This window comes from Canis lupus, chromosome 19 (genome assembly GCF_048164855.1).
Source record: "Canis lupus baileyi chromosome 19, mCanLup2.hap1, whole genome shotgun sequence".
NCBI classification, from domain to species: domain Eukaryota; kingdom Metazoa; phylum Chordata; class Mammalia; order Carnivora; family Canidae; genus Canis; species Canis lupus.
In genome coordinates, this window is record NC_132856.1 from 3,254,848 (window position 1) to 3,307,812 (window position 52,965).

The following is a 52,965-nucleotide window of genomic DNA, read 5'->3' on the forward strand; positions in this document are numbered from 1 at the left end:
TCATGATTTCTACAGAAGAAATGAAAGTCCAAACTTCTCATCATGATGTTTAAGATCTTTTACTGTCAGGTCCTCACCTACTTTTGTAGGACCCGTGATGTCCATTGACTCAGCCTATGGAGGTAGCTTAAACTGACTACAGGCTAAATAAAATGATATCGTTCTGTTAATTAAATAAGATGATCTTTACCTAAAGTTTCTAATATGGTACTGCTTTTTATTATGTTCTTAGGACTAGTCACTTTCTCCTTGTGTTTCACTTCCTCATTTATAATGTAAGGGCTTACTACTTTGTACAGATTAACCAAGAATTCATTAAGATATTTAGTTCATAAGTCAACTATCTTTCTAACTTTGTCTCCTGCCCCATGCTAATCATGAAAGTCATTATATTCCTAAATATGAAATGCCATGTATTACCATACTATGCTACATTTTGCTCATGTTCTTTCTTTTGCCTGGGACCCATCTCCACCCTAACTCCTATTTCTCCTATGTATTTAGTCCTGGAGGAGTCCTCTGGGATCATCTACAATACCTAGTGATATACCCTGGATAGAGGGGTGAGAATATATTTTGAAAAAGCAAGTTCAATATAATAATTTATCTTAAAGCAATGTTTTCTGAATATACTACGTATAAAGTAAAACACGGAATTATTGCTGTTGCAGATGTTTACATTTCAGCAATTTCAAGAGGGTCTGAGCTTTTCTCTGTTCCTTAAAGGGGCTGAGCTCCACTCTCACTCAGGAATTACCAATGCACTTTTCTCTCCCTGGAAGAGTCTCTTCCTAAGCCAGCTTCCTACGGGATACCCATTTATCCATTCAGGTGCCAGCTTAAATGTTTCTGCAGGAAGGTACATGTAAAAAAGTTTCCCTTCTATACTCTGTCATATTTCCTTATACCTCTTAACAGACTTTACAACGGTTTGACCATGCAGTCACATGGCTGTCGTGTTGGTGTCTTCTCAGCTAGACGAAGCTCTGAGGATAGGAGTTGTACTGTTCCGTTCACCCCCATGGTGCCTGGCACAGGAAGGACCTTTCGTTGCCAAAGGGGATCAAACACTTAACAAAAGTCAACGAACACTGCTCTATGATCATGGAAATGCCATGTGACACGGATGAGGCAAGGGAGGTGCAAAGGAGAGCTTGCCCAGGTCCCGTGCCCTTGAGAAGCCTTTCATGATCCCGGAGTCCCCGTTCAGCCTCTTGACGTAGGGTTAGGGACAGTCTTCGCGTCAACGGCATCGGGGCCAGTCCTGTCCGCTCTGATCGGTGTCATTCCATGCAAGCGGACACCTGCTGCCCTATGGGCGCGCAGGAAATGTTTCCGGTGCAGGGGACGAGCAGGCGGCGCGGGTGTGCCCTCCGCCGTCGCCGCACATCGGGCAGGTGGCCGCGGCTCCCGAAGGCGCGAGGAGGGCGCGAGGAGGGCGCGAGGAGGGCGCGAGGAGGGCGCGAGGAGGGCGCGAGGAAGGCGCGAGGAAGGCGCGAGGAAGGCGCGAGGCTGCGGCCTCCAGGCGCTGGCGGCGGCGGCTCCGCCCCTCTAGGCCTCCGCGGCGCTGATTGGCCGGCCGGGCGCCGGGGGCGGGGTGGAGGGGCGGCCGCCCGCGCGCCCGCCTCGTCTCCGCGGGGGCGCGCCCGCGGCACGCGGCCGGGCGGGGCCGGGGGGTGAGTGACGGCCGCGCGGGCCAATGGGGCGGGCGCGCGCCGCCGCCGCCGCCCGCGCGGCCCCTGACGCCGGCCGAGGCGCCGCGCCGCTGCGGCTGCGGGCGGCGACGGCTGCACCATGGGCCGGTTGCTGCGGGCCGCCGGGCTGCCGCCGCCGCTGCTGCCGCTGCTGCTGCTGGCCGGGGGTGAGTGCGCGCCGCGCGGGCGGGCGGGCGGGCGGGCGTGCGGGCGGCGGCGGGCCCGGGGCAGGCGGGGGCGGGGGCGGGGGCGGCGGCGGCGGCGGTGCTGGACAGCTCCCGGGCCGCCAACAAAGGGGCCGGCGCGCGGGGCGCGGGCGGGGGCGCGGGGCGCGGTGGGCTGCTGCCCGGGGGTCCGCGGCGCCGCGCTCCCAGGGCGGGGGCGGGGGCCGGGGCCGGGGCCGGGGCCGGGGGCGGGGGCCGGGGGCCGGCGCGGGGCCCGCGGGGCCGCACACACACGTACGCACGCAGGGGAGTGTGGCGGCGGGCGCGCCTGCACCGCTCCCGGGCGCCGTCTCCAGGGGCCTCCGGGGAGGGCGGACCGCGCCGCCCGCTCCGCCACAGCCGCACCGGGGTGGGGCCGCCGCCCAGGTCTCCGGGGCCCCCGCGGCGAGGGCGGGCGTCCTGCGGCTCCGCGGGGGCAAGCGCCGGGGAGCCGCACTCGCCACCGCCGCGGCTGCGACAATGAGGGGCGTGTGTGCGCGCCCGAGCTGCCGCCGGACAGGAGCGGGGGTGTGGCATGGGAGTGCGGTCTGCGCTGTGCCGGCAACTTTACTAGGAGGTGTGACGGCGCCGGGTGTCTGCTGTGGCAGTGACGGTGCCGGATGGCTCCTGCGCAGCTGCCACGCACGGATGGGTGTGAGGACACCCGGAGACGTGCACAAGGGCAGGCGTGCCGAAGGCAGGCTGGGTGTGAGCGGCAGGTGTGCAACGCTGTGTCAGTGACAGAGGCGCGGGACCCAGGTGTGTGCATGGCGGGGGAGCGTGAGGCATGTGACCGCCTGAGACAGCCACCAGCAGCGAGTCGGGGTGGGGAGAAGCGCTGTGCGGAGGGTGGGTCAGATAAGGTCATGACCGAACAGCCTCGGGCCGGCACAGTGGAGGGGGCAGTCCCCAGGAGTGCCGTATGGGGGTGACAGCCGGTTGGTGTTGGTGGGCAGACACGCTGGGATGAGAGTGTGTGCGTGGTCACTTACCAGGTCGCCCTGAGTGACTCCGCTTCTGATGGACACACAGGAGATCACGTCGGTGCGCGCGTATGTGGGAGTGGACCAGGGACCCTGGCTACTTAGTCACTTCCGTGCAGTGAACCCACAAAGACGCAGGCACATGTGTGCATCCGTGTGAGTGAAGGAGAGACCTGTGAAGGTCTCTGCGTGAGGGGGGAGAGCAGTTTTTCCTCGGTGGTGGCAACGAGATGGGCCATTGCTGTGGGCCCGTAGTGACGGAATCCTAGGGAAAATGTCTGGGAGGGGAAGAGGCCCTTGCTCCTGAGGTGCCCCGGGAAGGGTCAGCTCCGCGAGGGTACTTTTTCTCCATCATCAGTCCAGGGAGGGGTAAGGACCTAAGTGCTGTGCACAGAAATGTGTCCATTGGTGTTTGTCTCAGGCACGCACACACACCTATGTCTATGTTTGCATACCTTAAATCCTCTCTGGAAGAGGTGAGAGTCAACAAATAAATTAAATATTGATTAGTCTGCTATTTATTTGTGCAACAGCCACACCAGAACTGGCAAGAAAAGTGTGTCAGGACCCATGCCCAGCTGTGGCTAGCCACGGATGACTGTCGGCAGCTTTACGCCTTCTGTGCTCCCTCCCACCTCCTCCCTCTTGTACACACTTCATGGTGTGCGTTATCACCTCCCCCTTGGCGACTTGTCTGTGTCCAGCAGTATGTCTCTTTCCTATACGCCTTTCTGTAGAAACCCTTCAAGAACCCCATTGGCATTGCTTCGCAGACACAGCAGACATGCACTCATGAGTGTGTGTGTATGTGTGTGTGTGTGTGTGTGGGGTAGGATGATCGTGCTAGACAATTTCTGTTGTAGCTGACACTTAAGGGTGTGGGGGCTGTGTGGCAGATGCTGCTGGGCAGCTCCCGTATTGGTGTCTGGCAAGGGCTTAGGGAGATCTGTACTTCAGAGCTGCTGATGAGGGGAAGGGTGGGGGTGTAACTGATGGTGGAATCAGAAAAGGATGTTTGGATCAGGAGCAGATTGCAGGGGAGATAAAACATGCAGAGGATTACTAAGGCCTTGTTTTTTGTTTTGTTTTGTTTTTTCACCCCCTAAGATATAAGCCTACTTCCCTTGCCTCTTTTTCTGATTTTAGGTCAGATTTTCAATTCTTTGAGACTGGTCCCCGAATCCTTTTCATGTGCCTTCTTTCTCTCTCCCTTTCCCTGTTGGGAGTGACAAAGTATCAGAAAATTATAAGTGCTAGAGAAAAATAAAAGAATATCGGGGAGCCTGGGTGACGCCCAGTCGGTTAAGCTTCCACCTCTTGGTTTCAGCTCAGGTTGTGATTCTGGGTAATGAGATCGAGCCCCACATCGGGCTCCGTGCTCAGCATGGAGTCTGCTTGAGATTCTCCCTTTCCTGCTGCCCCCAGATTCCTGCCCCTTGTGTGCATGCACGCTCTCTGTCTTTTTTTTTTTTAATTTTTTTTAAATTTTTATTTATTTATGATAGTCAGAGAGAGAGAGGCAGAGACATAGGCAGAGGGAGAGGGAGAGGGAGAAGCAGGCTCCATGCACCGGGAGCCCAACATGGGACTCGATCCCGGGTCTCCAGGATCGGGCCCTGGGCCAAAGGCAGGCGCCAGACCACTGCGCCACCCAGCTCTCTGTCTTAAAAAAAAATCTTTAGGCAGCCCCGCTGGCTCAGCGGTTTAGCGCCACCTTCAGCCCAGGGCGTGATCCTGGAGACCCGGGATCAAGTCCCACGTCAGGCTCCCTACATGGAGCCTGCTTCTCCCTCTGCCTGTGCCTGTGCCTCTCTCTCTCTCTCTCTCTCTAATAAAATAAAATCTTTAAAAAGAAAAAAGAAAATCAGTCACAAAGAATGTAATTCTGAAATTTTAAATCAGATGGAGTCTCAATTAAGGCAGATTAATTATCAAGTGCAAAAGCAATTAGACACAGAATGCTTAGGGCTCAGCTACTATTTTGGTGGGCAAGTTTGAAAATAAGCAACCTCTTGCAATTACCTAAATAATTACCCATTGCCAAGACTTTTGAAAATATCAAGGTCTATATAAAGAAAAAATAATCATCACAGGGAAAAAGAACTTCAAGAAAATGGAACTATTTACTGGAGAAGGAATGAAAATCCTGATTCCTTTTTTCACACAAGCTTTTCGGCAGGATTATCACAATCTCTGTTCATTCCTTTTGGACTGTTGGGAAAGGAAGAGGTGGGGAGGGGGTGGAAGGAGACTGTAGCTTCTGTCTGACAGGCAGAGGAGAGAGGTTCAGAGAATAGAGGAACTCACCTTATCATGGAAGTGGTAGGAAGGAGTCCTGGCTAATTGAACAAACCACAGTCCTCTGCACAGAAAGCTTCACGACTAAACAGTATTTGACTTCCAGAGGTGGGAAATGAACAGGATTGCTGGTCAGACTTTCCTTGAGAGGGGCCGATGCAGTATTCTCAGGGTCCAAGCTGCTGTGGAGAGCTGGCCCATGGCCTAGAAGGGAGTGATTTCGCTCCCCCCATGTCCCAGTTCAGCTCTGAGAGAGGCAACTCTCAGGTTTTGAAGAGGCAATGCAAGTTGGAGCCTCCTGAGACTAAAATCCCAAGAATTTCTAAAGTAAACCAGTTTGCACCTTTCTAAAGACGCTGACATAATGTCCTCCCCAACATACCTGCTGGAGACTGGTGTATGTAAATAAAGATTTTCACCCAGTGGCCCTTTCAAAGATTGGCTTCTCAGGTGCCGTGGAGATCTGTAAAATTTTTATTTAATTATTACAAACATTTCTCATCAGTTGGCTTTTTTTCTTCGTGGACTGCATGAGTTTTTTTTCAGGTAAGTTGATTGCATTTGGCTCCCCCAATCTTGGGGGTACCACTCTACAAAACAGGGCTGTTATATCCAGGGGTATCATATATAAAACTTAGACTACACCTGTCCAAACAATGGTCGTTTTTGAGGGGAGAAATCTACCCACTAATTACAGGGCTTCTGTTCACTAGCTATTTGACCTTACCGTCCCGAACCCTCTCTTATTTCACCTGCAGGAAAGAAGAGGGTTATTTATTCATTTATTCAAACACCTACTGAGTTCCTGTCATATTTCAGAGACTGTTGAGGCACTGGACTGACCAGGTTGACTCAGACACGGGACACGGTGAGAGGGAAGGAGACTGTAAGATGGCCTGTTACAGTTTGAAAGAAAAGTGTGGTAATTTGTTTGGGAGGCTGTAGCACTGGGAGTGGTGCCTGGCCGAGACTAGGAGTGGCTGGGTAGTGCTTCTCAGAGGTAGAGGTTGGGAGCAGGAGCAGGAGCTGTGCAGATGGGCACAGGTGGCCCTAGGCATTACCTCTTTCTGGTTAAAGGCTTTTTTTTTTTTTTTTTTTTTGAAGATTTTTTTATTTATTTATGACAGACAGAGAGAGAGGGGCAGAGACAGAGGCAGAGGGAGAAGCAGGCTCCATGCAGGGAGCCTGACATGGGACTCGATCCCAGGTCTCCAGGATCACACCCTGGGCTGAAGGCAGCGCTAAACCTCTGAGCCACTGGGGCTGCCCTGGTTAAAGGCTTTTTGAGGCTTGGGTACCGTCCTGTGTTTTCACCCATCAGTTCTGCTTTTGTTTGTTTGTTTGTTTGTTTTAAATTTTATTTATTTATGATAGGCACACAGTGAGAGAGAGAGACAGAGACACAGGCAGAAGGAGAGGCAGGCTCCATGTACCGGGAGCCCGATGTGGGACTTGATCCCGGGTCTCCAGGATCACGCCCTGGGCCAAAGGCAGGTGCTAAACCGCTGCGCCACCCAGGGATCCCTGTTTGTTTGTTTTTTGAAGTCACATAAAATAACTCTGGTCTTTGTTACTCACAGTGACCTTTTATCTTAATATATTTGAGGATACCATTCTTTTATCCTGGCCAAGAACTTTCCAGTTCTCTGTTCTTTTTGTCGGGTAATAATACTTACATGTATGAAATACAGTCTGCTCATTGTAGCACTGTTCTCATGGAGCTTACCTCATTTGAGGCTCCTGTCTCCCTGAATGCTGTGGAATTTTTGCTTTACAGATGAGGAAACCAGGGCCCCTGGTGGAAAAGTAGCTTACCCAGAGTGGCTCACCTAGGGAAGCCAGAACACAAACCTGCTTCCCTGGCCCAGGCTCTCTCTACGAGGACATCCTTCCATGTTGACTTCAAGGCCTGTTTATCCTCTTCTACACACCTTTTAACTTGTTAGGCCCCTTCACTCGGAAGGCTTTCCTTACAATTACGTGTTATATTCATGGATCTGTGTTGTCCAACCATGCATAGCATACGCTGTCTCCACTGCACCCTGGGTACCAGGCTTAGGGCTTACTGCTACTTCAGAAGGTGGTTATGAAGATTCAGATTCAGACAACACTTGCAAAGCATTTAGCACACAGCACCAGTAGTGTTACCTCTCATTTTTTATTATAAACATCACGAAAAATTTCCATGAACTATTCAGGCCAGGGCATGGTGCATGACAGGGGCAGTGCAGGACATAACTCTTTACTGCATCATTGAACTTTAGTCTTGGAAAAGAAAAATTTAGAGGTCATTTCAACCACCTTCCTTATTTTTTTGATGAGAAGATAGACACAGAGATTTTAAGTGACTTTCCAGAAGACATATATAGCAAGTTAGTAATATCTGTGTGATTAAACTAATAATTAAGTTGTGAAACTGGCAAATAGGGCTGTCTTCCTATTCTTAGTGAATGGGATTGAGAGAAGGGGGGAAAATATTCCCTTTAATTTATTGGGTTTTGTTCATTTGTTATATAAATTAGGAAAGAGGGATCCATGATTCTAAATAAATATGTTCTAACCAATGTTGGATGAGCCTGACCTGCAGTCTCACATAGTCTTTAAAGACTATTCAGGAGATCATATTGCTGAAATACAAATCACATTCTTAATGCAGATCTGGAAGATGTTCGGCTTAGGGCAGAAGCCTGGGGAACAGTGTGTACACAAGGTCCTTCAAAGCAGGGGCTTGGTCTTCACTGCATTTGTGCCCTGTGCACTCAGTACAGTTGTAGCAAAGATGGGTGCTGATAGCCGTTTCTAAATAAAAAGATGCCTAGTGGGTGCTGAGTCAGATGAACCTCACTCTCTCCTGCCTGCCTCCCTTGGTCTCCCCTTTGACCCTGCTGCAGGGAGGGCTAAACAGTTTGGCCTTTGTGGAGTGAGAACAGCGTCTCAGAATCTCCTGGCAGCCACTGGATGTCAGGACTGTTCCCCCTCTACCCCTACCCTGCCAAGTCTCCACTGGTACCTCTGGGATCTTTGCTCTTGGGGTCATGTCTTAACCTTGTGCCAGTCTAGCCTTTTCCAGCCTCTCCTAACCATCTGGCTTTCGTGTCTGTACAGGATCATTCCTGGGCACATGGGCAGCTGGATCTGATGAGCCTGGCCCAGAGGGCCTCACCTCCACCTCCTTGCTGGACCTCCTGCCACCCACAGGCCTGGAACCGCTGGACTCAGAGGAACCCAGTGAGGCCATGGGACTGGGAGCTGGCCTGGGAGCCCCTGGCTCAGGTTTTCCCAGTGAAGAGAGCGAAGAGTCCCGCATTCTGCAACCACCACAGTATTTCTGGGAAGAGGAGGAGGAGCTGAATGACTCCAGTCTGGACCTGGGACCCACTGCAGGTAGTTGTTCTACATAAGAGTATGTGCTCATTGCAGCTGGGAGTGAGGCCATGTAGGCAGAATGCCAGAGGACCATTTCCTTACTCAAATCACATCTCTTGTCTCTCCCCACCAGCTTTAACCATGCTGCTTCCCGCTTGTGCACCAGAGCTGAATGTAGGACCCTGAATGTCTTACTTGTCCAGGAGGCTCTTTTCTCTTTAACATTCGCTGCTATTTAGGGAGCCTATGTTCTGTGGTCATATAACTCCATATAATGAGAGAGCCTGGGAGTGAAACATTCTTCCAGCGTAAGCTGCAAAAACTACTGCTCATAGGGGTTAAAAGCATGCCTCAGTTCATACACCTGCTTATATGCTCAGCCATGATCCACGCCGAAGCTTCCCAGGGTCTGGGGTTGTTTGTTTTTCCTGCTATGCTATATCTTCTCTGTTGAAGGTTCCTGGTTCCCGTGCCCCTGCTGAGGTCTCTCTGACCCCCAATCAAGGCACTGCTCTTCTCTGGGTCATGTCCCAGGGTTGGTTTCTGGGTTTACAAAGCATCACTGATAGACCTGTGGGGGCCACAGTGAGCCTGAGACCTGAATAGGACCAAACCAGAATGTGTGCAGTTACGGGCTGGATGCAGATGTGGCACAGGACATTGGCCATGCTCTGGCTTCAGCAGCTATGCATGTGCCCAGTTATAAACGTTAGACTGCCACTTTATGAATGTGCTAGCCCATGCACAGGGCAGCAGAGTGTTATAGAATGTAGTTCTAATTTTTCCTCTTAGGGTGTATTATTTTTATAATTAGAGAACATAAATCCAAAATAAATATTACATGGAAGTTGTGGAAAATATGAAAAATGCAAAGAAGGAAAATTCACCCATAATCTCACAACTAAGAGAAACTATTAATAGTTTGGGATACATCCTTATAGTCGCTTTTATATATTTATTTATTTATTTATTTATTTATTTATTTTAAAGATTTTATTTATTTATTCATGAGAGACACAGAGAGGGAGAGAGGCAGAGACACAGGCAGAGGGAGAAGCAGACTCCATGCAGGGAGCCTGATGTGGGACATGATCCCGGGACTCCGGGATCACTCCCTGGGCCAAAGGCAGACACTCAACTGCTGAGCGACCCAGGCTGCCCTTGTTTCCAGTTTTAATGCTGCTAAAACTAATTATTATCTATTTTTGCACTTCTCTGATTTTTTCCCTGTGATAAATTTCTAGAATAAAATTGCTAGGTGTAAAGATGTATCAGTCGGCATCCTACCCGGAGAAAGAGGACACGGCTGAACTAAGATAAGCCAGGCAAGTTTATTTATAGAATAAGGAACTTACAAAGGTATAGGTAGGGGGTAGGCCAACCAGAGAGGAATCCAGGGCCTGTGGCAGCAGAGCACTCAATGCTCCTACACCCAAAGGGTCAGAGGGGAGGGGTGGATGAAAGGAACTAGGAGGGACAGAGAATGGTGGAGAGCAAGTGGTTCTGACAAGGGCAGTGATCCAGCAGGGGAGAAACCAGGGGAGGAAATACCTGACCCTTTCTCCTCCCATCTTCTGCCAGGGTCCCTGCATTCTCTCTTTCCCTGCCTCTGTTGAGTCTGGTCAGGAAGCAGCGACATGACCTGTTGCTGCAACTCTTGGAGTCCATCCCCCAGGGCACAGAAAGGGGTAGGGAAAGGTAGAAAAGGGATCTGGAGGGGTTGGAGCATGTCTGGTGCAAAGAATGAGAATCTTCCCACAGGCTTTTGTTAAATATTTCCAGATCAGCCTCCAGAAAGCTCTTTGTGGTTTGCATACCCACCAGAGGTGGAATGAATGCCACTTTTTTGGATCCTTCCCACCAGCATTTTGTCATTTAGAAATCTTAGTCAACTTGATAAGCAAATTATTATTATTATTTTTTAAAGATTTTATTTATTTATTCATAGACACAGAGAGGCAGAGACACAGACAGGGAGAAGCAGGCTCCTTGCAGGGAGCCCGATGTGGGACTCGATCCCGGATCTCCAGGATCACACCCCAGGCTGCAGGCTGCGCCAAACCGCTATGCCACCAGGGCTGCCCTGATAAGCAAATTATAGTGGCCTTTGATTGCTAGTGAACATTAACGTGTGTGTGTGTGTGTGTGTGTGTGTGTGTGTGTGTATTTTCTGACCATTTATAGTCCTTTCCAATTTGAGGCATAGTATAATGAAGAACAGACTTTGGAGTCAGGCCGATTCCAAAGTTTTAGCACTAACACTTAACATCTATGTGATTTTTGGCAAGGAGCAACCTTTGCCTCGGTTTTCCCGAAGTAGTATCTTAGGATTTTGCAGTTAAATGCAGTAATTCATTTAATGCACTCAGCACAGCACTTGGTACACTGTAAGTGTTCTGTATTACCTGTTACTGCTTTTGCATGTTTTTCTGTTGAGGCTTTTATTTTTTCTTACCATATAAAAAAGATACTAACCTTTTCTCTGATGTATATAGAAAACATTTTTCTAGGTTAGTAATTACTTTTTTTTAAAAAGATTTTATTTATTCATGAGAGACAGAGAGAGAGAGGCAGAGACACAGGCAGAGGGAGAGGCTCCATGCAGGAAGCCCGATGTGGGACTCAATCCTGGGATTCCAGGATCACGCCCTGGGCCAAAGGCAGGCCCTAAACCGCTGAGCCACCCAGGTGTCCCAATTACTTTTTTTATTATAGTGATTTTTGACATACCATAAATTTCTTAGAAACTTGGGACAGTCTTTCTTTTGAAATGTTTGAAATGTTTTTATGTGTTTTTCTTTGCTTTATGTTTAGAAACATTTTCTATGTTTAGAAAATCCTTTCCTGAGATATATGCACCTTTTTTTTCCACCTTAAATTTGTACATTTAACTCTATTTTAGCAGTAATTTATTTTGGTATGTGGTATAAGATAGTGATTTAGTTCATTTCCCCCATAAAGCTAGCCTTGTTACTGCAGCAGCATACATGCTGGTGAATCTATTCCCTTGTTATGGAAAAGAAGCACTAGACAATTAGATGTACTTGGGTCTTTCTTTGGGCTCTTCTTCTTGTTTTGACCCTGGACATTCTAGTCTGAGACAAGCAATCATTCTGAGGGCCTCGGCCAAGAAAGCCACTAAGATGAGCCTAGGACCTTCCTCAGGATCACAGTGGGATGACCCTGAGGCTTTGAGGAACTCACATTTGCTCTGCCTCTCCCTTCCCTTCCGCTTCTTTCCCTCTCACTTCATCTCTTTTCTTCTTCCATTAGCCTCTCTTGGTCTCTTAGTAGTGAAGACAGCTGCCATTCATTGAATACGTGTTCTGTCCCAGGCATTTTGTATTCATTCTTCTCATGCCAGCTGTCCAGTATGGTCTGTCTGCTCATCTCTTCTATACACCCTGAATGACTGTGAGATGGGGACTCAGGTGCCCTGCACAGAGAATGGGCAAGTGCCCCAGAAGAAGTGGAGAAAGGGGAGCTGCTTTTGCCAGGCTCCCTAAGTGCTCACCTTCCCACTGGGCCCATACCTTTCTTTCCTCAGGACAGTCTCTTCTCCATACCCCCCAAGGCAGTTTGTGAGAACACAGTACCCATAGAATAAAAGTGAAGTATCTTAGCACTACAGAAGATGCTCTTGATGCTTTGGCCAGGCCTTTCCCTTGGCCTCATCTCCTTCCCTTCTCCCACATGCATCATTTCATTAGCCTATTATCATCCCACTTGGCAGATGTGGAACTGATTCACAGGGAAGTTAAGTGCTTTAACAAGGTCACACTTAGTCTGTGATAGAGGTGGCTGGAGAATCTGTGTCTTCTTCCTGACAGTGGCTCAGGCCTGTTCCCTAGCCTCTGGTGCCACTCCTCCTGTCCTGTCTGCTTGGAGCACTCTTCTCCAACCCAACTGCCTGGTGGACTTGACGTCATCCTGCAACACCTAGCTCGGAAGACACAGCCTCCAAGAGGCCTTTTATCTCTACCAAGTGAGCAGGACTGCACGTGGTTGTGCTTGGGGTGCCCTGTCCAAGGGTGCCTTGCCAAGCAGGGATGCTGATACTGATGTCCAGCCTGCACGCTACTCATCAGGTCAGGGGCTGGATGGGAGGAGTGACTTTTTGCAAGTCATCTGCTCAGAGGGGCATCTCTGTGAGCTAGCAGTGGCCCTGAAATGAAGCTAGCCATTCCTGCTTCTGCATCCTCACAGTACCTTGATAATATGGTGGTAGGCCATAACAGAGCCAGAAAGTATCCCAGGTGTGAGGCTGATTTGTATGGGGAGGCAGCCCAGAGAGGACAGTGTGTGCTAATCCCCTCTGCCCTCTTCTATTCCTGACCATAGAAGTCAGAGGCTCCCATCTAGGAGTTCTTTGGAAGGAAGGAAGGCATTGCCTCTTGGAGTTTGCTCCTTAGATTAGAGGAGACCCAAGGAAACTTCAAAGGGCCTGCCTGGATGAGGAGACTATCTACAGGTCAGAGTGACCATGCTAAGTGCTGTCTTAACCCAGCCCTTGGGGACCTGGATATATCCATGCAGCAGGAGCAATGACTACAGTAAGCCATGCTGTGAACAAGCCCAATCTCAGATCTATTACTCTACTAGTAATTATGATATCAACCTATGTTAGGTGTTACGGCATATTATCTCATTTAACCTCAACACTAACAAGTATATATTGTTACTCCCATTTGACCAGTGAACAAACTGAGGTTCCAGGAGATTGCATAACAGGCCAGCTGCTAAGTATAACCAAGAATCAAACCCAAGTTTTCAGACTCCATAGCTTTGACTCTTTTTATTAGGTTGCCTCTCAGCTCAACGATTTTAGTAGAGACTAACAGTTATGTCTTATATTTTACATAGTAATTATCACCATTTTTCCCATAGAATTTTCTCTTTGATTAGCTCATTTGGGGTCCACAGGCAGGAATTGTCACTGCCTCACAAATGGTGAAACCCAGGCCCAGAGAAGGTAATTGCATTGCCCAAGGCTGCACAGCTTGTGTGTGGTGGAGCTGAATGTGGAATCAGCAGCTCGTGAGCACCTGGGCATGGCAGCCTGCTGTGGGAGCATATGGATGGTGTGTGTTAAAGAGGAAACCTGTGTGTTTCGTTGTCACTAATACCTTGCTATACATCTCATTGCTAGTTTGTTGAACCTAGAAGAGCCCAAACTAGAGCCTTCCTTCTCTCATAGCAACGATCCTGTGGTCCTATGGCTAACACAGCCACTGGCATTTCTGCTTGGCCAGTGACTAGCAGTGTGACCTTGAGTGGGTTCCTTGTCTAATCTTGGCTTTAGTTTCTCATCTGTAAGTGAGGAATGATAAATTGAAGCCTTCTCCAGCTTTAAAATATTATGGTTTCCTAACATTTCAGGTGAAAAGAGTGGTCTCAGCAAAGTAGGGAGAAAGAAATGTGATGTAGATCGCCCCTCCACCAGCTAGCATCAAGCCAACTCTAGACCTGATCAACTAATTCAGGCAGGATTGTTAAGGATTAAGAACAGTTTTCCGGGTTACCCACTTATCCCAAGGCTGTCTCTCCTGTCAACCTCCACCCTTTTCATTCTCCAGTATCCTTAATAAAATTCTCTGCATGCAATTTTAATTTTCCTAGTGAACAAGCTAATTAGCGTTCTACAAGAAAAGCGATAACTCTTCGGGGTTGACAAGTTCTAGAAACCGAACTCAAACAGACTCACAGGCCTGTGTGAAAAAGGGGTGTTTATTGGCTCAATAACTGCAGAACCCAGGCAGGTGTTATCTAGGTGTTGAAACGAAATGTCAGAACCTGCCTTGCTCCATTGTGGCTTGCCTTCACTGGCTAGTTTCATTTTCAGACATGTTGTCCCTGTGTGGTGGCTCAGTGGGCCCCCAGTCATTCCAGTGTTCTCTCCTTTCACTTAGCAGCCCCAGCAGAGGGAGAACTCTGCTTCCTCACACTTCTGGAAAAGTCTCAGAGTGGAGGCTCATTAGTCTGCCCTGGGTCATGAACCCATCTCTGACCCAATCCTGAGGCCAGAGGGATGGGGTTCTCTGGCCCAGACTGGCTTTTGAGTACTCCTGGAAACCAGGGGTAGGGCCCAACACTCCTGGACCAAGGGGAGGGGAGTGAGTACATGCCAAGTGATGGTTGGACATAAAGGAACATTCATGAGTGCTATAAATCATTTTCACATATTTTTCTTTAACCTTACAGCAACCTAATGAAATCCATAAAAGCAGGTATCCTCGGTATCACTGTTTTATACCTAAGGAAATTTGCCCAGAGAGGTTTAAAAGTGACACTAAACTACACAGGTCAAATAAATAAATAAATAAACTACACAGGTCATAAGTAGCAGAGCTAAATCTCAAATTTGAGATTTCCACTTTAAGACCTGCTACCACTCCATATGAAATAATTCATTAGACCATTTTATTTTTATTTATTTATTTATTTATTTGTTTGTTTGTGATAGTCAGAGAGAGAGAGAGAGGCAGAGACACAGGCAGAGGGAGAAGCAGGCTCCATATACCGGGAGCCCGATGTGGGACTCGATCCCGGGTCTCCAGGATCGCGCCCTGGGCCAAAGGCAGGCGCCAAACCGCTGCGCCACCCAGGGATCCCCTTCATTAGACCATTTTAATTACTATTGGCTGTGATGAATTTTGCAGAAACAAGATCATCAAAGTTGCTATCTGCTGGGACTTGGAAATGGTTTCTATACATTGGGATTGTACCTGCTGTTGAATGACTTGACCTTCTGGTTCTCTGTACACATATCAGGCATGTTAGCTAAGAAGGTGGCTAGCTGACAGGAACACTTGCACCTAGATGCCAACAAGAAAAAAATCCCTGTATTTTTGTTTTACTCTAGTAGTAAATATCATTCTGTGAAAATTAGATAATACAGAAAAGAAGCAAATAAAAACCACTCCTAATGCCATCACCCAGAATTGGCGAATGTTAACATTTTGGCATATATCTTTCTGGAAATTTTTCCCATATGGGAATACATAAAATATGCTTTTATAAAAAATGGCAGGTCTTGTTGTTTCACTTACCAGCATCTTTTCAAGCCAGTCAACAGAGCTCTCTGCCCTCGGTTTTAAGTGGGAACAGCATCCTAAGATGGCCAGGCCACCACTGCTGAAGCACTGGATGCCTTCCAGTCTTTTGTTATGTGAACTGTGCCATGATGGGAATCCTTGAAACTGAATCATTATGAGCATCCTAATTGTTTCTTTAGGGTACATTTCTAGGAGTGGAATGACAGGTTCAGAATGTTTGTTTTTAAACCTTTTCATTCTTATTATCTTCCCACCCCCAATGTGGCCTGATTTCCATTGCCATCAGTAGCAGATTGAGTGCCTGTTTCCTGCACTCACCCAATAGTTGGTATTATTTTAAATATATACATATATTGGCAAGTTGGCAGCCCCAAAACTTTATCATCTTGTTTAATTTACATTGCTTTGATGACTACTGAGGTTGATCATTAAAAAGTCATTTTAATTATACTAAAAGCTTCTTCCCTTGAACCTCCATTTTATGAGTCTATTGTATATTTTGTGAGTGTTTTTATATTAACACTTGGTTGAATAACTGGCTTGAGTATTGCACTCAGGGGGCAAATTTTCAGTGATTTGACAGTAACCAAAAGGGACATTTAAAATGATCTTTCAAGGCCACAGGCTTGGTGCCCGTCTTAATTTCATGTCTTAAGCAGGCGAGTCAGTTCATTAATATTTCAGCTGATGCCAAGAATCATCCATGAGATTATGGCTATCCTGGAAGGTAGCAATGAAGTTCTAGTGTGACCTTGATGAGCTGAGGAAAGAGACTGACAAAACCAATGAAACATAGGAGAGAAAAAATGCAACACGATCTATTTAGGGAACAAAAGACAAACCCCAAAGTGTGCTTAAAAGAAAAAGGAAAAGCCTAAAGAATCCAAGTTGTCCAGGAGTCTGGACCTTCATCGAAGTGGCCTCCTGCTGCCTCCGTGCTGCCAGATTAGGTCCAACGGGCAGAGTGCAGTGTGAGCGCTGTGTTAAATTCAGACTGAGCTGCATGAGTCAGGAAGCCTTACCTGACAGCTCACATCAGCTAGCTTCTAGCTCGTGAATCTTGTTCACTTTTCAGCAGTTCACTCAGCAGTATTTGTTGTGTACCTACTCTGCTATTTCTGTAACCATTCTTAAAACTGTGGCAGGTCCAGAGTTTGCACAAGAGAAGAATGATGAGGGGAAGTGTTGAGAATGAGGGATAATCCCAGTTGTTGAGCCCCAGGCAAAGGAGGCTAAATTGGAGCAACTGAGAAAATACGTAGGTTTTTATCCAGAGGGAGCTGTTTCCCAGAAGTTCCTCACTTTGCAGATAAAACAGAAATGGGCTTAAGTTGTAAAGGAAAAAAAAAAGGAAAAAAAAAAAAAAAAAAAGTTGTAAAGGAACCACGGCAAAGGGGGTTTAAGGAATTTGGGGAGGGAAAAAAAGCCTTGAACATAGAAATGCCTAAGGAGGCATATTCTTGAAGACGGTGGCAGCCCATCTCACATGACTTAGCCATCACCTGCTCCAGATGACCCACCAGGTCCCTTTTCGTGCTAGAACCCCTTGGTCCTCGGAGGCCCATTGCAGGAGCACCTGCCTGCAGATACACCCACAGTGAACTGGGTTGTGTGGAGTATAAGACAGCAGTGTGACTTGAAGATATGGGCTCAGGGATAAGAGAGCATGCCTTCCGGGCGAGGGGATTTGAATGCATTATGTCATTTCACCCAAGCCTCGGCATCCCAGAGGGGTGGTGGGCACGTCTAGAGGCGAGTCAGCCAGCATTCTGGCCCCTGGCTGCAGAACTCTGAAGCTGAACCGTGAGCCCTTACCTGTCAACTGTCTGGTGGTTCAGCCCTAGCTTTCAAGAGATGGGCTCTGCCTGCAGGTCAGATGGAGCAGGAGAGATGATGCCACTGCTATCAGTTTGCTCCTCCTTGGCGTCTGAAGCCAAGTCTGGGCGTTGGTCTAACTGAGCAGGTGTGTCTTGAGAGACTGGCTTTAACTTCCCACAAGCCTGGGTTTTACAACTTTACAGCTGTGATAAGTGTAGTTCCACAATTTAGAGCAAGTGGCCTCCCCTCTGTGAGCTTTTTATTCCTCATCTGTAAAAAGGAAGGCTTTGTCTTTGGAGTCCTGATTTCCCTCGGGCTAGAGGGATGATGTAGTTACCAGTTAAAGCCACCAGGGGGTACTGAGACTTCACAGAGCTGGCACCCTGTGTTCAGGGAGGGAGGCTAAGGAGGCAGGGGGCCAGTGGTTGGCCAAGGTCCCAGGCACGCCTCTGCTGTCTCACCAACAGCCAGTGGACTGAGCTGTCTCCTGTGTGCACTTGCAGCATAGCCACTCCCTGAACTTCCAGGCTTTGAGGCCAAGCTGGAGCCCACTCTGGAGGGTCTGAGCTGTTGGGGACCTTTCATGTCTCCTCAGTGCCCCAGGTGTCACTACCCTTCTGGGGACAGGGGGCAGGCTTTAACTGCCTTTCCTGCTATCTTGAATGTGTCTCCTGGGTATCTCTGCTTGTTCACAGTTGTGTCCAGGTGTGGGGTGTGTGGGGAGTGCTCTGCAGGTATGCCTTCATCCCAGACAGGTTCTGGGGTTGGTGGGACCCTCCTGTTCTGACTCCAAATGCTGAAGCAGATGGGATAGGAAGCAAAGCCTAGGGCACTAAGCAGCACAGGCTCTGCCTATGTGGAGTCACAGCTCTCAGTGACAGCAGTGGGCAGGGCTCAGGACATCCTGCTGTCACTGCACTGGGGCAGCCACCTGCCTTGCATGGCCCATTGTGCCTCACCCGCTGTGGCGCCATCCTCTCCTGCGTCTCTGTTGTTTTCCTGCTCCATCCCCCTGCTTCTCTTTTCCTCCTCCATTATAGTTCACTCTCTTATCCCCTCTCCAAAATGACTTCTCCCACTTCTCCCAGGCCAGTGTTGCAAATCTCCAGAAGCTTGGTCTTCTTTCCTTGGACACCTGAGTGGGAAAAGTACGTTCTTACCTGTCCACCAAGTTATTCACTTCTATGTTTCTTCCTCCTGGAGCCTTCAGAAGTTCCTAGTCCAGGGTGGCCTGCCCTGTCCCTTGCCACGTTTCACTTCTCTTCCGGTGGCTCTAGCATGTTCATTAGCCAGTAGATAAGTGGTTCTCTCTCTCTCTCTTTCTGTAATTCCTTCTTTCAAAAATAATTTCAAATTTACAGAAGATTTGCAAGAATAATTCCCATACACCCTTCACTCAGATTACCCCTGTGTTAACATTTTACCAAATATGTGTATGGACTTATAGATGTACAATTCTTTCTAAACCGTTTGATGGGTTAGACTGCAGATGCAGTGCCCCTTTATTACCTCTACATACTTCAGTGTATACTGAAGAACAGAGACAGTCTCTTACGGAATCATGTACAGTGACCATCAGGAAATTAACATGCAGGCAGCCCGGGTGGCTCAGTGGTTTAGTGCCGTCTTCAGCCCAGGGCCTGATCCTGGAGACCTGGGATTGGGTCCCACGTCAGGCTCCCTGCATGGAGCCTGCTTCTCCTTCTGCCTGTGTCTCTGCCTCTCTCTCTCTCTCTTTGTGTCTCTCATAAATAAATTTTAAAAATATATTTTAGGAAATCAACATGGTTACGATTATGGCAAACTACTCAAACTTGCCACTCTTTTCTGCACTGGGCCAGGCAGATACTGTCTTAGCTGCCGGGAACATAGGAATGAAGAAGATCACCTTGGTTGGCAATCAGAGTCAGTAGTCCTGGAAATCCTGTATTATTCTCATTTAGGACAGTAGAGGAATTGTTGTTTTTAACGCCACTCATGTGTAAGGCACGTTTGTTGAAACTATCTCCAAAGCACAGGGTATGAGTGCTTAGACCCTTAGAACTCATACATACAGGCATCCATTTGTCATTTGGAAAACTGAAGCCCAGAGAAATCCAGGGACTGACCATCACTTAGACTAGTAAATTGGTGGCTAAGTCTTCTGGCTACAGAGCCCATCACCCACAGCATGACCCCTTTATTGTCCAGCTTAGTTGAGAGTATTCTGTGGGAAGCCAGGCTGTCTCTGGAGGGATAGAGGGATCAACTTTTGGAAAGTCAGCATCTAATTGAGTAGAGGGATTATTATTATTATTATTATTATTATTATTATTATTATTTTGAGTAGAGGGATTATTTATTTAGCTTGCCCTCTTAGGAACTCCCCTACCTCAGTGGGATTCTGCTGAAGTGCACCACCACCCACCACATTTCTGTCACATTCCACATTCTGTACTGAATGTATTGGCTAATTCAAGTACTTCTTTTTTTTTTTTTTTTTTTTTAATTCAAGTACTTCTTGAGGGTTTCCAGTGCGCTTTGCCTCTAGACTTGACCATTTCTGCTAAAGGTATAGCTACCGCACAGCCAGCCAGAGTGCCCTCTTCTGCCTGTCAGTCAGCACACAGGTTATCAAGTCTACCTTGGGGTCATTTCTTGAACCTGTTCTCTCGTCATTCCCAATGTCATCACCTGTGTTCATCTCTCCTGGAACATTGCAGCAAGCCCCTAGCTCTTTTCTCTGCTTTCATTCATCCCCTCTCTCATCAAATTCTTGCACATTGCCATTAGGGCAATCTTCTAACCATAAAATCTCATGATTCTGAGGGATTGTATATGTTCATTGCCCTGGCATCCATGTGGCATGCTATTTTTTTTTAAAGATTTTATTTACTTATTCATGAGGGATACACACACACAGAGAGAGAGAGAGAGAGAGAGAGAGAGAGAGAGGCAGAAACACAGGGAGAGGGAAAAGCAGGCTCCATGCAGGGAGCCTGATGTGGTACTCAATCCTGGGTCTCCAGGATCACACCCTGGGCTGAAGGCAGCACTAAACTGCTGAGTCACCTGGGCTGCCCATGTGACATGCTGTTATACCATCTTTCTGCCAAGTGGCCATTTCAATTATGTTTTTATGCATTGCATTTATTTATATATATATATTGAAGTAAAATATTTTTATTATTTTATATACTTGTTTTATGGGTGTAATTTCCTCAAGTCTCTCTGGAGGTGTTCAGAACAGATTTTTCTAAGTTCTCCTTGTTTACTAAATTAACTTCTCTCAGAGGTGAGTTGCTTTGCTTTCTCCCTTTCATGTTTCTCTATGAGCCTGACTTTCATCTAATGTCCTGTGAGTCCTGATCATTCTTTCATTTTTATAAAGATGATACTAGATTGCTCAGTATTAGAGGCTGGTGTAGGTCTCCTCAGTATTCTGTGGTCTCTGCTCCATGAGCACACCTCTCTCCTAAACACCATGACTGTCTGCTTTGTGTGGTGAATAGGTAAGCTTCCCTGTGGAGTATGTACAGGGGATGAGGAGTGGAAGATGTTAAGTTACCAGTTTCTTCTACTCAAAAAGACTATGCTTAACAAAAGTATTCTAATTATTTGTCTAAATAGTATAGTGTGCTTTCAATTATCACTAAGATCAATCAGCTTCTAAAAATTATACTTTTTCTCATAATAAGTCAATTTTTCCTTTGGTAATAATTCTCAGAGTTGTATGGATCCATTTGAATGCTTATTTCATAGACCCACTGCACAGCTTCCCTCAAGGGATTTATTTTCATGACTTCCTCTCAGGTTTCTTAATTCCCGTGTCTTTTTTGGATTTCTTGGGGGAACTTCCTTAAATACCTTTCTCAGAATCAGTGGATTGAAAGACCTTTCTTTGCATATATGAAAACGTCTGTTTTATAATCATACTTGAATGATAGTTTAGTTGGGTATAAAATACCAGGTTCAAAATACACTTCCCTTAAAATTTTGAATGCATTTTCAGTTTCCTTTCTACAGTCTAGTGTTATGAATTAGAAACTTGGTGATAGGGATCCCTGGTGGCGCAGCGGTTTGGCGCCTGCCTTTGGCCCAGGGCATGATCCTGGAGACCCGGGATCGAATCCCACATCGGGCTCCCGGTGCATGGGGCCTGCTTCTCCCTCTGCCTGTGTCTCTGCCTCTCTCTCTCTCTCTCTCTCTCTCTCTGTAACTATCATAAATAAATAAAAATTAAAAAAAAAAAAAGAAACTTGGTGATAATTTGATAATCTCTTTATTGTAACTTTATAGGTTAACCTGTTCTTTTTCTGAGAGCTTTTAGGATCTCCTCTTGCTCCTTAGAATTCTGAAATGTGGGGATTCCTGGGTGGCTCAGCGGTTTAGCACCTGCCTTTGGCCCAGGGTGTGATTCTGGGGTCCCGGGATTGAGTCCTGCATCAGGTTTCCTACATGGAGCCTGCTTCTCCCTCTGCCTGTGTCTCTGCCTCTCTCTCTCTCTCTCTGTCTCTCATGAATAAATAAATCTAAAATAATAATAATAAAAACAAATTCTGAAATGTCATGAGAATGAAGCTAGATGTAAGCCTTTTATCATTCATCTCAAGTATATGCCCTTTCAATGTGAAGATTCCTGCTGCCAGGTGTGGGAAATTTTCTTCTTTGGCTCTTTATCCTTTCCATTTTAAGGGTTCTTATCTTTTTATAAATCATATTAGATATTAGACCTCTTGCACTGGTCATCTGTTTCTTTTAACTTTTCTCTCTTGTCCTTTTACTTTTGCTCTAAAGATTTTTCCTTGACTTTTTTCTTCCAGATGTTCTATTGAATTTTTATATTTTGACAATTTCATTTCAGTTTCTACAGACTTTTTCTTTTTTAGAGATTATTTGATTCTCTTATTAGCCTGTTTTTATTTTAGGGATGCAGTATCTTTGGGTCTCTCTGAGATACTAACTGGAATTTAAAGATTATCTTCCATTTTCTTTTCTTTTTTTATTTTTAAATTTTATTTATTTATTCATGAGAGACACAGAGAGAGGGGCAGAGATACAGGCAGAGAGAGAACCAGGCTCCCCATAGGGAGCCTGATGTGAGACTTGATCCCAAGAACCATGATCATGATCTGAGCCAAAGCCAGATGTTCAACCACTAAGCCACCCAGGTGCCCCTGTCTTCCATTTTCTGAATTTTCTATGTTTTGTGTCCTTTTGCTCCCGTAGTTATTCTCTCTCCTTGATTCTGTTAGAAAGGAAGCCCCTTTTCCACTGCCTTTCCTGGTGTTTGTCTTGGCTGAGGGATTATTTGTTCCTGTGATGTCATCTACTTTCTACATTCCCAAAATATATCTAAACCTTTAAAACTTTGACAGTTGAAAAGCCATTCTACCATTTGATGGAAATTTTGGAGGAGGAGGCCCAGTTCACTACCTTGAACCACCTCTCTCGTGTCTGAAGAGTGCTTTAAAACAGTCTTTGATACTTGTTTTGCAACAAGAGGGCAACCAATAAAATTTCTTGCTAGAAATAGCTTCTGGTGTTTTGAATCAATCTCTAAGAGAACTGGCCCATGACTTTGCTATGTCATTACTCTGAAGAGGCCTAGGCTTGCCTAGGCTTCAGTGAAAAGCCAGAACAAGTCCTGCTGTCCAGGAGGTCTCCTAAGTTCCACGCTTCAAGATATGGTTCCTAGGAATGGCAGGGAGGGTAAAATTCCTCCTGTCACTACCAACAGTGACCGTGTCAGTTCTGGGCTCAGCCAGTAGTCTCTCTTGAGCTCTCCTGACATCTTTTTTATTTCCCATCCAGGGGCTAAAGGTCATGATCTCTGTGTCTCTTCTGTTCCTGTGATCAGAGTGTTCTCAGATCTCATTTGATGGTTTTACCAAGAGGCCTCCCATTACAACCCATTGGAAAAGAGATAAAAGGAACCTTTTTTAATGGGTTGTCTGGGATCTTCTTGGAGAAATCCCCAGAGGAGGAAACATAAATGCATTATAAGAACTATAGAGATGTTAACTTCTTGTCATGGACTGTCAACAAGGGCTGTCTCTGAGGGGTGCGATCATACAAACTTTCTTTCTACTTTTATACATTCTTGTGTTCATAGAATTTTAGTGGCAGATTTGTGTCATAATCATCATGAAGGAAATAAGGACTAGCCTGGCCCTCATCTCCCCCACAGTCTGCCTCCCAGACTCCCACCACCCAGCCTTATTTCTCATTCCTTTCAAGTAGGCTTGGTAGTCTGACTCCCCACCATCTCCCTGTGGGTCTCACAGTTCCTTTATATCATCTGCTCAGAGAATACTGAACAAATCAATGATGGACGATGAAACTAGTGAATGAGGTTTCTGTCTCTGTTCTTAGACTATGTCTTTCCAGACTTGACTGAGAAGGCGGGTCCAATAGAAGATACCAGCCAGGGTCAAGAGGTGCCAAGTCTGCCCTCCCCTTTGCCCAAGATGAACCTGGTGGAGCCACCCTGGCATTTGGCTCCTGGAGAGGAGGAAGAGGAGGAGGAGGAAGAGGAGGAGGAGGAGGAGGAGGAAAGGGAGAAGGGGGAGGTAGAGAAGGAAGAAGAAGAGGACGAAGAGGAGCTGCTGCCTGTGAGCAGATCCCAAGAAGCAGCCCAAATTCAGGTCCACAGCTTTTCTCCCACCAGAAGCAGTGAGATGTCAGGGGCTGCCAAATACAGGCATGAAGAATCTGGGGACCAGGCCTCTTTGGATGTGGAGGTGGGGAGCAGCATGGAGCCCAGCCTGTCACCACCCGCAGTCACCCCAAGTACAGTGACCCCAGGGGGTCAGGACTTTGTCAGCCAGGAGGCAGGGGGCACAGTGCTGCCAGTGGCAGGGCATGGGGTAGACTTTGAGGCTCCTCAGGAGGCAAGTGAGGAGGCCACTGTGGGAGCAGTGGGGTTGGCTGGCAAGCAAGGGGAAGTGCCGTCCTTGGCATCATTCCCTCAGACAGAAGCTCCCAGTGGGGCTGAGACACCAGATGAAGACCCCCTTTACCCTGGAGCCTCAGCCTCTTTCCCCCTGGCCCCCCGAGACGTGGAACTGACACCTTCCTCTGCTACCTTGGGACAAGAAGACCATAGCCATCAGCCCCAGGAAGGACAGGCTGCGGAAGCCCAGTCCAGAATACCCTGGGATTCTACTCAGGTAAAGTGAGGGCACATGAAGACCATGTGACTGTCTCTCTCTCTAAGGACCCTGGTGGTCCCCTGGCTGCACAGTGGGGATGGGAGGGGCTGCCAGGCTGAGATGGGTGTCCCCAGTATAGCATGTAGAGCCCCAGCAAAACTTTTGCGGCGCACACCTCATAGCCCTGCATGGGCTCTTGTTAGAGCTCCGTTCCCCTGGCCTGCATGGCCTCATTCAGTGCTGCTGCTGCCACCTGTGGCCTTCCAACTGCCTGACCTGTGCCCCTGCCCCCATCTCCATACCTGCTCCCCTAGTGCAGTCGCCACCTACTCTCCTGCTCACCCCTGCCCAGCATATGCCCAGGCCAGTGTGCTCACACGTGAGAAAGGACAGAGGGAAGGGAGTCCCAAATTGCCAGCCTGTGTATCTGGCCTGCAGTTCTGTTTTCGTTCAGCCTACAGAACAAGAAACCCCTGCAGGGTTGCCACTGAAGGCCAATAGCTGGGGCAAGCCCTGTCAGGCCTCTCCTACCTGTCCTTGAAGACATCCTCTGTGCAGTCCCTGGAGACATCTGGGGCTGGAGCCTGGGCATGCCACCTTGCAGAGGCTGTCAACTCTCACCTAGCTGTCACTAACCTGCACCTGGCCTTCACCATCCAGCTGCTCAAAGGGTTTCCGTCCGTACTTTCTCTGGATGCCTTTCCTTATGCCTTTGTAATTGTCACCCTTCTTTTTGTTTTACTGCGCAGGTGATCTGCAAAGACTGGAGCAACCTGGCTGGGAAGAACTACATCATTCTGAACATGACGGAGAATATAGACTGTGTGAGTGCAGAGCTAGGCGGGGACCATAGGGCAGGGTGGGGACGGGCCCGCCGGCAGAGTGCAGGCAGAGGGAGCACCTGGGGATGGGGAGGGCTTAGTCTAACCCAGGGGCTGAACCGGCACCCACCCCTGTCTAAAAGAGGAGTGTCTTCATATGCTTAAATTCCTAAGGGCCCTTTTGTTCTTGCCGTGCTCTGTGTTTAATTTGAAGGATTGGTTTCATTCACACGTGCAATGTCTTATCTCCTGGGGGTTATTGAAACAGTCTTTTAAAAGTCACTTTCCTTATTTGTTAGTTTAGGTCTTGCTTTTCTTACACGCATTTGCTCCTCAGATGTCTGGTGGGTTCATTGTGAGCTATTTAAGGAGGGCCATCAAAAAGCTGGTTGAAGCTTTCAGCTTGTAGTGGAGTTTATTACCTGTGGCTTCTCAGGAGGGTGGACTGGCTGGGCCATTTGACAATTTTTAATGTCAACACTTTTAGATCCTTCCTCTTGGGTGACTAGATTCTTTGAAAAAGGAACGTCTGTCCTCCTGAGAGCATAAAGGGCTGGTTGCCAGTGTTGTGGGAGCCAGGGTGGGGAGATGGCTGGGCGCCCTGGTGTTAGAACACGTGTGCATGGATACATTCACTTATTCTCTCTCTGAGCACGAGCCTCTGCCACAGGTGCACCCAGTGTCCTCCAGGTCAGAGGGCCTTTCTTTTACCCTCTTTGCAGAATCAAGTTCCAATCTTCTGCCAGGGGGCAGGGACATTCGTCAGCTCTGCAGTGCTGGGGAGAGGAATTAGGGATCCAGCTGCTTCTTAAACAGAGTTTCAAACAGTTTTCCTATTTTTAGATCCATTTTCATCCTCCCTTCCAAAGGTAACCAGTGCTGCTTATTCAAGAGCATTTTAGTTGGGAGTTTGACAGCATAAGTGTGATTGCTTCTCAGCTTGTCCCATTTTGGCTTAGGATTCGGCTCTTCAGGACTTGCTAGATTAGGAAATCCTAACTCATCCATATGCCTCCAGTGCCCAGACTTCATTGCTCTTGTCTCCTCTTTCTGTTTTTGTCTTTGTGGTTTTAGACCTCAAAAAAATGCTTTAATCTCGTTTAGTGGGTTTGGGGAAAAGTAAAAATATATGCACGTATTTAATTCAAAAGTGACCCATAAGGTTGTCTTCTTTTATCCCATTATAAATAATAAACAAGTGGGTTTTTAAAAACATGATTGGTATGTTTTAATCTGTTGCAGTGATTATTTATTTTTACTGGTGCTTATATGCCAGTGAGAGCCTCTTTGCATTGGCTTCTAGGTCTTTTGACCAGCCTGTTAGTGTTTGATAGTTTCCTTGCTTTCTGGTATAATAAGATGTTCTGGGCTCATCTTGTACTTTCCCTCCCCTAGACATGAAATCAACATTTCTCCAAGCCCTCATTGCTTTTATTGGGAAATGGTACTTAGAGACCACAGTGTGGGTCCTTGAGACCCTTAAATTTTGTGTGTGTATTTGAACATTAAAGTCCTATGTGTCTCCTCTTTCCAAATAAGACATACATTTATAAAAATGCTTTCATTCTGCCTCCCCTTTTTTTGTCGTTAGTTTTCTTCATTTATTATTTGATCTCTGCCTAATTAGTCATTTTTTTATGCTGGATTTTTTTTTATCATGGTAAAAAAATCTAATGTAAAATTAATCATCTTAAGGTACTATAGTGGTGTTAAGTATGTTAACGTGTTGTTAACTTTTCATCTTGTAAAACTAAACTCTGTCCACATTAACCACTCTCCCAGACCCCAACAACCAGCATTCTACTTTGTGTCTCTAGGAATTTGGCTCTAAGTATGCCTTACAAGTGGAATCAAGCATTTGTTCTTCTGTGACTGCTTTATTTCACTTAGCAGAATGTTCTCAAGGCCCATCCATGCTGTAGTGTGTGTAAGAATTTCCTCCTTTTTAAAGTCTGAATAATATTCAGATGTATCTGTATCAGCCCTTATTTAAAGAATGCCTTTGATTTTGTCATGTTCTTTTGTAGCTTTTTGTTTTGATAGAATTTCAGAAGACTGGCACAAAGAAATCCTATGTATCTTTCAGCCAAACTCACCAGCTCTTAGCGTTTTTCCAAATCATTCAAGAGCAAGTTGAAGGCATTGTTTCCTTCTGTTCCTCCCTCTCGAAACATTGGTGTATATGTCTTGTCTTCAGAAGAAGAAGAGTCCTTTAGTTCACTAAGGTACAGTGATCAAAATCAGAATGTTCACACTGATGGACACAAAAGTATAATTTATAGACCTTCTTCAGATTTCATCAGGGGTCTAGGATCTAGCCCAGAACCAGGCAGAGCATTCAGTTTTCATATTTCTTTGGTTTTAAATCTGAAACAATTCCTTAGCTTGTCTTTGTGTTTAATGACCTTGACATTGTTGAAAAGTAATAGGAGTAATAATGTGCATCAAAATGATGGAGCTTTACAGAGAACACATCTTCAGAGAATGATAGGGAGAGAAGTGCTGACAGTCTCATAGAGAAAGTCGTGTGAGATAAAGCTTCAATTCTGGGAATCTAATCTGTAAGATTTAGAAAGAGCAGTGCAGATTTACAGCTTCTTCTCTTTTACCTGAGATATCATAGGTAATGCACACAGAGGAAACTAGAAAGCAGCCTGGGAAGAAAATCCAGGAGAGGAAGCAGAAAGATAAAGTAGTAAAGCAGAGGTATTGCCCTTGAGTTCTGTATGGCAAAAGGAAATTCTCAGTAGCGTCTCTCAGCACAGAGGACTGGATCGCAGACCTGAAGGCAGAAACAGCTGGGGTGAAATTGAACCTTTGTCTGAGGCCCCTGAGTTGCTGAGTGCACATTATGTCTTGTACTTCCCAGCCCTACCCTGGAATTGGCCCTTTCTTCATGGAGCCCTGGTTCCTTCTAATGAGGAAAAGGTATTTAGAAACAAGATCTGGGCTCCTGGTGTACTCATGGCTACTGGGGTGTCATTGTTCCTTGGCCCTTTTGGAAGAGAGCTAAGAGAGATAGGTCTGTATTTTTTCTCTGCAGAATATAATTTATTATATTATATTATATTATATTATATTATATTAGTGCACATACACATACATATATGTGCTCGTATATGTTTATATACGCACCCACACATATTTATAACGATGACTTTAGTAGTTAGCATTCCAGTTTTCCAGTTCCAATCTAGGACCACTGGCTCTTCCCAGCCTTCTCCTGTTGCACAGTTTTCACCAACAGAAACCCAACTCCCAACAGGTTTAGTGTATTTACTCATTTGTTCAGTTCTAGAATACTTGACAAGTGGTTGCAGTTTTTAACCACACCACTGCAACCATAAACCTACTAATAAGCAAAACTCAAGATCTTCTTTCAGCTTCTTTTATCTTTAGATGACTCTGAGGTTACCTGAGTTAATTCCTTTCTCTTTTGGTGTAGTTACACATTTGAGATAGGTTTCTGTTTGTCTTCAGTTTTAGATTCCCACCCCATCCTTGTTGATATATTTGTATTTGTGAGCATGTAAAACATTAATATGGTTCTAAACATCTAAATGACACAAAAATGTTTGCTTACATACAGAAACACCCCCTCCCCGATCACCTCTCGCCTTTCATTCCCACCCACTCCCTCCAAGTAACCAATCTCATTAGTTTCTGGTTATCTTCCCTGTGTTTCTCTTCATAGAAACAAGCAGATAGATGTATAATTTCTTCCATTCTTTCTTGCAGGAAAATGTAGCATACTATTTATATTTTTATTAGTTTTCTAGGGTTGTCATAACAAAGTACCACACTGGATGGCTTAAAAACATACATTTATTCCCTCACTTTTTTAAAGGCTGAAAGTCCAAGATCAAGGTGTCAGCAGGATTGATTTCTCCCGAAGCCTGTCTCCTTGGTTTGCAGATGGCCATCTTACCCCTGTGTCTTCACATGGTTGTCCCTCTGTGTGTGTCTGTGTCCTTAATCTCCTCCTCTTATAAGGACACCATCAGATTGTATTGGATGGGGCCACCCTAACAACCTCATTTTAAATTAATCACCTCGTGAAAGACCTATCTCCAAATATAGTCAACATTCTGAGGTGCTGGGGGTTAGGGCTTCAACATAAACTATTGGGCCGGGGGCGGGCGGGGGGGGGGGGGGGGGGCGGCGCACATTTAGTCCATAACATTATTCCTCTGTATTTAGCTTTTCTTGCTTGACGATATCTGCTGGAAATCACTTTATGTTAATTTATGGAGATTATTCTCAATCATTTTATTTTTACAACTGAAGAATACCCCATTATGTATATGTATTGTAGGTTATTCATTAAATTTCCTTTGTGTGGGCATTTGGGTGGTTTCCGATATTCTGTGGTTACTTACAAGGCTGCATCAAATAACCTTGTTTGTATGTATTTTTGTGCTGTTGCGATGTATCTTCAGAGTAAGTTTCTAGAAGTGGGATTGCATATACAGTTTGTTAGATATTACCAACTTTCCATTTCTAGCTGATTCTCATTTGAAGCTTATTGGGCCTTATTTTTCTGCCTACAAAGTGTCTTGGCAATTTTATGCTTTTTCTCCTCCCCATGGACACAGGCACATGATAGAGCCCCTTATAGCTCCTCCAGGTGAGCAGGAATGTTTTCAAGTACCTGTTTCACTGAAAGGGCTGCTCTTTGGAGGCTTCAGTTCCATTCTGGTACTCTGCTCTAGTTCTTCATCTCACGTGGGCCAAGAACACATAAGCATTTAAAGCCAAGTCTCCAGCTCCCAGGTTCCATCTGTGGACCCTGGGCCCTTAGGAATTGCTGCAGCTTTGGCACCTGCTCACTCTTCTGGCTTCGAGTTCCCTCTGCTTCTGCCTATGTTTTTTCCCAGTATTTCTCTGTACCAAGGTGGCAGAGCAGGACTTTCATCAGCTCTGTCTGCTGTATTGGCACAAGTCAAAATGATAGGCAGGGTGTTCCTTCTTGTTTGCCATAAGGACCACACCAGACACTTGGAGAAGTTGCATGTAACTTCAGGGCATTGGAAATGGGTGCTTGGATTTCCCCCTACTGTGGGGGAAACAGTGTGATGTATGGGAAGGACCAGCAGGGAAGATAACTTAAACTCATGAGTGCATTGCACTTAAGAAAAGCTCTAATGGGGCAGACTAGGTGGGTCAGTGGTTTAGCTCCTGCCTTCAGCCCAGGACGTGATCCTGGAGTTCGGGTCAAGTCCCACATTGGGCTCCCTGCATGGAGCCTGCTTCTCCCTCTGCCTGTGTCTCTGCCTTTCTCTCTCTCTCTCTAATGAATAAATAATCTTAAAAAAAAAGAAAGTTTAAAAAAAAAAGAAGAGCTTTAATGACTTACAATATACATGCAGAAAAGCACACAGATCATAAGTGCGTAGCTTGATGGATCATCCCAAAGGGACCACAGCCATGTAATCAGCCCCCACATGAAGACATGGAACATGATCAACACCACCAGAAGCCCTTCTCATTCTCCCTTCTAGACACTGCTCCCTCCAGGGAAACCATTTTCTTGATTTGTAACCACATACGTTGATTTTTGCATGCTTTTGAACTTTTTATGAAGATTCATTAGGTAGTATTTTGTGTCTGGCTGTTTGCACTAAACATTCTGTTTTTGAGATTTATCTAGATGGCTTCATGTAGTGAAGTTTGTTCATCTGTATAGTATTCCATTACTGTATCCATTCTGATGCTGCTGGGCCTTTGGGTAGTTCCCAGCTTCAGGCTGTAGGGCATATGCTGCTGTGGATGTTCTTGCACCCATATTTTGGTGAGCATATGAATACAGTTCTCCTGGGTGGCATTGCAGGGACATGGTCTCTGCATATATTCACCTTGAATGGATGCTGTCTGACAACTTTCCAACGTGTTTGTACCAAGTTATACTGCCTCCAGCAGTGTGTGTCAGGTCTGGTTCCTCCATGTCTCTGTCAACCACTGAGCCACCCAGGTGCCCCTGGTTAGTTTTTTCAAGTCCATTTAGGAAATCTTCGCCTACTCTGAGTTCATGAAGATAGCTTTCTTATTTTTTAAGAAAATTATCTATTTTAGAGAGAGAGGGAGAGCACATGCATGGGGGCGGGGCCGTGGGAGAGACAGAGGGAAAGGAAGAGAAACTCAAGCAGACTCTGTGGTGAGCATGGAGCCCAATGCAGGGCTCAGTCTCATGACCCTGAGATCACAGTCTGCACCGAAACCAAGAGTTGGACGCTCAACCAAGTGTGTCACCTAGGCACCCCTGAAGATAGCATTTTGTGCTTACTTCTCAAAGCTGTAATCTGGAATCCATCTAGAATTAATTGTAATATGAAGTATGAGTCAAGGTACATTTTTTTTCTTTTACACTGGGATAGCCAGTTGTCCTGGCACCTGTGACTGAGTAAGTACTTTTAATCCTCACATTAAAATGGCGTTAGGACCAAAGCCCATGTTTTCAGATGAGGAAACTGAAGCTCAGAGAGGTGCAGTGTTTTGTTAAAGGTCGCAGAGCTGATGAGTGGCAGAACCAGGATTTGAGGAGTACCTGGGTGGCTCAGTGGTTAAGCTTCTGCCTTTGGCTCAGGGCATGATCCTAGGATCCTAAGATCCAGTCCTGCATCAGGCTCCCTGCAGGGAGTCTACTTCTCCCTCTGTGTATGTCTCTGCCTCTCTCTTTCTCTGTGTCTCTCATGAATTAAAACAAAACAAAACAAAACAAAAAAACTTAAAAAAGAACCAGGATTTTTTTTTGTATATTTTTTAAATTGGAGTTCGATTTGCCAACATATAGCATAACACCCAGTGCTCATCCCATCAAGTGCCCTCCTCAGTGCCCGTCACCCAGTCACCCCATCCCCCCGCCCACCTCCCTTTCCACCACCCCTTGTTCGTTTCCCAGAGTTAGGAGTCTCTCATGTTCTATCTCCCTCTCTGATATATCCCACTCATTTCTCTCCTTTCACCTTGATTCCCTTTCACTATTCTCCAAATGAATGAGACCATATAATGTTTGTCCTTCTCCTTCCGACTAACTTCACTCAGCATAATACCCTCCAGTTCCATCCATATTGAAGCAAACGGTATGTATTCGTTGCTTCTAATGGCTGAGGAATATTCCATCGTATACATAAACCACAGCTTCTTTATCCATTCATCTTTCGATGGACACCGAGGCTCCTTCCACAGTTTGGCTATTGTGGCCATTGCTGCTATGAACACTGGGGTGCAGGTGTCCCGGCGTTTCACTGCATCTGTATCTTTGGTAAATCCCCAACAGTGCAATTGCTGGGTCATAGGGCAGGTCTATTTTTAACTCTCTGAGGAACCTCCACACAGTTTTCCAGAGTGGCTGCACCAGTTCACATTCCCACCAATGGTGCAAGAGGGTTCCCCTTTCTCCACGTCCTCTCAACATTTGCTGTTTCCTGCCTTGTTAATTTTCCCCATTCTCACTGGTGTGAGGTGGTATCTCATTGTGGTTTTGATTTGTATTTCCCTGATGGCCAGTGATGCAGAGCATTTTCTCATGTGCTTGTTGGCCACATGTATGTCTTCTTTGATGAAATTTCTGAAGAATCAGGATTTGAACCCAGATTTATTTGATTCCAAATTCAGAGTTTTCTCCCCAGGCCACTGACACTCAGTTCCCATCTGCAAAATAAATAGCATGAAATATATACTCATCAGGCACTGCCAGAATAGACATTGTGCATCTGTGGGCTTATGCCAGGCAGACATCTTGACCCAGGAAATGTGGGGTATGCACATGTAGGGGATCCCAGGCCCGTGGCATGGGGGAGGATTTGCCTGTGGGTAGGATTGTGTTTCTTTTGTAAGCAGGGAGGCTGCTGGGTGCAGTGCGTGCTGCTCAGGCAGATGCAGGTGTGTCCCCTTTCCCTGCATACACATACACACACATGCACATGAAGACAGTAAGAACTATTTTGGAAAAAGGGCTTTCTTAGCTTTCTAGGTACCAATTTTCTCCCAAATTCGGAACCAAGTAGGCTTTCTGTTCGGCGAGTGAGTGCCAAGGCTTGAGCTTGCACCTGGCACTTGCCAAGGTAACAAGGAACTTCGGTCCCTGTGGTAGCCTTTAGATTGGCATGATGATCAGGAAGGCTCACTAGCTTGGGCTCTAATGGAAAGGAATTAGGAATGTTAGAACCCCACATGGTCTGATGAGGTGCCTGGGCCTTACAGGCAGCCCTGGCTCAAAGCTCAAAGCTCTAAGGCAGTGTACTCAGAAGAGTGCTAAACAGCTGGGGCAGGTATCTTGCTCAAAGCTTTGGAGGCCAGGAGCAGAGGTCAGTGATTCCCTGAGGACAAGAGGGAGAAGGCTGCTGAAGCAGAGCCTGGGGGTGGGGAGCAGCAATAGGGCCAGTGAGGGTCTTTTCCCTGACGGGGCGAGATTGGTGGCCTGCCTGGGTTTCTGCCACTCACTGAGTTCTGGGCCGGTACCTGCCTCTTGTTTCATTTTTAAAAATTACATGATTATATATACACAAGGTGAGGAAAATCTAAAGAGTATGAGAGTGTCTGATGAGAACAAAATCTGCTTATATCCCTCCTTCTGCTCCTGGCCCTGCTTCCAGGGATTACCATTTTAACCATATCTGTTTTCATTCTTCTACTCTCTACTGCCACCATAAAAGTACTCAGACATCTTTCTTGACTCCCCAACTTTGGGCTGTATCTCTGCAATGACAAGAGATGAGCATGTCACTGTTTCCCACCTCCCCTCCTGGGTTTGGTGGCTGTATGGCAGTGTGCATATTGTACCCCTGACACCCTAGTCTATTCATCCCTTGCACTACACACTTGAATACTCCAGCCTGGCCAGCATACTTCCATTCACATGAGACACCCACTTCCCAGACTTGTTGCATATGAGCATCTCTGTCTCCAGGCTCAGCTGTGAGTACCCCTGGGCACACACCATGCTTTCCACATGTGAGCAGCCCAGGCAGTAAGGAGCAACTGGATGCCTGTGGGGAACCAGTAGGTGTGTGCCTTGCTGTTCCACAGTTCTGCCCAAAGGCCAAGCTCACAGTGTCTCAATGGTCCCCAGGGCTACAAGAACACCCCCTCTAGAAGAGCCAGCTGGCCTTTCCCGGTGTTTGGCCACTGGGAGGTTGGAGGTTGGAGTGGGTGGTGTTGGGGCAACCTGGAGGCAGGGGGTTAGTAGAGCCCTCTCCCTTACCAGGCATGGGGGCTCTCTTTTTGTCCTTGTAGGAGGTGTTCCGGCAGCACCGAGGGCTGCAGCTTCTGGCCCTGGTGGAGGAGGTGCTGCCCCGCCACGGCAGTGGCCGCCACGGGGACTGGCACATCTCCCTGAGCAAGCCCAGTGAGAAGGAGCAGCACCTTCTAATGACCTTGGTGGGCGAGCAGGGTGAGCGGGGGCAGCATGCAGAAGGAAGGGCCCAGGGAGGCAGCATGAAGCCGGCACTGTTTCCTGAGGGCCACGGGAGGTCTGCAGAACCACAGGAAAGCATGCAGATGGGGCTCTGAACTTGGACCTCTAGGATAGCAGGATGAGGTAGTGGCTGGACCTCTAGTATAGGGCTCAACTGCACTTGAACTGGAGTTCTGGAGAAGGGGTGGAGGGTGTGAGCATCAGGATTAGGAGGAGAAGAGGTGTGGTTTCAGCACTGAGGGAGACGATGGGCACCGCATGCTGAGTTGTGGGCTGCAGAGGGGGCATGTTCAAAATGCAGCAGTATGGGGCTGTGGGAGTGACTGCCTGCTGTCCCACCTGCCACGTGGTGGGCATCCACTCAGTCCTTTTGAACGAGTTAGCCAGCAGAAAGCAAGCATAGGAGAGAGTGGAAACGCACACACCTTGAGGCCTTCCTGTGGTTGGGAGTGGGGAAGCAAGCTCCCAGAAGCTCAGGCCAGAGGCTGTCCCAGGGAGCTGGGGTCGCCCCAGGGCCAAGGGTGCACTGAAGATGATGTCTCCCCCCAGGGGTGATGCCCACTCAAGATGTCCTTTCCATGCTGGGTGACATCCGAAGGAATCTGGTGGAGGTAAGAGGGCAGGGACCTGCTCCCCTCTCATTCCTTAGAGCTCTGGGAGCAGAGGGTAGGAGATAGCCTGTGTGGTAGTGCCAGGAGCAGAAGACGGACTCTTGTTCTGGGCAGCTCCTCCTTTCAGTTCTCCTAAGACAGTTCCCATGGGAGAGACAGAGTGTGTAGGAACATGTACACACAACAGCAGTGTTTGCAAGATGGCTGGAGTGAGAGGGCCCAGAGGGGGTGGTGATCAGGACAGGACTCAGAGGGGAGGGGACCCCGAGGAGGATCTGGACTGGTGAGTGGGAGTCTTGTGGGTTGGTAGTGGGAGCAACCCCGTGTCTGGCCCAGGAACTGATCAGAGACCTGGTGGGGTGGGACAGCGTGATGCAGTTCCAGAAACCACAGGAGAAAGCATGACAGCCTTGGGCGTGCTTCAGAAGCCATCAGCTAGGCACTGTCTGAAGGGACAGGGCTCAGGCTCAGGAGACGGTCATGCCATCCTGAGAGGCAGCCCTGACCCAGGGCAGTTGGCCAGCTGCATGGCTGGGCCCTGAGATACGCACTGAGGAGCAGGCTGGCCACCCCTGTGGAGGGCTAAGTAGAGTCGGGGCCTGTGGGAGGGGCAGGCCCCCCTTGGTCCTCCTCCTTGGTCCTCTTGCTCCTTGTTCTACTGTATCTGAAAGGGAGGACTCGGGTTCCTCACCATCTTTCTTCAGGACAGCCACCGTGCCAGCTCCTCACTGTGAAACCCACCACCTGGCATCAGTCCTCCCCCTTCTCCAAGGCTCTGCAGTATTTCACAGCTGGGAGACATGAGCTGTGCATGACTGTGCGCCCCACCTCCTTATCTATCATGCGTAAGGCGGAAAGGTGGTTGGGCTGGCGGTTTGGGGTTTCTTGATAAGCACACTGAATGCTTACAGAGTGCCAGACTATGCTGGGTTCTCTCACCCAGCTCTCAGCGTCAGCCCAGGCCTCGTGAGGATTAAACAAGGTACCCCAAAGCGTACCATTGGTGCCCTATTTGAGAGGAGAGCTGAAGCCCAGAGAAGGGGGGTGGACTTGTCCGAGAATACACAGCCAGGAAGCGACAGAGCCAGGCTTTGGACCATGCCTGAATGATTGAAGAGCCCAGGCCTTTAAACACGATGCTGTCCTTGCTACCTGGTTACCAAGGGCCTTTCCAGTTGTAAAATTCTGGGGTCATGAACATGGCAGGGGGAGACAGGGTGGACAGGTAGAAACTTGGGCTGGCCTTGATCTTTTGCTCCCCCACAGAAACTCTTGGCTCTCCCCGCCCCTGGGTGTTCTAGCTTTACTGGACACTATTCAGACTGACTTGGTCTGGCAAATTTAGCAATTTCATTGGTGGTTGAACCAAGCAAAGATCTTTGATAACTTAAAAAGTCAGCAGACTTTTTTAAAATACTGGAAATAGGATGTTCAAAGACCCCCTGGAAGAGATGCATACTGGGCCTTAGATAGGGGAGCCCAAGGCAGAAAGGGAGGCTCCCAGGTCTCTGTACTGGGAGCTAGTAGACGCGACCCTCACCCTAGCACCTGTCATCTGACAAGGGTGACCCCTCCCCTTCCCTGCTCTCTGCTCGAGATGCTGATTTGTGGAGAGAATGCCTGCCTCACCTCAGGTGGGCATAGCAGCCTCTAGGCCTGAGAAGGTGGCCTACCCACGACAGCTTGCAGTGTGGCAGGGGTACTGGCAGCCAAATGCTGCTGGTGACCACCTGCTTTTAGTGGGAAAAGGGTCCTCCCTAGCTTCCTAGCTGAGAGTCTGGTGGTGGCCAAGGATGTGGACTGTCCCCAGCATCCCAGTCTACACTATCTATAGCCCATAATGGTCAGAATGATGCCAGAATACCTCCATGTCCAAGGTGGAAGCTTGTTTCAGTAGTGGAGCGAGACTTCTGCCCCAGCAGAGACAGGGTCAGGGCAGAACCATAGCCAGGATGGGAGGGGAGGTCGGGAATGGAGACATGGGATTGAGACTTGGGGCTGCCCTCTGGTGAACAGATAGAAACAGGGATAGTGCCCCAGGCCAGCACAGGTCCAGGCCTCTGAGGCAGTGTAGTCAGGAGTATGCCAGCCCCCTGTCCTGAGCCCAGGACCTCAGCTGAGGAAACTGGCCTGTCCCACCCCCAGATTGGCATCCAGAACTACTCCACTACAAGCAGCTGCCAGGCACGGGCCAGCCAAGTGCGCAGCGACTACGGGACGCTCTTTGTGGTGCTGGTGGTCATCGGTGCCATCTGTGTCATCATCATCGTGCTGGGCCTGCTTTATAACTGCTGGCAGCGCCGGCTGCCCAAGCTCAAACACGTGGTGAGCATAGGGTCACATCCCACCAGAGGGTTTGGGTAGGAGGTGGTGCCCGTGGAGGAGAGGGTACCCAGCAAGTCCAGTCATCTGAGACTCCGTGTCTTCACGTGCAGGTGAGGTGGCGGTAATTGTCCTGGGATGAGGTAGTCCAAGTACAACTGCTTATCCAGAGCCTGGCACCCAATTTGTCCCTCATGTCTGCAGGGCACCAGCCCTGACAGGTGCTAGAGCTACAGTGCAGAGGCTGTTGGAAGGATCAGATGATGTCAGGGGGGCCACCGGTTGTTCAGTGCAGAGGACCATGAGGAGTTTGGTTGTGAGAACAGAACAGAAGGGAGCTGGCATCTGTCAAGGGACCGCTGGAGGCCGGGGCGGGGGTGTCCCTGTGCAGGGTTTCACAGACCAGGGAAGGAGCCATGCGCGTGGCTCGCTGTTCGGGTGGGCGGGGGCCCGGCCGCGGTGCTCGGCCAGCCGCCCGCTTCCCCACCGCAGTCGCACGGCGAGGAGCTGCGCTTCGTGGAGAACGGCTGCCACGACAACCCCACGCTGGACGTGGCCAGCGACAGCCAGTCGGAGATGCAGGAGAAGCAGCCCAGCCTGAACGGCGGCGGGGCCGTCAACGGTCCGGGAGGCTGGAGCGCGCTCATGGGCGGCAAGCGGGACCCCGAGGACTCGGATGTGTTCGAGGAGGACACGCACCTGTGAGGTCGCCCGCTCGCCCGCAGCTCCGGGCCGCCGTCCCCCGCGGCCGGTGCCCTCGCCCCGCTGGGCTTGCGCCGGGAGGGGCCGGGCGGACCCGGAGCGCACTGCCGCGCCCCCGCTCCCGGCCTCGGCCCTCGGCGCGGGGCCTCCCGCTTCCCACCGGCTCGCGGAACAGTCTCGGCACAGCCCTCCCCATTCCCACCTGACGGCCCCAGGGGCCGCGCCCCGGGACCCCCATTAAAGCCGCCCGGAGACCACGCCGGGCCCAGCCCGTCAGCCTGCCCGCCTCGTTCTTGCTCCGGGGCGCGGGGGGCGCGGGGGGCGCGGGGGGCGGGCGGCCCGGGTTGGTCCTCCCGGCGCCAGGTGCCGCTGCGGAGCGGGGCGGGGCGGGGCGGGGCGGGGCCGCGTGTGTTTACATCCGGCCGGGGCGCGCCGCCGCCTCCTCCTCCTCCTCCGCCGCCGCCTCCTCCGCCGCCGCCGCCGCCGCCTGAGGTCGTTCGGCCCGGGTCCGCGCCGCCGGCACCATGGACACCAGCGACCTCTTCGCCAGCTGCAGGAAGGGGGATGTGGGCCGAGTGCGGTGAGGACCCCGCGGCCCGGGGGTGCGGGGTGGGAGGGGCGCCCTCCGGCGCCGCTGGCCCCCCGCGTGCAGCGGACCGGCTCGGACGGGCGCGCGCCTCCGGAGCCCGACCAGTCGCGGACGGCCCCCCAGGAGCGCCTGGGCGCCCGAGCGGGGCCTTCCGACCGGGGTGCGCCGGGACGCAGCGCCCGCGCGGGTTTGCTCCTGGGGTCCGCGCGGGCTTCTGAGGGAGAGCGCTGCCCCGGAGCCCCGGAGCCCCGGAGCCCCGGACGAGTGAGCGGAGACGAGGGTCGCCCTCTGAGCTTACAGAACCGGGAGGTCAGACCCCGGGGGGCCAAGGACTCCAGACTCGGCCCGTTCCACGGATGCGCTCAGGGCCCGGCACGCTGGGAACACGTAGGACCCAGAATCAACCTCTGATCCCCGGGGATTCGGAAACTCCTAAATGCGGTTAAGGCAAATCTGGCGCTGAAATCGCCGTAAAACAGGGAGTGAGGGAGGGCCCATTTGGGTGTGGGGCACCTCACTTCGTGGGCCCTTCCCTCCCTGCTCCCTGGCTCTGACCCACCACTTGCTCCCTTGGGCTGGTCCCAGGCTTCCCAACTCCCACAGCATCCCTGGCCCCTCCCCAGCATCAGATCTCACCAAGGACTTAGCTGATAACCCCCAAAGCTGAGTGCAACTGAAGAGCACTCCCAGTCCAACTTGGACATCTCACCCAGGCTTCCTGCCCTCAGTGATGGCTTCATCACCATCCGTGATGATCCCCCTCACCTGCCACATCCCATCAGCTACCATGTCTCCTGACTTCTGCCTTTTGAATCTTCTCACTGCTCTTCATGCATCCACACCAGCAGGACACCTGCAGAAGCCTTCTCCTTGGTCTCCCTATGTCCAGTCTCCCCTATCCAGTCTGCTGGCACAAGCAGCCAGGGGGCTGTGGGAGAAGCCCTAAACCCCCTCCTCTCTCACGGATGCCTTCAGGCCAGCTCTGGGCTCCTGCTTCTGAGGTTCTCCATTTCCCTTAGGAGTTCTCCCCTCAGCACCGTGTCTACCTGTGTTGGTCCCTTTGGTTGAATGCCTTTCCTGCTCTGGCCTGCCTGCCACCTGCCCTCACATAGGGGAGAGACCTCTCTCAGCCAAGATTGATGTTTTCTCTCTTTCTCCGTTCTGTGGGTCTCCTCTCACAGACCGCGAACCTGTCCTGACTCAGACACTGCTCTCCTCCCTGCCTAGGTACCTGCTGGAGCAACGGGACGTGGAGGTGAATGTGCGGGACAAGTGGGACAGCACCCCCTTGTGAGTGCCGGGTGGGTGGGTGGTCATGGCAGGTGTGTGTGTGGGGGTGGGGCCTTCAGGCCTCATAACAGCCTCCCATACTCCTCCTTTCCCCCCCCTCAGGTACTACGCCTGCCTCTGTGGGCATGAAGAGCTAGTACTTTATCTTCTGGCCAATGGTGAGAGAAGGAGCCGGGGCTCTGTATGCGTGTGTGCATGCATGCATGCGTGTGTGTGGGGGGGGGGTGTTGCATTTGCAGACACTCTCAAGTCCTGTCCTTTCTTCACCGCTATACACACCCAGTCAGCAAGTACTGTGGGTTCTACTTTTGGAACCTGTTTTCTTATGTCCACTTCCCCATCTCCACAGCCACCACCCAGCCCAACTATAGCTCTCTGCCCAGCCCCAAAGCCAGCCTCCTCTGGTCTCCTGTCTGCCCCTTTTGCCCTACCTACAGTCCATGCTCCATATTGCAGCCTGATGGGTCTCACGAGTCTGATAGGCTTAAAGTTCCCCAAGACCTGCCATTTGCATTTAGCATAAAACTACACTGCCTTGCCAGTCTTTGTGCTTCTAAGTGAACTGCTCTTTCCCCTCTGGCCTCACCTCTGTTGGCTCCCCCATGTGCTCACGCTTCCAGCCACACTGGCCTCTCTGGTGCTCTCGCATTCCAAGTTTGCTTCTACCACAGGGTCTTTGCACTCACTGTTCTTCCTATTTACATTGCTGTTTCTCAGATCTTTGCATGGCTGACTTCCTCATTCCATTCAGGTCTCTGTGTGTTGTCACTGACACAGTGACCTTCTTTGGCCTCCCTGTGTGGCAGCCACAACCACTTTGCCTTGCTTTCTTTTTCTTCATAGCACCTGACATCATTTGTTAACATGTTCATTGTCCACCGCCACACTGGAGGATCGGTTAGTCAGGACTGGGATGTGTGTTTATGGCTGTGTCCGGGGCCTAGAGCAGAGTGGTCTCTGAGCCTGCTCTGTTTGTAGTCTGTGGTACCAAGACATGCCCATGTGCCCAGGCCCTGGCAGAGAAGATGCTGGTGTCAGAGTGGGCCCAGGATAATTTGGCAGGGGCTCCGAAGTCCAGGGCTGGGCCCTACACGTGGGAAGGTTGCAGGGGGAGAGATTAGGATTTCCCCCCAGACCCTGTCCCTGCCGCAGTGTACATGTTCCCGAGCCTGCTGACTGGCGAGCCCTGCTGCCCCCAGGAGCCCGCTGTGAAGCCAACACCTTTGATGGGGAGCGCTGCCTCTACGGGGCACTGAGCGACCCCATCCGCCGGGCCCTGCGCGATTACAAGCAGGTGACAGCCTCCTGCAGGAGGCGGGACTACTACGATGACTTCCTGCAGCGGTGAGATGGGGTGCAGGGCTGGGTGTGCATGGGGTAGGGCTGAGGACCCTCCTGCAGGGTTGGGGGAAGGGCCTGCTGAACACCTGCTCCGCTTGCTCCTCCCCAGGCTCCTGGAGCAGGGCATCCATAGTGACGTGGTCTTTGTGGTGCACGGGAAGCCCTTCCGGGCACATCGCTGTGTGCTGGGTGCACGCAGTGCCTACTTTGCCAACATGCTGGACACCAAATGGAAGGGCAAGAATGTCGTGGTCCTTAGGCATCCACTGGTGTGTCCCTCCCAGGGGCAGGTGGAGGGACAGCAGGGAGCTTATGCTGGGTGGCTGCCTCTGACCTTCCCTCCTGGTCTCCCTGCCTGCAGATCAACCCCGTGGCCTTTGGGGCCCTGCTGCAGTACCTGTACACAGGTGAATCTCTGAGCCTGCGGGACACTGGCAGGGAGGGGGTTTCTGTCCAGCAGAAACGGGGGCCTTGGGCCCCCCTTGTACCTCCTGGAACTTGTGCCCTGCAGCGTGGGGCTGTTCTAGCTGCCTCCTGGGTGGGCTGGGAAACAGCAAGCTGGAGGGTCTACTCAGGAGGAGCTTGTCCCACCTACACACCAAGTCCCCTTCCATCTGTCCTGGGGCCTGTGGAAGTCAGGCAGTGGCTCTTGAGGGGGTAAACCAAGGCAGGAAGGAGATCTGGGAGCCTTGGTGCTGGGGACCACAGAGAGCTCCTCTCGGGCCCTGAGCTTCCTGTGTCTCCCCTAGGCCGCCTGGACGTCGGCGTGGAGCATGTTAGTGACTGTGAGCGCCTGGCCAAGCAGTGCCAACTGTGGGACCTGCTCAGCGACCTGGAGACCAAGTGTGAGAAAGTGTCTGAGTTCGGTGAGTCCAGGCTTGGGGTCAGGGTGTCGGGCAGGAACCAGCAGCCCCCGGGCCCTGCAGCTGTATTGTCCCCTCCACAGTGGCTTCCAAGCCAGGCACGTGTGTGAAGGTGCTGACCATCGAGCCCCCGCCGGCAGATCCCCGGCTTCGGGAGGACATGGCCCTGCTGGCCGACTGCGCCCTGCCCCCGGAGCTCCGTGTAAGCACAAGGAGGGTGGGGCCCCATGTGGACGTGGCCATGGTAGACAAGCCCCGCGCCTGGCTCCATCCTTGGGCTGGAGCCAGTCCCTTTCTCTGAGCCCACTTTACTTGGGTCGTTGTCACACTTCAATTTGCAAATGGGGCTGCAGGCCATCCCTCCAGATCGAGCTAGACTAGACCTGTGGCTAGGACTGGCTGCTCTCCTGTGTCCCACCTGCTCCAATGGTGTCTCTTCCTTCATCTCCCAGGGTGATCTCGGGGAGCTGCCCTTCCCTTGCCCCGACGGCTTCAACAGCTGTCCTGATGTCTGCTTCCGGGTGGAAGGTTGCAGCTTTCTCTGCCACAAGGTGCCGTCCCTTACCGCCCCCCCATCCCCGCCCCCTTGCCTTATGTCCCCGGCCAGCTCTGGGGACAGGCACTGGCCCCCACCCTTCCTTAGCCCAGCCTCCCCCAGGCCTTCTTCTGCGGCCGCAGCGACTACTTCCGGGCCCTGCTGGACGACCACTTCCGAGAGAACGAGGAGCTGGAGGCCTCAGGCGGCCTCCTGGCCATCACTCTCCATGGCATCTCGCCTGACATCTTCACCCACGTGCTCTACTACATCTATAGTGACCACACAGAGGTGCGGAGCTCGAGCAGGCTGTGTGCGCTGGGCTAGGGGGTGTGACCATCGGGACAGGTGTGCAGCCGGGTCGCTCCGGGGCTTCAAGGGAGTGCCTGTGTCCTGCTCTGCTCTGTGGGGCTGGTCTGCTCTGCTCTGAGGTTGGAGAGGAAGCATGGGACGCGTTTGGGTTTTTCTTTCAGGCAGAGGGGACCTTGGTTGGTTCCAGAACAGGAATGAGTGGCAAGAGCCACATCATGAGCACATGACACTTGGGATTTAATATGAGCTACCTGGGGTCCCCAGGTCCTCGGTTGGAGGGTGGGTAGGGAGAGTAACCCTGAATTACCACAACAGTGGGGAGCGCTGCGCCTCCTGCCTCTGGATTGCTGTCCATTTCCAGGGTTCTGGATTTCTGTCTCCTGTGCTTTTGCTTCCCTGGGTCTTCAACTGGCCCAGAGCATCCTCAGAGCATGGGTGACATGGGCAGCAGTAACTGCTGCCGAAGGTGTGCTGTGTGTGTGTGTGTGTGTGTAAAAGGCCCCATGATAAAGAGACCCCCCCCAAATACAATCACATAAAGGAGAGAGATGTTTGCTCTCCTTCACGTCTGAAGTGAGTGCGCCAGGACAGGTGACCTGCGGGGACCCAGGTTATCCCCTCCATCTTGTCACCCTGACATGGCCTGGGGGCAGTCAGCAAGCCTTCTCTGAGGACTAGGTGTCAACATCGTGCAGAAATGAGTGGGTATGGCTGTGTCCCACTCTGTATTCATTACGAAACACAGAGTGGGCTGGACCTGGTCCACAGCACCTGAGGAGGTGTCCTGTGCATCTGGATATTGGATATTGGGGTGCAGGCTGACTCACAGCTTAGGAGGAAGAATAAAATGAAACACACTGTTTCCTTTGTCATAGGCCAGGTGGAGGCCACACCCACCGTTCTCCTGTGGCCCAGGAGAGAACTCACTTAGTGGCCGTACTTGCCAAGCAGGCAGGTGGGGCTGTGTGGCCTCTGTCAGGAGTGGGGCCTGGGGGACAAGCTGGGCTGTGATGTCAGCCTGTGTTCACCTCACATGGTCCCCATTTGTAAGCCTAGCAGCCTCTCTACGTGGGCACCCTTCCCGGCCTCCATTCCTCCTGCAGCATAGCTCAGCTCTGGCCCCTGCCACCCGGGGTCCATGTTCCCCCGCTCCCTGCCACACTCCTGCGGGAGCTTTGCCATTGAGGACAGTATGTAATGGCTGTAAGTGTGGACTTGGGCTCCTAACCTGGTTTGACGCTGGGTTAGCTGCTCACAAGCTGTGTGACCCTAGGCTGGTTCCTCAGTGGCTCTGTGCCTTAGTCTTCCCCTTCTAGAAAGTGGGGATGGTGATAGTTGTGGTCTTTTAAGGTCTTGTGCAGATGGATGTGTGTCACAGGTGGAGCCCAGCCTGAGTAAGCAGTGCGTGTGGCTTGGATGTGCTCGAAGAGGTCCTGCCTGCCCTGTCTCCAGCCTCTCCCTCTGCCCGTCCAAAGTCTGGATGGGAGCCGAGCCTGAACCTGTGGTCTCTCCGAGCACAGGGTCCAGGTGTAGGTGGAAGGGAGCCGGTAAAGAGTTACTCTGCTGCCTTGGGGAGGGGGGGGGGGTTCCTGCCTCAGTTTGGAAAAGCATCTTCTGTTTTCTGACAACAGAGGCAGGCATGGTTGTACTGCCCAGAGAGGAAACTGAGGCACACAGAAGTGAAGTGACTTGCCTGGGTCCCACAGCTAGGATTTCAGAGTGTGGGTCTGTGTGCTTCACAGCTCAGCTTCTCTCTCCTGGTTAAGGGCCTAAGGTGTGGGAACCCGTCTCTGCCAAGCTCTCTGGTCCCACGGATGCCTGCAGCAATCTGGCTGGGCTAGGGGGTGTGACCATCGGGACAGGTGAGGCCTGTCACCCTGAGGCCTGAGAGGGAGCTCCTGCCCTACCTGCAGCCTCCACCATCTCCCTAATAGCTCCCAGCCTTGCTGCTAGGGCCCCGAGTGGTCCCCGGTGACCTTGCGGCTCATCCTCCCCTAACCCCTTCGTTCACTGCAGCTGCCCCCCGAGGCGGCCTACGATGTGCTGAGCGTGGCCGACATGTACCTGTTGCCTGGCCTGAAGCGGCTCTGTGGCCGCAGCCTGGCCCAGCTGCTGGATGAGGACAACGTGGTGGGGGTGTGGCGCGTGGCCAAGCTGTTCCGTTTGGCGCGCCTCGAGGACCAGTGCACTGAGTACATGGCCAAGGTCATCGAGAAGGTGGGCCTGGGGCAGCCGTGGTGGGTGGGGCAGGCTGAGGGCAGCCGGCCGGCGTGCTCTGAGCTGGCCTGTCCACAGCTGGTGGAGCGGGAGGACTTCATGGAGGCCGTGCGGGAGGAGGCGGCGGCCGTGGCTGCCCGGCAGGAGACGGACTCCATCCCGCTGGTGGACGACATCCGCTTCCATGTGGCCAGCACGGTGCAGACCTACAGTGCCATCGAGGAGGCGCAGCAGCGGCTACGAGCACTTGAGGACCTGCTGGTGTCTATTGGCCTGGACTGCTGACTGTCGGCGTGTGGCACGGGCGGGCAGCTGTGTGTGTGCTTGCACGCATGTTCCTTGCTCCCTGGAGGAGGGTGTCCTGGTGGGCTGAGGGGGCTCTGTGGGGTGCCCCTCCCCCAGCGTGCCTGGGGCCCCAGGAGAGGGTCAGGATGAGCCCCCTCCCAACACAAACCAGCCCCCCGAGGCCCTGGGGCTGAGCACCACTCAGGGACACCTGGGGTGGGGGTCTCTTAGGACCTCCCTTCCCCGAGCCCCTCCACACCCCCGTTCTCCTGGCCCTGGCTTGTTTGCTTCCAAGCCAAGCCCAGCAAGCAGGCTTCTCCCAGGCACAGAGCTGGCCCATGGGGAGCAGAAGAGTCTTTGTGTGGCAATAAAGCTTGAATTCACTGTGAGAGCCTGAGCCTGTGTCTGGGGCGGGGTGCAGGTGCAGGGGGCCAGGGAAGAGCTCTAGATTCGGAGCCCCTTATCCATCGGTGCCCAGCAGGGGCTCCTCGGGGGCTGGGTGTGGTGGGGGTTCTGAGTAGGGGCCTTGAGACTCCCCAGCTGGGCCCAGCCTCTCCAGCCGTGGGACTCTCCCCCTTCCCCTCCAGCACAGCTTTCGCCATGTGAAGTCCGACACACCCACCTGCCCTCAGTGGTCCTGGGGGAGGTTCAGTGGGAGGCTGACCCAACCACCATAGAGGCCGTTCCTCCTCAGACCGGGCAAGGACTGGCTTCTGAGCCAGACATATTTCTAGCACTCATTTATGAGCACCCCCTGCACACCAGAGGCCGTTCATCTAGCGGTGGAGCCTCCCCACCAGCACCTGCGTTTTATGGCTGCGAAGACCCAGGCTGGGCTGTTGGCAGGGCCAGGGGGAGAGGCCCTGGTCAGCCCTGTGGCAGCAGCTTGCTCTGCAGCTCCAGGGGGAGGGCCAGGGAGGAGTGAGTGGGAGTGGAGGGTAGGAGGGGGCCCAGTGAGCCCAGCTGGCCCTAGCCTGGCTCCCTCCACTCCTCAGCCCACTGGCGGCTGGCCATGGAGAGTCTCGTGCCAGGAGCAGCTGAGGACTGACCTCTTGTCTTCTCTCAGCCCCCGGCCAGCCTCCTTCCTGGGGAGGCCTCCTGGCCTCTGCCACGGGGGCTATGACATTATCAGGAATGTTAGGTGGCCATCTCCGGATGCCCTATAGGCTGTCCCCCGACCTGAGGCCCAGGCAGCAAGCGTCTGAGGCCTGTCCCATTCTGCCCTAGGAACAGCACTGGGTGTCCTGCCGTCTGTGCCTTACATGTTCATCAGTTCTAGAGTTTCTGGGATCTCCTTTTCCCCTCTGCATGTCCTCCATGTTGGTCTGGCAAGTGGCTCCCATGGGGGAAGCAGTAAGGTGGGATGGGTGAACAAAGTAGCAGCAGGCAGGGAGGTGATTGGCATGGGGGTGGGGGAAGGGGACGTGGACGGCAGGGCCTGCTGGGTGGAGGGCAGGGTCTGGGCATGGGCCTGGGAGCCTGAAGAGCCTCGGAACGAGACCCAGGGAGGTCATCATGGCCAGAGCCCAAGCCACCCCGGGACCAGAGTTCCTACCCCAGCTCTGCCTTTTCCTCCCTGGTCACAGCTCCATGCCTTGGTTTACCCAGCTATAAATTGGGGTGACTCTGATAGTGCCTCCCTTTTGGCTTGGGGCATTAAAAGTGAGCTCCGGCTACTTGTGAAGGGCCCTGCACTGGCCTGGGTGGGGGCAGGGGGCGCAGTAAGCTGGTATTTGTGAAATGCTGGGCTCCACCCAAGGTGTGGAGGGAGGGGCAAGGAAGGTGAGGAAGGTGAGGAGGGCGAGGCAGGGGCTGACTTGCAACTTTGCAAGGTCACTGCTTGCCTTGGGCACCCAGACTTCCTGGGTGGGGCCAGGCTGGTGGCCTAAGAGCCACACACACTAACTCCACGGGAGGCAAGGTATATATAGTAAGAGGTTTAAACATTAAAAAAGGGTTTTTAAAAAAATTATGATGCTTTTTCTTTTTTTAAGATAGATACTGGGGACAACAGTGAACTCTATAGAAACCCATCTCTCTCTCTTTTTTTTTTACAGCTGTTATTTGAAATCGTGCTTGTTTTAGAATAGATTGTAAGTAAAAACCTAAGTGAGGCGGTTTAAGAGCGAGTCCTCTGGAAGTGGTACCTTAGCAGGTCACCGAGAGAGTGGCAGTGAGGTGCACCTGCTAGGGAGGCAGTGGATCTGGAGAGTCACCACCCCCAGGACCGTGGTCCCCTCAGCCCCACGGCTGCAGGGGCATTCGCCAACTACACCACACCTTCCTCATTTTCTCAGCTACTTGTGGCCTAAGGTGGGGAAAGGCCTTCTGTCTGAAGGTGTTCAGGGCGGTGTTGCAAACAGGAAACAACAGGAAGGGCACCCGTGAGCCCAGTGGGGAAGGAAATGATGGTAAGCTTCCTGTGGTCGGGGGGCTGCTCGGGCAGCCTCAGTACATGCAGGGGGAAGCTGGGGGCTGTTCAGCCTGCCTTGAGGTGCCCCCCGCAAGCCCGGGCTTAGAAACACGGCATGCTTCCAGAGCAAGAGTTGAGGGTTTCATCTGATTTCTGTGTCGTTTTCATAGTGTGGCTGTATTGCATTTAGAATCAAAAAGGACATCTGTCCTCAAGTAACAACTTTAATTCATTCCTGCTGAATGGAAAAATAGGTCCATGAATTCTATTGAGAAACACATGCATTCTATCCCAGCTCAAGTTATTTGCACATTTTTCACAGACAAAATAAGCACCACATGGCTTTGTACTAAGAGGTAAGGAAGGGACGGCTTGTCAAGGCCCCAGGGAGAGAGGGAGCCATGGCGGTAGGGGCAGGGGCCGGGTCAGTTAGGTGCTGTGTACAGATGTGCTGGAGCTGGGAGAAACATCAGGATCCCTGAGCCTGTCTTTATTTAAAAGGCTGCTATTTGGTTCATCATGCTTTTTTTTTTTTTTTCCATTACTTTTAATTTAAATCACATAAAAGTATGGTCTTGTTCATTAAGATTCCTGGTGCCCCATTTACATTGTGTCCAAGACAAGTGCCTTACTTGCTTCCCCCTGGTCCTGGTCCTGACCCAAACAGTCATTACACAAGGCAGGTCTGTAATAAAAATAGAAAATACTTTTTCACCCATCCTATAAAATCTTCCCCACTTGCAAAAAATAAAAATTAAAAGAGAGTGAAAGCTTTGCATATGTTCTTTCATTCACCTAGAGAACCGCATACGCCTTAATGTCCCATTCATGGCAGTGGACCGAGGAGCCCCGCTGGGGACCAGGCTGCCATTGGGCACTGGCATCATACGGGCAGGTGTGCTCTTGCCAGGCCTAGGGGCAGCCTTAATCCCTGAGTGAACATTTTGAAGGCATAACGATTTCTGACTTGGGCAAAGTCTGAAGGGCAGGCCTCAGAAGAAAGGACTTCTGGGGCCCTCAGGCTTCTGGGAGCTTCTACCTTGGAGCCGGGAAGCCACCCTCAGGCAACAGCAGGCCCTACTGGTGGTTTAAGATCTGAGCATTGCATTGGCACTCTGTCCCTGGGGCTGTGTCGCCCACCTTCCTTCTCTGGGAGGGAGTGGGGTCTCCTGCAGCACAGTCTCAGACACTGGGCTGGAGCTCACACTCTGCACTGGCTTTGAGCCAATCACTCCATCCCTCAGAGCCTGTTTCCTGAGCAGTCTGAACGAGCAATACTACCAACCACCCAAAAGCTCAAGTAGAAATTCCATGGGGGCGCCCACGAGGAAGCCTCCACTAGGAGAGGCAGCTCAACTAGGGTCAGCTTCAGAGTGAATTTTCATTCTTCCCTGGAGGATCTAAGAGGAACAGTGTGGGGCATACTCTGTAAGCTTTTCTGATCTGCAGCATTTTGGAGATATGCATGTGTTCCTCATGTTCCCTCTGGATCCCTTGGGCCTCGAGGGTCACCAGACCTTGTTGATGTTACCTCTTCAGTAGCCACCAATCAGGGCTCTGGCTCACCTCCAGCTCATTCTCACCCCCTGTTGGCATCTCCCAGGCAGATACTGACCCTGGCACTCCCATCCTTGAAAGGCTCCAGCACATGCACTTGGTCCTCAGATACCCTCCTACCCTGAGCCTGTCCTGTTTTGTGGGCACCTGGCCTGCCTCCCAGCCTCCCATGCATTTAACTGTGGCCATGCCATCCGGTTCTAGATGTGATCTGACACACTAAGGGCAGTCTCTGGTTTATTCCTTGAAAGATAGGTGCCTGCCCCTTTCCTTTCTTCCCCTCCTGTAGGCTGGAAGGAGGGCACAGTGGCAGGAGCTGGAGCAGCCTTTTTTGGGCCATGTCCTTGAGACTTCCCCTACAGTGAGAGGAGAGGGAAGGAGGGAGGAGAAAGAGGCCAGGCTACCCCTTCCTGCTAGCTTCCATTTTGGTCATGGCTGTGTCCTCTACCTGAGGTCACAACCTGACAAGTGGGCCCCCTCCTGCAGGGGCAGCACTCTGTGTTGTACCGACAGCCCCTCCAGTCAAGGCTGTGGGCTCTTTGTGGCTGGTCCTGACACTACACCCACCCAGTGGACCCCTGCACTACACTACCTTCAGTTGAGTGCTGCTATTGATGCCAACCTGAGGTCCTTCCACCCTCAAGTCCTGCCCTGAGCCCTCTTGCCTTGCAGGATCTGTGCACCCCACTCCTGCTCATCTTTCCGCTCTCCCAGAGGGGTGCTTCTGGGCTGGTCACTATGCTTTCATCGCTCCTCCCTCTGCCCCACAACTGTTAGGCACTGGAGTGGCAGGTTTGTGTCCCTCTGCCCTCATTTTGGAGGGCAGTCCCAGGGACTGCATCCTGCCCAGTGTAGCAAGCCTTCCGTCCCTCAGCCCCTCCCTCCCTCATTGGACAAGTTTGGAGACCACGGGCCTAATGTAAGCACACACCCTCCTGCAGCTCAGTTCTGGTGGAGGGACAGAGCTACTGAACAGTCAAGCAGAAGTCAGATCATGTCAGATGGTAATAATGTGCCAGGGATATGGAAGGTGGGGAAGGAGCCAGGGTGCCTGTGCTGGTTCTTGACTGGGCGGTTAGGAAAGGCCTCTGAGGTGTCCAGCAGGGATGCTGGCGAGTGGGGGCCAGTGGACACAGCAGGAGGAGGATGAAGGCAGGGAGGCCACTGGCTAGGCGGGTTGTGAGTGAGAAGGGCTACCTCTGACTCACTTAACACCCCCTCCTGGGGCTGTGTGGGCAGGGCTGCCAGGGCACCCCCTGAGGAGGGTGCTGTCGCCATCTGGTGGGAGGGAAGGCAACAGCAGTGGGGCCAGAGGGAAGCGTCATGTAGCCCTACCCTAGAGGCGGGGCTGACTGTGGGACACAGGAGGGGAAGAGGATGTGCAGAGCCCTGGCTCAGCAGCAGGAGAGCTGAGATGGGCAGAGGATGGAGCCGCCTGGGCTGGGCATTAGCCCGGGAGTCTAGGGCTGGGGGACTAGGGTGGCCAAGTCCGTGGGAACGGAGGAGGGAAAATAAGGTCCCCGGGGAACCATGGCTTGGATCAGATGACTGGCTCAGCACAGACAACAGTAAGGTCCCACAAGAGGGTCTGCTGTTCTCTGTACAGGGAGCGTTGTAGTCTCAGGCAGACAGACGACACCACCATGCAGAAAACATCTGTTTTATTCGGATTAGCTGTGGCATACATGGTTCCTTTGATAGTTCTGAACCCATCACGAGTCCCCGTAATGGTACATATGTAGGGATGCGGCTGAGCTGCAGAGACAATAACTGGCAAACTGCTTAGAAAATCATGGTGACCCCAAAGGGTTTATGTTAGTGATTGGTGAAAGAAAAGGTAGTGTGGGACCTTGCCCCGGGTGCAGAGCAGAGCTGGTGGGTTTTCCTGGCATCCTTTGGGGCTCTCACTGGGTGCCCGTGGCCATCCGCCCCCCTCCCTGAGAGGAGCTGTACTCCCCTTCCCACCGCAGGTGGCATCAAGGCCTAGGAAGACCATCGGGCGTGAACCTCATTTCCCTACGGACCAGCACGGCCTCCGAGTTCCAGGGGAAGGGGCTGCGTCTGCCTCCCCACAGGTCCGTTCCCCGGGCAGGGCTCGGGTCAGCCGCATCTCCTGGTGCCTGAAGGCCGGGCCACGACCTTGTCGTGGTGAAGCATAGCTTGGAAGCTCTGAGCGTCAGCGTGGAGCATGAACTCAGCTGGAGGCTTGTACGGCTCCCCGGGACGGGCGGGCCCGCGGCCGCGCTGTGGCCCCTCGTGGGACTCCGGACACAGCTGGTGTCTGGCCCCCACACCTTCCTGCTCCCACTCAGCAGGTGGCACAGCAACGTTCCGCCCCTCCTGCATTAGGAGACAGTCCTGCCTCCAAATAGTTCTTTTTAACACAGCAATTTTTTGACCCTTAACCAGACCTGTAGATGGGACTGAATTCGTCTCTGTCAGAGCTTTCATAGAAATAAATTCATGCATCCGAATGATTCCTGGTCAAACCACGTGCCTGCTATTTAATTTGGGAAGTGGCCGAGCCGGCAGGTGCTTCTGGAGCGGTGGCAGGGGCAGGAGGCACGGCGATTGCAGGGTCCGGGCCAGCACAGCCCTGGGCGAGAATTCCAGATCTGGCTTCAGGGGCGTCTTGAGGTCTGGGGCCTTTCTGGGTGGCATTTCTGCTTTCCCTCGGCTGAGGAGCAGAAACATTCACACGGAGGCCCGTTTGAACAGGCAGGGGCTGACCTCCTCTCTCAGGGTGTTTTTTACATTTTTCTCCTCCAAGGAGGAGCCAGAGAAGTCAGATGGGGCCATGAGGGCCTCTCCCTGTGGGGCCGTGGGCCCCGACCCCCACTAGAGGGCCAGGAGAGCACAAATCTCGGCCCCCAGGCCGGCATGACTTTCCACTGGGGGCCAGGGTCCGACCACCGGAGAAGGACCAGCTCTGGGCTATACTGTGCTGTGGCGAGGGCCCCTGGAAGGAGAGCCAGAGGGCCTCCCGTCTCTGGGGACCCAGAGCAAGCCCCAGAACAACAGGGTGCGGTGAAGCCCCCACTCCCAGCCTCCAAGGTCACAGAGGGCCTGGCAAGGGAGCGGCCGCCTCACCGGAGCCTGGAGGCCCCCGACTGCACCCTGTGGGCTGAGCAGGTGCCCCTTA

General features: G+C 51.1%; 2 protein-coding genes across 11 annotated transcripts; both read left to right on the plus strand.

Moving 5' to 3' along the window:
* Window positions 1-1,744: 1,744 nt before the first annotated feature.
* Window positions 1,745-38,697, plus strand: PODXL2 (podocalyxin like 2). 4 transcript variants are annotated; one of them, XM_072784866.1, is made up of 8 exons: window positions 1,745-1,861; window positions 8,284-8,562; window positions 23,772-24,568; window positions 25,300-25,374; window positions 34,606-34,762; window positions 35,336-35,397; window positions 37,543-37,722; window positions 38,212-38,697. In XM_072784866.1, exons 1-8 carry the CDS (start codon window positions 1,795-1,797, stop codon window positions 38,422-38,424), a joined length of 1,830 nt encoding a protein of 609 aa, XP_072640967.1. In that variant the 5' UTR covers window positions 1,745-1,794; the 3' UTR covers window positions 38,425-38,697. The 4 variants fall into 4 exon arrangements, 3 of the variants coding, with proteins under 3 accessions (XP_072640967.1, XP_072640966.1, XP_072640968.1); XR_012011459.1 differs by lacking the exons at window positions 1,745-1,861; window positions 38,212-38,697 and adding exons at window positions 2,503-2,656; window positions 36,102-36,242 and having other exon boundaries at window positions 37,543-37,678; XM_072784865.1 differs by lacking the exon at window positions 1,745-1,861 and adding an exon at window positions 2,503-2,656.
* A 148-nt stretch (window positions 38,698-38,845) lies between these two features.
* ABTB1 (ankyrin repeat and BTB domain containing 1) lies at window positions 38,846-46,242 on the plus strand. 7 transcript variants are annotated; one of them, XM_072784873.1, is made up of 12 exons: window positions 38,846-39,001; window positions 40,238-40,265; window positions 40,403-40,458; window positions 41,453-41,644; window positions 41,751-41,910; window positions 42,003-42,048; window positions 42,391-42,507; window positions 42,588-42,706; window positions 42,957-43,055; window positions 43,163-43,330; window positions 45,368-45,568; window positions 45,647-46,242. In XM_072784873.1, exons 5-12 carry the CDS (start codon window positions 41,857-41,859, stop codon window positions 45,851-45,853), a joined length of 1,011 nt encoding a protein of 336 aa, XP_072640974.1. In that variant the 5' UTR covers window positions 38,846-39,001; window positions 40,238-40,265; window positions 40,403-40,458; window positions 41,453-41,644; window positions 41,751-41,856; the 3' UTR covers window positions 45,854-46,242. The 7 variants fall into 7 exon arrangements, with proteins under 7 accessions (XP_072640974.1, XP_072640969.1, XP_072640970.1 ...); XM_072784868.1 differs by having other exon boundaries at window positions 38,852-39,001; window positions 40,238-40,300; window positions 41,500-41,644; window positions 43,148-43,330; XM_072784869.1 differs by having other exon boundaries at window positions 38,853-39,001; window positions 40,238-40,300; window positions 41,500-41,644.
* The last annotated feature ends 6,723 nt before the right edge of the window (window positions 46,243-52,965 follow it).

Bases quoted from the DNA above. Each gene is read 5' to 3' on its own strand.
- PODXL2 (XM_072784865.1), top strand. From the start codon at position 2,518: ATGGCTCCTGCGCAGCTGCCACGCACGGATGGGTGTGAGGACACCCGG. The intron at 35,398-37,542 runs GTAAGAGGGCAG...TCCCACCCCCAG, and splicing joins TCCGAAGGAATCTGGTGGAG to ATTGGCATCCAGAACTACTC. The intron at 37,723-38,211 runs GTGAGCATAGGG...TCCCCACCGCAG, and splicing joins TGCCCAAGCTCAAACACGTG to TCGCACGGCGAGGAGCTGCG.
- ABTB1 (XM_072784868.1), top strand. From the start codon at position 38,946: ATGGACACCAGCGACCTCTTCGCCAGCTGCAGGAAGGGGGATGTGGGC. The intron at 41,911-42,002 runs GTGTGTCCCTCC...CCCTGCCTGCAG, and splicing joins TGGTCCTTAGGCATCCACTG to ATCAACCCCGTGGCCTTTGG. The intron at 45,569-45,646 runs GTGGGCCTGGGG...GCCTGTCCACAG, and splicing joins TGGCCAAGGTCATCGAGAAG to CTGGTGGAGCGGGAGGACTT.